This window comes from Physcomitrium patens, chromosome 21 (assembly GCF_059467195.1).
Source record: "Physcomitrium patens ecotype Gransden chromosome 21, ASM5946719v1, whole genome shotgun sequence".
In the NCBI taxonomy this organism is placed as follows: domain Eukaryota; kingdom Viridiplantae; phylum Streptophyta; class Bryopsida; order Funariales; family Funariaceae; genus Physcomitrium; species Physcomitrium patens.
This window is the reverse complement of record NC_143430.1, coordinates 12,510,189-12,579,978: the sequence shown is the minus strand read 5'-3', so window position 1 is coordinate 12,579,978 and position 69,790 is coordinate 12,510,189. Positions and strand designations below refer to the sequence as shown.

The 69,790-nt window shown below is 33.5% G+C and overlaps 3 protein-coding genes and 1 long non-coding RNA gene across 8 annotated transcripts; 3 read left to right on the top strand and 1 right to left on the bottom strand.

Moving 5' to 3' along the window:
* Positions 1 to 23,518: 23,518 nt before the first annotated feature.
* On the top strand, positions 23,519 to 26,950 carry LOC112274399 (protein SUPPRESSOR OF QUENCHING 1, chloroplastic). The gene is made up of 8 exons (XM_024503862.3): positions 23,519 to 23,529; positions 23,641 to 24,251; positions 24,657 to 24,757; positions 24,909 to 24,965; positions 25,614 to 25,708; positions 25,952 to 26,051; positions 26,168 to 26,226; positions 26,380 to 26,950. The coding sequence occupies exons 1-8, from the start codon at positions 23,519 to 23,521 to the stop codon at positions 26,510 to 26,512; spliced, it is 1,167 nt and encodes a 388-aa protein (XP_024359630.2). The 3' UTR covers positions 26,513 to 26,950.
* A 1,267-nt stretch (positions 26,951 to 28,217) lies between these two features.
* Positions 28,218 to 32,099, top strand: LOC112274178 (uncharacterized). Its single transcript, XM_024503416.2, has 8 exons — positions 28,218 to 28,354; positions 29,432 to 29,696; positions 29,902 to 30,083; positions 30,424 to 30,598; positions 30,801 to 31,003; positions 31,200 to 31,325; positions 31,441 to 31,580; positions 31,680 to 32,099. The coding sequence occupies exons 1-8, from the start codon at positions 28,345 to 28,347 to the stop codon at positions 31,803 to 31,805; spliced, it is 1,227 nt and encodes a 408-aa protein (XP_024359184.2). The 5' UTR covers positions 28,218 to 28,344; the 3' UTR covers positions 31,806 to 32,099.
* A 373-nt stretch (positions 32,100 to 32,472) lies between these two features.
* LOC112274236 (uncharacterized) lies at positions 32,473 to 36,341 on the top strand. Of its 5 annotated transcripts, none has more exons than XM_090245561.1 (5): positions 32,473 to 32,832; positions 33,095 to 33,246; positions 33,721 to 34,696; positions 35,082 to 35,172; positions 35,430 to 36,341. In XM_090245561.1, the coding sequence occupies exons 3-5, from the start codon at positions 33,822 to 33,824 to the stop codon at positions 36,291 to 36,293; spliced, it is 1,830 nt and encodes a 609-aa protein (XP_090101687.1). In that variant the 5' UTR covers positions 32,473 to 32,832; positions 33,095 to 33,246; positions 33,721 to 33,821; the 3' UTR covers positions 36,294 to 36,341. The 5 variants fall into 5 exon arrangements, with proteins under 5 accessions (XP_090101687.1, XP_090101688.1, XP_024359295.1 ...); XM_090245562.1 differs by having other exon boundaries at positions 32,585 to 32,749; XM_024503527.3 differs by having other exon boundaries at positions 32,763 to 32,973.
* A 21,515-nt stretch (positions 36,342 to 57,856) lies between these two features.
* Positions 57,857 to 59,747, bottom strand: LOC149986766 (uncharacterized). Its single transcript, XR_016499891.1, has 3 exons — positions 59,210 to 59,747; positions 58,673 to 58,854; positions 57,857 to 58,379 (listed from the first exon to the last, which is right to left on the bottom strand). It is a non-coding gene; the product is annotated as an uncharacterized LOC149986766 (long non-coding RNA).
* Between the last annotated feature and the right edge of the window lie 10,043 nt (positions 59,748 to 69,790).

Here is a 69,790-nt window from a genome sequence, read left to right as displayed (position 1 = left end):
CAATTTTATCAAATATGTAGAATTCACCTTTAAGTTTTACCACAAAAAAAAACCAATTGTAATTCACTTCTGATCTTTAAGCATCTAAGAAAATCCTAGCAAATACTCTAAATCCTAATTTACAAGTACCCAAGCACTATTTTCTTAATATCTCAAGAATCCAATACTCAAATATCATCAAACTTATGTACAAAGTTTATTAATATGAATATACACATTTTTTGAAATTTTGAGCCAAAAACTTGTCAAATTGCTCAAGATATAGCTCAAGTTACAACCGCTAGTAAATCGGATCACTTACTATCTTTAGATTACATATGCTGACTTTAAAATCCAATATCTCTTTTATCCAAACTTGGAATCCAGCAAATAATATGCAAAAAATGTAGCAGCAAAAGTGCTCTCTCTAGTTGTAGTTGCCAAACCTCAATTTTCTTTTGTATGCATACATTGTATCCAAAAAAGTGATAGTAGCTCCCAAATCAACACTTTAACTTTGAGTGCCTATATCTCTTTCATATAAACTCTAAACCATATAAAATTTGCACCAAAACCATAGTCAAAAATCTAAACATGCTGACCCTAGCCTTCAAAGCTCGAATGGCTCCAAAAAACTAACCCTAATCCCTAATTTGGCCTCGAGCAGCCTCTTCAAAGCCCATTGGTCATGATTTTTGACGAATAGGAATAGAGATTTTCATCATCCATCTCCATTCATCTATATTGGTGCCCTAATTACTCCTTTTGCTATCAAAATCCTTCTTCAATTCTTTTTTATATAAGATTTATATAATTTATGCTCTAAACATCAAATAAAAGAACCAAAATAAGTTTTCAAATGTTACCAATTTCTAATAAAGGCAACTCTAAATATTTAGAAGTTACTATCAACTAAAACCAATCTTAAAAGCCACTATCAAAAGAAAATTAAAGTTATATAAATTCTATAATAATCTTTTTAAACAACCTCTTCTCAAGGTAATAATCAAATTATATTCTTCAACCAACTAAAATCTATAATCATAGCTCTCATCATATTACTTAATAAATTATATATTAAGTATATAATTATATTATTTTCATGTAGTAGCCGAACTACAACATGACACCGTGATGTGATTACAAGGTGGCTATGGTAAATACGTAATGAAATCTATAGTCACCTGCTCCTATCATACTATAAATAGTAAAATTGGCTACAATAGTCTAAGAAATGTTGTGTTGCGTGCTTTCTTATGTTGATATGACTTGTAAGAGCATATAAAGGCTTGAACATCATGATCCAAATCTGCTCAAAATCATATCCTTTACATCCATTCTAAGATCTTCTCTCATCTTAGATGTCCAAATATTGGAATGTCATATCTATCTTGAAGTTTGTATCTTTAAAATTTAGCATTATTAGATACATAAATTTTCTTCTTAAAATAGAACAAGTTATTATTAAGAATATAATCCTGATATTATATATCTCTCACTTTTAGCCAATAGTTAACCATCTTAAAATAAGCATCTTGTTGTATAGCTTCCTTCCATTCTGCGTCTTTGATTAGATTTGAAATGATACTACTAATTGTAGTAATTTTTGCTTTGTCTTTTAATTTGTTCTTCAAGTCTAGTCTTCGTGATAGATTGTTTGGCATAGTATATTGTCACCCTTGTTTATACTCAAGCTAGATATCAAAAAGCTGCAATTGTTCTTCTTAATGATAATGCTACAATTTTATATTATTCAAATACAAATCATGTTATAAGAGTCAATAATCAATCCGAATAACCATTGGCTTTTCCAATAGATAATATCACCACATCTTTGTGGCATATATAATCACTAATTATTCTCGATCATATGTAGAGTATTTGCACTTTTTTCTTTTGAGCTTACGTGATTCATTTGCCACAGGTTGAAGGCCCCTACCAAAGTCTTATTGAAGGACTACTCCAATAGCAAAGTCAAAAGTATCAATGTCAGGTATACAAAGAAGTTTAGGATCATACGATTGCAATATTAGAGCAGTAATGACTATCTTCCTCAACTTATCAAAGGTATTTTTCTACTCTATTTTCCATCCAAATGGGATACCTTTCTCCAATAAGTTTGTCTATGAGGCATTAATCTGAGCAAATTGTCAAATAAAATGGCAATAGTATCTAGTAAGGCCTAAAAACGAGCAAATTTCAGAAGCATCACTGGAGATTAGCCAATCTTCTACTGCTTTTATCTTTACTTCTTCCATACGCATGCCTTCAAAGGACATTACATATTCCAAAAAGATGACTTCCGACTTCCAAAGTTCACATTTTGATTGCTTCCAATAGAAACAACTATTTTGCAGATAATATAGCATCTCTCGTACATGTTGCTCATGATCTTTAGGGATTTTATTAAATATAAGGATATCATCAATAAAGACAACTACATATTTATTCAAAAGGTCTCAAAATAATCTATTCATGTCACTTTTGAAAGAGATTAGAGCATTGGTGAGGCCAAAAGGTAAAACCAGCCATTCAAAATGTCCATAGCCCATACAAAATGCCATCTATTCCACGTCCTCTCTTGCAATTGGTGTTTACTAATAGCCAATCCAAAGATCTAATTTACTAAAGATGGTCGTACCTCAAAGTTGGTCAAGAAGATCATCGACACGTTGTCGTACCATAAAAGTTTATAATATATAAAATTTAATTAAAATATATAATATGTTCATAAGACTTGGTGTACGTTAGAATGATTAAATAGATTTATTTAAAAAGAGTGGATTTAAGAAACTTTATTTTGAGTTTATCTTTTTTCTTATAGCATTTCAAACAAAATATTATAGAACCTAAATGTTTAGTATGGAGCCTTGAGAGGAGATTAGAGCCTAAACAAGAAATTCTTAACTAAAAGGAGGCTTATTGGGAGGGATAAAAGCCAAGGCATGGTTGGATGAAGGCAAGGAATGGAAAACTTCATTCCTATTGGTCAAAGGCCATGCCCAATAGGCTTTAAGGAGGCTGCCCGAGGCCTTATTAGGGATTGGGATTTTTCTTTCGAAGTAATTCGAACTTTGGAGGCTAGGGTCAAAAATTTCAGGATTTTGGGTATAATTTGAGTGAAGAGTTTGTGTGATTTTGAGTCTTTGTGAAGGAGATACAAGTGTTCAAAGTTAAGGTGTCAAATTTGTACCTATTGTCACTCTTTGTAGTATAACATATGCATACGGAGAGAAATGAAAGACCAGTGACTGGAATTAGAGAGAGCACTTTCTTGGCTACACTTTACATATACTTTTTGACGAATTTTAAGTCTAAATGAAGAAGTTATAGGGCATTGAAGACAGCACATGTAATTCAAAGGCAGTAAGTGAGTCATTTTGTTGATAGTAATGGTTGGAGCCATATCTTGAGTTATTGGACGAATTTTTGGCTCAAAGTTTCCATAAGTGTGAATTATTAAGTTAAGAAGCTATAGATCAAACTTTCATGGTATTTGAATACTTGTTTTTTGAGATATTAAGAAATTAGCATGCATGTATAGGTAAGGTAGGGTTTTAAGCTATTTTTAGGGTTTTGATGATATCTCAAGATCCATAAGAAATTTGCGGTTGATTATTTTTGTGGAAGTTTTTAAAAGTATATCAATACTTAATGTAAAATTTAGAGTTTTTTGGACAGTCCGATCGTGAGATATGAGCTGTTAAAGTTCAAGAAACATCTTCCATAAGGATATAGAAGGTTTTAAGATCTTTATCATATATTTGGATGTTTTCTTGGTACTTGGGCTTGTGTTTTGATATAATTGCCCAAAAAGAAAAAATATTATATGTAAAAACTTGATTTTTTATATCTTAGACTTAATTGAGTATTTAGTGGCAACCAGAAGTCCAACACTTTCTTAAGGCAAACTTTCTCTACCTTAACAACGTGAAAGTCGATATGCATTTTTAACAATTTGCTTATGGAAACCTCGATAGTTGATGCAAAGGCAAAGTCCATCATCTTTTTTAGGTGCAAAGAGTATAGGTACTCTCTACGGTGTTGTACTTTTTCAAATGAGACCTTTTTCCAAGGGTTCATCCAATGTCTTTTGTAGCTCTTTAAGTTCTTTTGGTGCTAGGCAATAAATTGATTGACTTGTTAGTTAGACTCTAGGCAACAATTTTATTTGAAAGAAGGCACCTTGATTAGGAGGTATACTACTACGTAGGTTGATTAAAAAGATGTCATGATATTTTTGTATGAGTTGCTCTGCCCATTCTATCCCTTCAACTGTCTTTTCTAGGATTGACGTGAGCTTTAGAACCACCATATATATTAATTGCTCATGTTGTAGTTGCTTCTTTATAAAGGTCATTTGTATAAGTAAGTCTTTGGTTGTAGGTTGTCTTTCTTCTTCACTTGATGTAGAGGTGTGAAGAGTTACCTTACATCCTCCATCTTTAAAAGAAATTGCCCTTTTTTTCCAATAAACTTTTTTATTTTCCATCTCTAGCCATAGCATACCAAGGATAACATCATACCTTAGCTTTGTCACCTTGAATTTTTCTCTTAAGACATATGTGTCTATCAATCATAAAGTTTCTTCTTTACACATTTCACTTAATATATTCTCTCAATAATTTTCAAGGTATATACTTCTTTCCATGATTTCCTTGGTTTTAATTCTTAGTCGATCGATAATTTCAATCGAGATGGAATTTTTTGTAGAGCCAAAATCTATAAGCACTAAAAATGGTTGTCTTCTTAGTAGTCCCATTAGATGTATCAACTGACTTTTTTTTATAATTATTCGAGGCTATACCATTTTTCTTTAAGAGACAATAGCTATTGCCAATCTTAGCTTCATGTGCCTTTATTAAGGAGTCTTATTTTCCTACTCTGACTCATTATTGGCTTTATGAGTTTTGAGGTTGTAAACCTGCCTTGTCTGATTAGTACTTGTACTTTGATATTTTGGACAACCTCCGATCTGATGGCTTAGTTCTTGATAATAGAAACATAATCCTTTTTGCACTAATATTTTGTTGTCTTTGTGGTGTTGATGATCCTTGTAAGGCATCAATCTGCATTGATATTGGTTATTACACCATAATATTAGATAGCAGCATAAGACTTCGTCTTGTAGATCGTGCTCTATGATTTTTGAAATTTATAGCATTAACCTTCTTTATAGTCTCAATTGCCTCTTCAAATGTTTATAGATCCCTTAGTTCCATTTCTTGCTAGACACTAGGTTTCAAACCTTCTAGGAATCAATCCATTATCTCTGCCTCTAAAACATTATCAATTTAGAGACATAAAAACTTGAATTGAGAGACGTAATCTTGCACAATCGACTTAGCTTGTATAAGATTTGTTAATTGATCATGTATTATCTTTTCCGCATTGATAGGCCGAAATTGATTCCTAAACTTGATCTCAGACTCGTCTCAGTCACAAAATCCACCTTAAGCTTCATAATTTTGAACTTAATGTCACTACTAAATGGCTGCTACATCTTTCAAATAGCTCGTTGCAAATATAATTTCCTCAGTGGTATTTGTCCTAGAAAGTAAGAGGTATTGTTGCATGTTGAAGAGCCATTGACATACATCTTCATGTCTTGAAGTTCCAGAGTACGTACTATGCTTACTCAATTTTAACATATCAAATGTCAACTCTCTTGTCCTCAAGGCTTCTAATTGTCCTTGCAAAGTAGCTATCGGGCCTAAGAGGTGTTGTATTTGAACTTCTATTTTTGGGATTACTTCGCCATATCTCTCATATTGTAATTTTTTCAGTGGACTCTACTATTATAATATCTTTTTACCTCTTGATTTATTTTTTAAGAGTAACTTGTCATAGTCTTAATACAATACTTAGTATAACTACAACAATTGACCTTAGACTAAATGATGACTATTGATATGCTACCAAAAATAAATAGTCTAACACTTGCTCTGATATCAAGGAAATAAAACTAGACTACTTCAAAAATTCAAGATCTTTCTATTCCATAGCCACATAAAACCTCATTATAAAATAGACAAAGTAGACTAAAATAGAATTATATGGATTTAAACAAAAGAAGATATGAAAGACAAATGGAGCTAATGGAAACAAAACAGAATTAAACAAAATAAATGGATGCAAAAACAAACTTTACTAAGAGAAAGAGTTTGATGCTATACTTGACCAAATGTCTCAAAATGCCCTCACGAGTCTTAATTATAACTTATCTTACTACCCTGGACTTTCTACAATGTTCTTAGATAATAGGCCATACTTAAATAACCACTTTAAACTCCTTTATAGAATGTTCCATAATAAGCCCCACCTAAGTAACTGCCCTAAGTCTTTTTTAGAAGGTTCCGTATTGGGCTCTATTTAAATAATTGCTATAAATTCTTTCTAGAATGTTCTACAGTAGATCCTATATGACTCATTAATCTAATCTCAATTCTAAAAACTTCCATGGTTCTATCTATCTATACAAAAATCTTATCTATATCTTGTTATAGATACAATATTAATAAATGGACATGAGAGGTAGCAAAAAAACTTATGAATGCAGTAAAGAAAGTTAAAGCTTTTAATCAACAATATCTATCAAAATCAAAATAAATGATATCAAATCTTTAGTTTAAAAGAAGCACAATTTAAAAAAGATTGCATTCTACTTTCTATACTTATTTGTAATTTCTATATAATTGTGGCATTAAAGAGATGAAAAACCAATAACTTGTGGATTCAACTCAAGAGCCATCATTTGCTTACTTATCAGATAAGACATTGTAATTATTACAACCTTCAAGATGATATAATAAAAATGAAGATCTTTAAGAACAACAAATTTTTTCTTGAATAGATGGCAAGATACATCACATTTGATATCACAAGTTGAAAAGACACTCTTAATGTTTGGTGATTTTATTGGAGGTAAGAATGACTCTTGATAGTGTTATAAATGTTTTGTTTGAAAAAAGTTACAAAGGTTTCAACAATGATCAAATAATAGGGTGGTCTTTCTATGATAGAATGGAACATTATCAATGGTTGAATGGACCTATCAACTACCTTCGAAAGGAACAAAGCTTAGAGTACGTAACTAATACAACTTGCCACATGTTAGACTTCCTCAACATAAGATTATTGCTCCTTATAAAACTTATTCTTAGAAGGTGGAATAATGTCATGGATATATATATCTACTATAACTATTAATTAGATAATATGAATAGGTAGGAGTAAATCAATGTAAGTAAAATTAAATTAATTTTGTAATACCTTTTAGAAAAGCTTCCTAGAAGCTTTTTAGATATTATTTTGACTTTATATGTATTTTTAGTTGATTGATAGGTTAGAAACTTTGTCAACAAGTTAACATCATGCCACATATGTTGGTAGCTTGTGGAATAAGCTAACTATATTACATCCATATAGAAAACTTATCTTGTAAATTAAATTATATGTCATATAAAGTTAACATGTTTTTGGAGGTCTTTTAGAACATTATTCCATAAATTATAGGTAGATAGTATATATAAAGATAAAAATGAAGCCTTTTTCATTATTCTCAACTTTTTTTTTACTTCTAGTTTAGTTTCAAGAGTTTCTAATTTCTTTGTCTTTTGAAAATATCAATTTTAATTTCTTTTTTAATATATAATTTTTTTTTATTTTATTTTATCATATTTCTTTGAAAGAATCTTATTTATTTATTTACTTTCATTGAGTTCTTGTCCTTTACATAAATTTTATAAGGAAAAGTATGATTATGTATTCTTCAAGCTTGTCACAACTTTTTAGTAACTAAACTATTTGGATACAATAAGACTTTGGAGCTAATATTTAAAGATTTTTAGTAACTTCAAATTTAGAAGACTATAAAAAACTTTATAAATTCATGTAACATTTTTTCAAGATCAAAATTTTCTTATCATTGATCTTATGAACTTCTCTTACTATTGCCTACATCAAAAGAACCATGGTCTTATGTTTCTATGGATTTTATTATGAATCTTTTAAATTCAAGTTCAAATGACTTTATATTTGTAATCATAGATTTTTGCACCAAAATTTCATATTTTATACCATATACAAAAGTTATTTGAAATAAAGAAACAACTAATTTTTTTTTTTATTAAAAACACCTATTGCTATCATGGATTATAAAAGAATATAATATTTGATAGAAAAATATAATTTATATCAAGATTTTGGAGAATCCTTTTTAAGATATTAAAGATGGATGTTTTTATTCTTAAAGTGATAGATAAATTGAATAAGTGAATCAAATTTTGAAGTAATATTTAAAGCATACTATCAACTTTAATCAAGATGATAAAATAATTCTTTTATCATTGATATACTTTGCACTTAATAATTTAATATTTTTTTATTCAACAAACACCATTATTTGTCAATTTTGATATTTTTGATGTTTTAAAAATTGATAATTTTATAATAAATGATTTACCAAATTATTTGTTAGAACTACGTGCAACAAGAATGACAAAATTTAAATGTAGTGTCAAGGACAAGAACTTAAAGAAGATGCTTAAATAAAAGTCAAATAAATGAAGGAGAAATAATAAACTAAAAATAATAAAGTAAAAATATTTAATAAAAAATTGAAACAACTATTGTCAATAGCTAAAAAAAAATGAAAGACTCTTGAAATTAGATAAGAAATAAAAAAAAGAATTGATAAAAGTAAATGAGGCTTCATTCTTACTTCTATATATACTATCTACCTAAGAACCATATTACAATATTCTATGGTATCTTCAATATGTGTGTAATATGTGAGATATATGTTTTAACTTGTAAAACAAGTTTTTTATAAGTATACTATATTATTAACTTGTACCATAAGCTATCAATACATATAATACATGATTAATTTTTTTGCCAAGTTTCTTCCCTACTAATTGCTTATAGATATGTATGAAGGTCAAATCACATCTATGAATTATTTAAGAAGCTTTTCTATAAGATATTTCTAGATCAACTTATTTTTATCTATTTCTATCTATTCATATTAACTAAATAACTATAGATATATCCATGATATTATCTTTCTTTTTAAAGACAAGTTCCACAAAGAATAGTGGTTACATATTCAGGAAGTCCAAGATGCTCTAAATTATATTTGTTTCATATTTTGATAGTTGTTTTCTTTGAAGATAGTTGATAGGTTCCTTCAGCCATTGATAATGTCTCTATAACACTGTATAGATAAGATATTTTTATAGGAATAAAAAATTAGAACCATGGAAGTTTTTAGAATTGAGATTAGGTTAGTAGACTAGGTAAGTTCCACCATGGAACATTTTAAAAAGAGTTTAGAGTAGTTATTTAGATAGGATCTACTATAGAATCTTTCAAAAAAGACTTAAGGTGGTTATCTTGATAGGACCTACCATAGAACCTTCTAAAAAGAGTTTAAGGTGATTAACTAAGTGAGATCTATTATCTAAGAATATTTTAGAAAGTCTAAGGTGGTAGAATAAAGTCTAAATAGGACTGATCAGGGCCTTTTGGAGCATATGGTCAAGTATGGCTTCAAACCATTTTTCTTAATATAATTAGATTTTATACCTTCTTATTTTTTTTTTATTTTGTCTAAATTACAGTTGCTCAGTTTTGTCTTTTGTGTCCCATTTTGTGTAGTTTTTTTCAATTTTGTTCTAGTCCAGTTTGTCCTGCCTTGTGATGAAGTTTTATATTGTAATGGATTAGAAGGATCTTGGATACTTAAGATAGACTAGTCATGTTTTAATCTTATTCTAGTTGAAAAAGACCACTCTAATTTTTTATTATTATTGAGGCCTTTATAACTTCTTTCAAACAAAACATTTCTAATATCATAAAATTTTATTCTTACATCCAATAAAATCGCCAAACATCAAGAGTCTCTTTCAAGGTTTTCATATCAAATGCATTCTATCTCACCATCTATTTGAAGAATATATTGTTTTTAAAGATATTTATTTTAATTACGTCATCTTGAAGGCTTTGATAATCATAATGTCTTGTCTAATTAGTCAATAAACAATGGCTTTTGAGTTGAATCTACTGGTTGTTGATTTTCCACCTCTTTATTATTATAAGTATATAAAAATTATAAATAAAGTTAAAATATTGGATGTAATCTTTCTTAAATTATAAATCTTTTATATCAAAGATTTACTTTCTTTAATCTTGATTTTGATGGATGTTATTGATAGAAAGTATCAATTTTATTTATTACATTTACAAGATTTTTTGATATCTCTTATATGCATTCATTAATATCATATTTATACCAATAAACAAGATATTCTAACCTATTTTGACATCATATTGAGTCTAAGACTTCTTCCATCTTGAACTCTTTATTATTATCCACTTCTATAAGAGAGGCAATGGCATTTTTCTTCTTTCCAAAATATTTACAATCATATATGGTTCAAAAAGAGACATGTAAAATACAAGATGGATCTTTATAGACTCCAATAGATATAATCAATAAACAATAAGACTGATTTGTCTACAAATAGAAAAAAGTCTAAGCTTATAATAATCCAACTTGTTATAAATGTAATTAATCTTGATATTATAACAAAGTAACCATACTTTATTGCCAATGTAAAATTGAGGCACTTCTTGCAATAGACATCCATGATGGTATTTTTTTCATCCTTGATTTTTTTTTATTATACCTTTACTATTATATAGAGCTTAAATAAATAATTTTTCAAAACTTTTATTGCAAGATTATTAACTTTTAAGAAGTTAAAAGCATCAAGCTATAGATAATAATTATATATAATAAAAATATATATTTATTGCATAAAAAAATATATCATATTGTTATAAAAAAAACTTTATCAATGATAAAAGTTTTGTCAAATCATCTTGATAGTAGTTGATGGTACATCTTAAATATTGCTCTAAAACTTGGTTTATATGCTTTTTGATGTTGTCAAAAAAAATTGGTCTATATTTGTACTTATGAAAAATTTTATATATAATAAAAAATATGACATTTTGATAAAATAATATATTATCATGAATATAAAAACAAAAGACTATAGTTCTTTCAAAATAGATACTGGCTAAAGAAGTCCATAAGGTTGAGAATAAGGTATTTTTTATCTTGAAAAAATTTCATACAATTATACAAAGTTTTTAACTACCTTCTACATTTGAAGACACAAAAAATCTTTAGGTATTAGCTCCAAAGTCTTATTGTATCTAAAATGTCTGGATGCTAGAAAGTTGTGATGAGCTTGAAGAATACATAATAATACTTTACATTCTGAAATATATAATTATTCTTCAAAATAGAATATATTAGTCTTGAACTTGAACTTAGAAGTATCATAATACTTAAAAGAATTTTTTTTAATATGAAGAATTAAAAGATCAAAGAACATACTTGATTGACTTTACTTGACGAATGTTGAGTCAACAATCAATGTTGATTTTATTGTTTGAAGATGAAAATGCTTCGACTTTAAAAGAAATATTCTTTATTAATCAAAAAGTGAATCTTTTTCTTTTAGTATAAAACAAAAATATCTATAAAGTACATTTGATAAATCTTAATATTTTTTAGGTCGATAAGTAATTTTAAAATTGATTTTTGATAAGAACATACTCTAATAAGCCTAATAATGATTCAATACTTATATTGATATGAATTATTCAAGGTTCTTATGTTCCATATATGTGGTCATTGGATTCAAAGTACCTTTTATATATTGTTGCCAATTCATAAAATAAATCCATAATTGTAAGGAATTCTTTATCATGGATTTTATAATAAATCTTCATTGCTGAAAATTTCTTAGAATGAAAAGCTATGAGGTGGAGCTTGTCATTTGCTTCTATTTGTGACAAAATTGCACCTAAGGAAAATTTTGATGGATTTACTCCCATAAAAAAATGCCTTAAAAAATTTAATACAATATAAATTGGTATAAAAATAAATTCTTTCTTTAAAGTATCAAATAATACTTTGAATTTTTTATTCCACTTAAGTTTTTCTTTACAAATCAAACATGTAAGTAGAACTATAAGTTGAAAAAAATTATTGATGAATATTTGGTAATATTTGGTAATAATATATGTAATCTTATATGGGCTAAGCATACTACTTGTCTTTTTACTATCAAAAATAGATGTGGTGCATATAGCAAAAGATGTTCTTTCTTTTACTACATGCATGAAAGCTCTCATATTTATGTATATAGATTTGGTTATAGTAGATTTGTATATTTTTACTTGGCTAAAAGAATTTTGGATTAAACTATAAAAAAAGTCAAAATTACAAGAAATCCAATCTATCTAAGGATTATATTTTTCTAACCACAATAATCCTAAAATAATTAGGTTGGAAGAATATCTTATTATTGTTATGTGATATGGCATTGAGTACCAAATCCTATTAGATGTATGTAATTTAGTTTAGTTGGTGATTTTTCATCCATTGGTAGTTTTTTTGTCAATTGACTTATTCATGTCAATAAGGATTTGAGTACTTAAGTGAAGAAAAATCCTTGTCTTGATATTCTTCTCGAATCAAGTCTTCTGAGTAATTTTGAAAGTGGAAGAATTTGTTGTAAAAGTTTGCTTGGCTATGGTGTTTTAGCCATATAATAAAGTTTTAGGCTTTTTCTTATTTTTACATTTGTACTCTTAGATTTCTACTTTGTGGTGTTGAAGATAGCTTGACTTAATTTGGTATAGATTTTTAATCTTTCCTTGAGTGTGTTGGATGTGCATTTGTATTTTATTTTAAATTACATACTTTATGATTTGTTGGTGGCACTCAATATATTGTGTGTAACGATCTTTGTTTATACAACATCATAATAAATATTACTATGCTATTATGATCTTTAATTACTATATCTAAGAAAATAATCTCATAGATAATATCTTCACAAGATAATAAATGATCATCTATGACTTCTATGTGTATGGATTTAGTTTTCTTGATTAAAAATATTTCTTATTTTTTTACAAAGTTTTCATCTATGAAACAAGTTGAAGCTCCTAAATCTAATAATGTCAAGACTTTGTGATTTTTAGGTCTTAAATATACTTATATTATAAAATAAGGTGAAGGCTTTAAAGAGAGAATAGGACCTTTAGTAGATGTTGTATATGATTCTAGCCATACAATTCCTATTATAGTTGGAAAAACTCATTTTTCAATACATTGTCATTTTTAGCAATCATGCTCCTCATTTTGTAATTGTGTTGCTTCTTTCGATAATTTTGAGCAGTCTATTTAGTTTCTCTATAATATAAGCATAAATCTTCTTTACATTGTTCAATTTTTTTTACTTTGTGAGAATTTGAAATATATCATATCAATTTGCATTAGTTCTAGCCTCGATGAATATGATTTTAAAAACTTAGGAGTTGCCATCATTACTTGTTTTGTTCTTTTTTATCCAAATTTTTGTTCTTGATATCTTTCAAATAGCCAATTGTTGCATGCAATGGCTTAAATAATAAATTGTTCCAAAGAATTTACTTTCAATATTGTTAATATAAATCTTTAATGTTATTCTTCAATCTATATTGAAATAGATTAATAAGGCCTTTGTCATTCTAATCAACATTACAAGTAAGGCTTTGGAATTCAATTGTTATCATATTACGTGAAGCCTTGTTTGAGAATGCACTAAGTACTTAACTATAGAAGTTAGAAGAAAAATTGCAACAACAAGATTATAACTCTTATAGAATTCTGAATAATTCCAATTAAACCTTAAAAATGCCAATTAAGCTTTAATCAAATCCAAAAAAACCTTAAAATTTTTACAAAGAAGCATAAAAAAATCCTAAAGAATTTCAAATGAAGTGTTAAAATAAAATCATAAATATATCTTAAATAAATTTCAACTAAATCTTATTTTAATCCTAATTAAAATCTTAATAGTTTTTAATTAAATCCTAAGTCAAATCTTAAAAAAATCCCAAACAATCCTAAATCCTAAATAAATCCTAAATCCTAACCAATTCCTAAATTCCAAATCAAATCTTAATCAAAATAATCTAATTATAGGATAATTTAGAACCTCAATATTTATCAATTATACCATTGATTTTGCTTAAGATTTTATATACCTCTCAACAAGTAAGTTGACAATAAGTACACAAAATTTGTAGAAGTTCAAACTTACTAAACAAAAGATCTATCTTAAATTCTACTTAGGTATTGGCCGATGTCCTACTCCAATTTAAATGTTGAACTTCTAGTACCAATATCTCCTTCTTAATCCATTGAATTGCTCCGAGAATTCATCTAAATAGTTGAAAATTGAGTCTATTCTTAATAGAAAAAAAATCACTTTAATCCAATTGACAAATTGCTAAAGATCTTAAAAATACTCACTAACCTTCAAAATCCAATTTTTGAGACTTCAATCCTTAGAAAACCTTCACATACTTTGATCTAATTGTTCGATTGATCTCAAAATTTGCACACACATTAAAAATTAGTATATCAATACTTTGTTCAAATTTTATCTATATACATATCTCAAAATACAAGAAACCTTCAATTTTGTAAATATAATTTTATTTTTTAAAATCTAATTCAAGTAAAAATATCATTAATATTAAAAATCTTCCAAAAATTGAATATTAATTTGATTAATATAAAATCAATGCTTAAAAATCTCTTAGCAAGTTTGCTCTCAAATTCCACTCTCTGATGTACCAAAGAACTCTAAAGTCACTGTAGGTGCTCAATTTTGTGCCTCAGAGTCTAATTTTGATCCAAGTTGACAATCGGTCTTTTCTAAGTATCAATATTTAGTAATTTGAGGTTATTTTTGCTTAAGCCTATTGTTAATTCTCTTTTAAATGTGTCTATATTAAATAATTATGTTATTTATTTTTATTTGAGGCATTTATGCTCCTATAAAGTAATATAGAGCTTCTTTTCTAAAAGGCAATATTAATACTATACCTTTTATTACCTTCCTATCATTTATCTTTAATTTTCTACTACATCTTTTTACTAGGCTCTTCTATAAAAAAATCCATGTTTTCATTTTTTACCTTATAGTCATATTACTACATGACACCACATATATGGTGGTTGACCATAATCCTTGTCATAAAAATAATAGCTTGGTCTTTTCTACTCTTTTTTGATCACTTTTTCTAAATAAGGCTCTAAATACTTCTAGAAATGAATTCAAATCATAAAATAGTTGTGAATTTTTTTCTATCAAAGGTACAAACCAAAAGAGAGTACTTCCAAATAGAAGTGCATCCATGAACCCAACTTGAGTAAATCCATTAGGATATTGGAAAAGAAACAACCTTACATAAAGCTTGACTTGTGGCAGAAGTCCTCAAAGTTTTGATCTTGTTCTATTAAACTTCTCGCTTATATTAATCTTTACCTCTCTCATACTTTAAGAAGTAAGACTTCTTAGATTTGGTTGTGAAGATCATCTATTTACTGCTTTCAACTACACAACTTCTTGGCGTAGATTCTAGACTTATTGCATAAACATAGGAATAATGCTTTCATGGTTGGCATTGGTGATGCATGAAATTTCTATCCTAAGAGTGTTGACAAACTTGTGAAGATTAGTAATAGTTGTAAATCTATTCTCACTTTTGCCAAGTATAGCATCCAAGATTTTTCCTTTCATTTCAAACAACTTTATCAATCTACAAATTGAATAGAAGAGGATAATCCGCAACTTCTAAAATCAAATAAAAATTTCTACTTTCTTTAAGGAAAAAATCAATGTTAAAAAAGTAATTATTAGTTCAAGGTGGGTAGTTTGAAACCTTTGAAATACATTAATAGAAGTGGAGTAATTCAATTACTTCTCAAAACAAGACAAGAATAATAAATTAGTATTTTTTTTTGATATGTAAAGGACAAGAATTCAAAGAAGATGTGTAAATAACTGAAAATTGAATAAAAGAGAGATGACAAATTAGAAATGAGAAAATAAATATATTTAATAAGAAATAGGAATGGCTATTGTCAATGACTAAATAACTAGAAACTCCTAAAATTAAACTAAAAATAAGAAAAGAATTGACAGGAATAAAAAAGACTTTTATCTTACCTCTATATACACTATGTACCTAAGAACTACGTGGCGATGTTCTATATGACCTTCAACACTTGTCTAAATTATAAGATAATTTTTCTATATGTATGCCATATAGTTAACTTGTTTTACAAGCTAGTAATATGTATGATACATGACTACTTTGTTAGCCAAGTTTTTAACCTATCAACACCCATAGACATGTATAAAGGTGAAAAAATGTCTATAAAGCTTCTAGAAAGCTATTCTACAAGATATTATCAAGTTAATCTACTTTTATCTACTTCTACACATTCATATTGCTTAAATAACTATTAGAATAAGTATGTCCATGATATGATGTTGCCATTGGCATTATTGAACTTTAAGCTATCATAGGAGATATAATCCAACATATTGTTACGGACACAAAATACAGACTTGAAATCTAACAAGAAGTTCAAGAAGAAGTGACAGAACTAGATTAAACAGATGAGTACAAGAACAACACCAGAAAGATGAGCTAGAACTCCAAGAGATGTGTTGTCGAGACTGAAGAACTCTTCAGCCTCGATCCCTATATATACTCCTACTTAAGAAGCTTCTCGAGCTACTTCTATTAACTAGGAAGCTTTTAGAAGGTTCCAGAGGCTTCATTTCTAGAAGGTTCTAGAAACTTCTCGAGCTACTTCTATTAACTAAGAAGCTTCTAGAAAGTTCCAGGGGATTCATTTCTAGAAGCTTCTAGAAACTTCTCTTCTAGAAGGTTCCAGAGACTTCCTTTCTAGAAGCTTCTAGAAACTTCTCTCTAAAAGGTTCCAGAGGCTTCTCTTCTAGAAGGTTCTAGAGGCTTGTTTTCTAGAAGGTTCTAGAAACTTCTCTCTAGAAAGTTCTAAGGAATATGTCCCTAACATCACCCCCTCCTTTAGCTTCGAGGTCTTTGAGAAGCAATGTTGTTGATCAGTACCAACGCAAGAAAATGAAGATCTGTCGCATAACTTCTGCTATGAATTCCAACTGTTGTTCATGAGGCAAGTGGTTCATCGACCCTTGAAGCCAACGGTAGTGGCCCACGCCTTCGACTTCTGACCAAGCATGAACTTCCGTGTCCTCATTGTGAAATTGTCCTGCAAACACGCCTTCTGGTTGACCATCGTAAGCAGGCTCGATCTCAAATACGATCACCAGTAATCGGTTACTCGGTATCCTCCGTCGTCGTCATAGTACATGTAGTTCTTCATCTCGGGGTCGCCTTCGTGAGCTACTCGGTTGCGATACTCTGACTGGCATAGTATCTATCTCTTGGCTATCCATATCAAAAGACCAAACTACGATCTATCTTGGAGAAAATAACTACATCAACTATGAATTTTGCTGGTGCTCTCCCCTTTTCTTATATTGTTGGGAGAACAAGCTTCAGAAAGAAGCTATCATCGAATTGATTTAGATTTATCGGGATGTCGTTGATGAAACTCTTGTACCTTTTGTGGCGCATTCGCAAGATTTTCAACTGGCTCCCACGTTCGCTCATTAATGTCATAGCCGCACCAATGAACAAGATATTCAAACTTTCCCCACCTTCGCCATGAATCCAATATCTTTTCAACCTCGTATTCTTCGTGGTTCTCGATTTCAATACTAGGTGGCGAACATTGCATTCTTCCAGGAAAAGATGACTCTCGATAAGGTTCCAATAGAGAAACATGAAAGACTGGATGTACCTTCATAGAAGCCGATAACTCCAGCCGGTATGCCACTAGATTAATTTGCTTCTGGATGATAAATGGTTCCAATCTTCGATAGTCCAACTTATCACATGGTCGCTTGGTCTTGATATTTCGTCAAAGAAGCCAGGCTTTGTCTCCAACTTTGAAAGTAGGTGCTGGATTCCGAAATCTATCTGCAGACGTCTTATAGGATTCTTGAGTGGATTGTAATTGAAGCTTTAACATAGTTTGAAGCTCTGATAATTGCTTCGCAAATCCTTCACCTGCTGGATTGTTATTTGTTGACGGACTCAATAAATCAAGCTTCGGATGATACCCATAGTTGGAAAAGAATGGTGTTTGTTGAGTCGATGCATGGAAGGTGTTGTTATATGCAAACTCGGCTAGCGGTAGATATGCAGTCCAATCGTCTTGCTGATAGTTGATGCTGCATCGTAAGTACTGCTCCAAGTCTTGGTTCACCCGTTCCGTTTGGCCATCAGTTTGAGGATGAAAAGCTGAAGAAAGCTTGATATCCACCTTCAATATCCCAAAGAGAGATCTCCAAAAATTTGACACAAACTGGGTACCTCGATCTGATATGATATCATCTGGTAGTCCATGATATCGATACACATTATCGAGAAAGAGTCTTGCTGTGACTTCACTGGACGATGTCTTCTTACAAGGAATAAAGTGTGCCATCTTCGTAAGCCGATCTACCACGACAAAGATGCTGTCAAATGAGTTTGATGATGGCAAGTCCGTGATGAAGTCCATAGAAATTGAAGACCATGGTCGACGTGGAATTGGCAATGGCTGTAGAAGTCCATTAGGGCGATGCCGAGGATTCTTAGATCTTGAACAGATGTCACAAGAGAGGACAAAATCTTTCACATCCTTCCACATTTGGGGCCACCAAAAATCTCGGGAAATAAGCTCCAAGGTCTTGTTGAATCCAAAATGTCCCGCAGCTGGAAAATCATGGCGAGATTGAAGAACTCGGAGTCGTGCTAGTCCTTTTGGAATGTACAATCGCTCTTCAAAGTATAAAAGATCTCCCTCCACCTTGAACTTGTCGTCATTGGTACGTTGTTTAATATCAATGGCTACTGAATCTTTAATGGTCATAGCACATACCTGGTTTAGGAAGTCAGCATCAAATGATACAATAGTAGCACAAAGTTGAAATCTCTCTGGCTTCAATAACGTTGTACATTATTGATCAAATGCTGCTTCTCCAGCCTTTGGTGCAAGATACAATCTCCTTGATAAAGCATCGGATAGTCCTTGCTGCCTTCCAGGTCGATAAGTGATAACAAAATCGAATCAAGATAGCGACATATTCCACCGAGCTTGACGCCGATTTAAAACTTGAGCCGTCATGAAATACTCCAAATTCTTGTGATCCATATATACGGTTACTGGATGTGCAGCTCCTTCAAGAAAGTGATGCCATTCTTCGAAAGAATCGACTATAGCAAGAAGTTCCTTATCGTGGATCTCATAATTGATTTCAACAGCAGAGAACTTTCGAGAATAGAATGCAACTGGATGGAGCTTCTTATCTTCACTCATTTGTAAAAGCACAGCTCCCAAAGCAAAATCTGAAGCATCAATTTCTAAATAGAAGGCCTTTGTAAAGTCTGGATGTACCAAAATTAGAGCTGTAGTAAATGCTGTCTTCAAATCTTGAAACGCCTTCTCCGCCAAAGGTCCCCATTCCAACTTATCCTTACATGTTAATCGAGTGAGAGGAGCAGCAACTTGAGAATAATTCTTGATGAAGATCCGATAGAAGTTAGCAAAACCAAGAAAGCATTGTACGTCTCTAACCGTCTTTGGAACCTCCCAAGACATGATTGCTTCTACTTTCTTGGGGTCCATCTTCAAACCTTCTGTAGTCGCAATGAACCCCAAAAATTCCATCTCCGTCTGGTGAAATAAACACTTTTCTAATTTGGCATATAGTCCTCGCTTGCATAGTTTCTCCAAGACCAAACGAACATGCTTCTCATGCTCTTCCTCGTTTTAAGAGAATATTAGAATATCGTCCAAGTAGATGACAACAAAATCGTCGAGGTGTTCTCGAGAGATGTCATTCATCATATGTTGAAAAACTGCTGGACCATTAGTAAGACCAAAAGGCATGACATTATATTTGAAATGACCATACCTTGTACAGAATGCTGTCTTCCACTCATCTCCTTCCTTGATTCGTACGAGATTATAAGCTCCCCTTAGATCAATTTTTGTAAAGATCTTCGCACGTCCAAGTTGTTCTAAGAGACTAGAAATCAAGGATAATGGATAACGATTTTTCTTTGTTACCTTGTTGAGGCCTCGATAGTCCACACACATCCGTAATGATCCATCTTTCTTCTTCACAAATAAGATGGGTGCTCCAGCTGATGATTTTGAATGACGAATGAAGTTCTTGGCTAGATTCTCGTCGATGTACTTTCGTAACTCTGCCAACTCCGTTTGCGATAGATTGTAGATTGGGCCAAAAGGTGGTTGTGCTCCTTCTTGCAAGTCTATGGCACAATCATATGGTCGGTGTTCCGGTAGTATGTCGGCGTTCTTCTTTTGAAACACGTCTTCAAAATCTTTATATTGCTCCGGTATACTTGCTGTTGAGATCTTCTCCTCGGTAGTTGGAGCCGCATAAATGACAAATGGAGTGCCTTCCTTAGATGATCTTATAAACGCTCTTGCTCCAATGAATAAGGATTTCTTTTTTCGAGGTTTTTTACTAGGTTTTTTTTTGGGTGGTTTTGTGGGAAAAGTCATCTTCCGCAACCTCCAATCTATCAATGGATTATGTTTTTCCAACCAAGAAAGACCAAGAATAATAGGATTTGATGGGGTTCTAATAGTATTAAAAATAATATGACTACTATGGTCTTTAAACGTTACTTCTATAGGTTTTGATTCATGGGTGATGCTACCAGACAATAAAGGTCGCCCATCTATGATCTCAACATGAACATGTTTTGATTTTTGTACTAAAGGGATCTTATGACGCTTTGCAAATTCTTCGTGTAAAAAACAAGCAGATGCTCTCGAGTCTAGTAGTGCTAAGGTTCTCAGTTTTTGAGGGCCGATAAACAGAGGGATTATAAAACAAAGTGCAGGTTGGGCAGAAAGAAAGGAACCTGATTGTTGTTGGGATATTTCATTGTCCAGCCGCACGGTTCCTACTGTGGCTGGGCATCCTCGTTTTCCTGAACAAATACTCCCCTAGTCTTGACTATGCCTCGATTTTGCTTTTTGGAGCAGTTTCCGACTTTGTGGCCTTCTCCACCGCAATACAAGCATAAATTTTCTTCCATACGTCGCTTTTTTTCTTCTATAGTAAGAGATTTGATACGTACCACATCAATTTACATGTCTTCCACCTCTGAATGCGAATTCACACCGCTTGCTGACATAGTTGGAGCATGGCGAATTGTATGTTGTCTTGAGCGTTGGTCTTGGCGACGTTGGAATAGGCGATTATCGCACTTCACAGCTTGGTTAATGGCTTCATTGAGCGTTCGTGGATCCGGAAGAGTTAACAGCAAATCCTTCACATCATCTCTTAAACCCCAATAGAATTGACTCATCAACACTTCTTCATCCCAATTAATGTCGCATACTAATTGCCTGAAATCCAAAGCATAGACTGATGTAGAACGCATCCCTTGTCGTAGCGACCGGATCTTTGTTGTAGCCCATCGAACCTTATCGTGTTCACCAAATGCTTCCGCAAATGCTTCCAAAAAGGTTTCGAAGTTGTTTAATATGGATGATCGTTTCTCAAACAAAGGAGCAAACCATGATAGAGCTTGTCCCGTAAGTAAGGTTCCAACAAGCCCAACACGTGACTCCTCCGTTGGATATCGTTCGGGCTGTAAAACTGTTATCAACCTGATTTGATTGACAAATCCTCGAAACTTGGAACGTGTTCCATCAAACTTATCTAGAAGGCTAACTCGAGGCTCCTTATGTTGTAGAACTAGTGGTTCTTGTCGAACCTGAGGTAAAGTTGTTTCTCCAAGTGCCGAAATTTGAGGCTGGTGTAGTTTAGATTGTGCTATTTTAGATACTCCATCATTATGAAGCCTTGCCACCACTCCTTCAATCTTTGCAGTTCTTTGTGATAACGTAGCGAGGGCATTCATAATAGCATCTAACTTAGACTCCGAACTTTCTGTCATACTAATGTCTTGACCTCCGGCCATTCTGAAAGAAGGACAAAAATGACCCTATAAGAGGCAATATTGGTTTATAGGAGGGTAATCCACAACCTATAAAACGCCTTAAGAATTTCAAGAAGAGGGGTAATCCACTCTCTCCAAGAAGAATAAGACTCCAATATTGTAACAGAAGAAGTATCAGTTTAGAGGAAGGTAATCCGCAACCTCTAAAAAATGCTAGTATACCTTCAAGTAGAGGGGTAATCCACACTCTACTAAGAAAGAACTAGCTCTGATATCTCAAGTTAGTGTAGTCTCGACAAACTGTCACGGACACAAAATACAGACTTGAAATCTAACAAGAAGTTCAAGAAGAAGTGGCAGAACTAGATTAAACAGATGAGTACAAGAACAACACCAGAAAGGTGAGCTAGAACTCCAAGAGATGTGTTATCGAGATTGAAGAACTCTTCAGCCTCGATTCCTATATATACTCCTACTTAAGAAGCTTCTCGAGCTACTTCTATTAACTAGGAAGCTTCTAGAAGGTTCTAGAGGCTTCCTTTCTAGAAGGTTCTAGAAACTTCTCGAGCTTCTTCTATTAACTAGGAAGCTTCTAGAAAGTTCCAGGGGATTCCTTTCTAGAAGCTTCTAGAAACTTCTCTTCTAGAAGGTTCCAGAGACTTTCTTTCTAGAAGCTTCTAGAAACTTCTCTCTAAAAGGTTCCAGAGGCTTCTCTTCTAGAAGGTTCCAGAGGCTTGTTTTCTAGAAGGTTCTAGAAACTTCTCTCTAGAAAGTTCTAAGGAATATGTCCCTAACACATATAGATGCATGTATTGTTGTTGATGTTCTCATAGTCTCTTAATATCTATCGTGAGATCTACAACTTCTCCAAAGCCATGTCAAGTTGATTCTATACAAAATTCAAAATTATAAGACCATCTAGAAAACAAAGATCAATGAACATAGAATAATGATTAAGAATGCCCCGATATATCATTCAATCTTATTTTTACTAAAAAAAAATATTCATTGGTTTCATCAAGATAATTCATGAAAACAATGATGGTTGAGTCAAAAGCTAATGTGATATCATTTTTTGAAATAATAGTAAATCATATGTGTTGTTAAGGCTCTATGAATTGCTTCACTTTTGCTTCATTTTTAATGAGAACAATAAGAGATGCAACTGATTAGAGATCAAATTTGTCTCTTCTATTTTATCCTATTAGTTTATGTCCCTTAATGCATTTTACATTAAAAATATCTATAAACATTGGCATCAACAAAACAAGAGTCTATTACAAAACAAATCTCTTTTAGGAAGCACAAGGTGCCCATCCATTTATTCATCCATCCATATCATTTCATCCATTCACCAATCCATAAATTTTCATCCATAAAATGAAGCCATCCATCTATCCACACATCCTTCATTCGTTAAAGCATAAAATTCATCCACTCGTTCATCCGTGCGTCCGTCCACAGTTTGAGCCGGTAGGAGGCGAGGCGGAGGCGACTGTGAGGCGAGGGCGATGGGGGGGAGCGAGCACCAGTTGCACGCAACAAGGAAGATAAAATTGATAGATAGATATTTGCGATGGCGTCGAGGCAGGTCCATTGAACAAACGAACGAACTAAACATCACCACACCCACATGTGGTGATCATCGTCCCCCGCAAAAAGAAATGGCCATAACCACACCGCCCCTTCTGGACACAGAAAGAATGAAAGAAACAGTCCAGCCAACACTCACCCCTGGATCGCAATCTCTCCCTCCCTCCTCCTCGATCCTCCATACCCCCTGCCAAGCCTCATAATTCACTGCATACCGCGACTTCCGATCCACTTCGACATCGGTGCTTCTAGCCCCACCAACGCAAATCATCAGGCAATTGCGGTTCGTTTCAGGAGATTGGACAAGTTTGCTCGTGAATTTGCAGGAGTAATTCGCGTGGTTTCCATGGAGGTAGTGGAGCTGGGCAAGGGAATTGGGAGCTTGCTGGCGCGGGAGCCTGCGGCGACGCCAGTCTCGGCACCCAGGCTCGTGCCCATGATGAGGAGGAGCCGCGTTGGCGGTGTACGAGTCGGAAGTGAGGTGAAGGATGTTCGGAGAGTGGTGGTGAAAGCGTCGGCGGGTGAGGTGCGCAAGGTGTCTGTGTCGGAGGTGGGTGGAGCTCCGGCAGCAACGAGTGTGGTGCGAGGAGTGTTGTTTGACATGGACGGCGTGCTTTGTGACAGTGAGCATTGCTCGCGCAAGGCTGCCGTTGAGCTGTTCGCGGAGATGGGGTATATTGTAGATGACAAAGATTTCATTCCATTCATGGGCACTGGTATGTGCATCTCAGAGCTTGGGTTTCGCTGCTTTCTTCTGCGACTTACGTTTCTGGATACAATTTGATTTGAGTTGCAGCTTGCAAAGTTTGATGTGACGTCGACCATACCTGGGTCGAGATTTGGGCTGTATGGAACTAGATGAAGGGATGGTTTCGATGACCGAAGATTATTAATCGATTCGTGAAAGCTTCTGTAAACTACTATGAGAGGCTACATAATTAGATCCAACTATACGTATGTTTAAAAAAACGTTTCCCTCAAGCAATCCACAGGTAAAACAAAACGAGAATGATAAGAATTACCATGATTGAGGCTTGGAAAATGGCTGATTCGGTCAATGCGATGATAACGAAAGGAAGCAGAATTTCGGTGTAGTTTACGTTTGTGTGATCTGATCACAGGTGATGCGAACTTTCTCGGTGGAGTGGCAAGGAAATACGGAATCAAGGATTTCGATACTGCGTCCGCAAAGAAGCGCTATTATCAAATTTACATCGGAAAGGTGTTTGCGTGAAAAGGCCCATCATTGGTTTCCTCGTTTTCTACGACCGTGCCTTGGATTTTTCAAACTGTTGGGAGACACTCAGCTGTGAGTTAATTAACGACGTAAAATGTTGTAATCTGAGCTCAATTGTCGTCGCATTGTGTTGCAGTTCGCCACGCCTAACTCCGGACTAGGATATCCTGGAGCGTTGGACTTGATTCTCCAGGTTTGTATCCAATAATTTCGAGAATCACGCCAGAAGCTAAGTACATACAAATAGGAAAAACTTGAAATATGTCAGCGAGGAGTTCGGCCTCATAACCATATTCACTGAATTTTTTTAAAAGGAATTTAAGAATAAGTGAACAAATTTGGAAGTATTTACAAATAGGGGAACAAAATTAAAATAATTACAAACAGGGGAACGATTTTTTTTGCTTGCTTTATCTGTTGACAGTATGTACAGTAACGTAGCAAAAAGATTTGCTGATGAACTATGCGACACACCTCTTTTTTGACTTCAACAACTGATTGCTCCACAACTACCTTTGAAAAATCAGGCTTGCAAAATAAACACTTTGAAGAGCTACCAATTTTTAACTTGAAATAGTTAACCATTGTACAGAACCTTCCAAAAATTATGTGCAATTTTATTTTTTGCAAATGAATTGTTATGAGAAAAGGATTTTTTTTTTGTAATGACCATAACTCTGCCAAACGGGGTCGATTGAGATTTACCATAGAAAATATGTAGAAAAATTGTTCCCCTTTTTGTAAAATTCCCCTTATTAAAAATGTTTTTATCTCTCTATTTATTTATTTATTTATTTCTTTATTCTTTATTTTTTTGATGGGTTGGTGCGTCTGATGGCAGTGTAAAGAGGCTGGCTTGAAGCTCGCAGTGGCTTCAAGTGCCGACCGAGTCAAGGTGGATGCAAACCTTGCTGCCGCGGGCATCCCACAAAATACGTATCTATCGAATCATCTCTACTCCCCTTTGTTTGCTAAATGTCTAATCTTCCGACTCGTTTGTTTTAAGTTAACGCTTTCCAAACAGTTATTGCAGTACCCAACCTGGTGCGACGATTGCTCCAAGATATTTAGTGGAATGCCATGCCATTGACCTAGTACTTTTAAATGAAACACCCACAATCTCGTCGTGATTTTGCTGTTACGTTTCGTGTCGTCTGAGACCGCTTCCATCACTCGCAGTTTCGACGCAATCATCGCGGCAGACTTGTTCGAGAGATTGAAGCCTGCCCCCGACGCCTTTCTTGCAGCTGCCGAGAGCCTCGGATTGCCACCGCATGAGGTATAGAAAACGAGTATTCTTGGCATGATTGAACGTGGGTGTTCGGTGTTCCGATTCCTCACTAGCACACCGAATCCAGCGTATTGAAATCTCACATTTGTTGCGGTTGACTGCAGTGCGTGGTGATCGAAGATGCAATCGCCGGCGTGCAGGCCGCAAGAGCTGCCGGCATGAGGTACGAACTTTCCTTCACTGCCTTCGCATAAATTCCCATCGCACATTTTCACGGCTAAACCAGCGTGGGTGAATCACGCGGCTAGCACACTACGCACGTAACCAAAACAGAGCCCGGTCACATTTTTTGACTGGTGTCGTATGCTCGGATCAGGTGCATTTCGGTGACGACAACTCTCAGCAAGGAGCAACTGACAGCGGAAGGGCCCCAGCTGGTCCGAGAAGACATCTCCAGGATTTCTCTCTTGGATATCCAGGAATTAACGTCATCTCTCGCATCGCCGTGAATCCATGACCCCCCTTCAAGCCTGATTCTTGAGATTCACTGCTGTGAGCTTGTACACTAGTAGGAAGTGTATGGAATGAAGTGGAAGAGATGGAACAAACGACGCTGTGTTGCGTCGTTGACAACGATGCAGATGCTCCATCCATCGCGAGTCACACAATTCAGATACAATCCAGTTCAGCCTGAAGCACCGCGGCGGATGTCGTCGTCGTCGCCGCCGCAGTGTGAGCGGCATTGCATTTCAAGGAGGCATGAAGTAATTAGGGTTTTGTTGATTTTTTGTTAGTTTACATAAATGTATCATATGTATTAGTAGTTGTTGTTAGGATTTAGTTGGCATGAATTGAAAGGGTTTAAAGCGAGTTAAGTAATGTTTTTACGCCTTTTGATGAACGGACATTTTTATGATTTAATTATTTGTGTGTTTTTCTTCTTCTTATTCCTCTGTGTTTGTTGAGTGTAACAACCTTACATACTTTATTTAACTTATTACATACCTTATATGTGGAATTTTGTGTTGTTGAGTGTAACAATGATGTGCAAATTAGATCTATCTCAATCCCTATAAAATTTTGCTAATTGCATCTAATTTATAGAGTGCTACCAAATTTCTTTGCAATATTTGGAAAAATAAAAATAAAACAAAACCATCAAAGCAAATACTTTCATATGTACTGCTCAAAGATATAAATATATATATATATATATATATTTAAATATTTTTGATTGCATGAACGTGTAACAATGTAACCAGAGGTCAGGGTGATTGATTTACTTCTTCAACCCATGTCTATAAATGCACTAATTTAATAGAATTTTAATATTTATCAAGCATTTTAATGAAACTTTAAAAAGTACATAAAAAGTAGGAATACATACAATTGAGCATAAGCAATTATTGAGGTTTAAAATCTATTCCCACATTCAACTATACTTGGCGTTCAATTTTATTGGTAGTCATTGCAAATGCAACATTGATTGCAAAATTCTGTGGGTCAAAGTTGAATACAATTTTTTTTTTTTTTTTTTTTTTTTCAATATTGATTTTTGATTATTCTTGAAAGAGAAGATCATTGTCCATTGTGGCATCCTGTTTTGATATGTTATGATATGTCTTGTAATTATATGTGTGTATGTATAGAAAATTGTTAAATTGACCCAAGCATTTACTAAATCCACACACCCATCCTAACCATCATCAAAAAATTCTCCCTTTTTGAATCTGTATTGACCAAAACCAATGAAAAAGTGATTGGATCAATTAACTAATGATGATGGGTGGGTAAATTTAGTAAATACCTGGATCAATTTAACAATTCCATATAAATAAATAAATAAATGCACAATAATATTTAAACAATAAGCATGATTGAATGCAAAAAGTAGATGAAAAATAAATTTTATTTTTTTGATTATGCAACGAAAATATAATTGTCAAATATTATTTAGCAAATCAATCAACTATCAATATCTCCGTCTAAAAAAAGTAAAATAAGAAAAAGATGTTTAAACGATGTAAAAGATGACGTTAGGTCCAATCAGAGGAGCGAATTTGCAACGTCACCGACGTTAAGTATCAGCGGCCTGTACATATACCGACCAAAAGTCGCGGGGCCAGCGGACGCTCCACCGTCCAATGGTCGGAAGAGAACCTGGGGGCGTAGACAACAAGCAGAGAGAGACTACAGAACCCCAATTAGGGAGAGACAAGGATTTTGGCCTAATTCGATCGTTTTGCTTGCGTTTTTTTGTGCAATCGGCGACGATCGCAGAGTCGCCTGGAATCGTTTGCTCAACCCAGTTGCATTGCGGCGGAGTTCGGTCGAAGAAGACATGGGAGGAGGTTGGTATCGTTTCTGACTTCAACCTCTGGTTTAGACCTTTTGCTGGCTCCTCGATGAGTTCATCGAACGCTGAATTCTGCATGGCGTCGAATGACCCGTGCGATTTGTGTACGCTCGGAGAAATTCGTTTCGCTGGGTGCGATTCTTTGTGAATCGGGGGTTCAGAGTCTGGTTTCGAAGGTTTTTGAAAGCGTTGCTTGGACATTACGTCTGATGGCCTTTCTGACGAAGTCCGGTGTCGGCGAGCCTTGCATGCTAGTTTCTCAATTGGACAGCCAATGTTGTTGAGAATGCTTTTTTGGATGGTTTCTTCTGTTCTAGTTGTATGTTTTTGCAGAGTTGGATTGTTCTTGTTTCCACAATGTTAATAAGCACGGCTGTTTTGCAATAATTGACTAATACGTTGGGATGCTTTTTACTCGGATTGTGGTGTCGAGCCATGTTGTCCATCTGTGATGTTTGATGATTAATCTTTATCAGGCGTTAATTGTGTGATTTTGGTTGGACTTACATTTAGTTGCTAATGATGACCTCCTTCTGTAACCTCTGTTGTGAGATAGCGAGCTTGAATTGCATTCTGGTTCTGCTATGTCTGAGGTAAAATAACAATCTGTATGGACGAGTTATACCTCATGAAAGTCTTTGATTTGGTCCGATTGCAGTTTCGTGAATTCCGAGTTGCATGTGCAGGGTTAGGCTATTTTTTGTTGGGTTTTTTAGGACTACATGATGGGCTTAGAATTTGTATGCGTCTTTAGACTTGAACTCTAAGTGGTCTGAAGTTCAGTATGCTAAACATAAATGGTGATATTTCTTGAAGCTACAACTTGCATTTCAACAAGTTCAAATATTCTAAATGTGTCCATCTTTGTTTTGCATATTCTTGATATATAAACAAATAAATAAGTAAAATTTTTATTAAAGAAGAGGAGGGTTTAGAAGCGAGTTCAATGTTAAGAGGATGGTGTATGAGAATGCGCTCTACTTTTGCATCGAGACGAAGATTCGGTAGGAGAATTGTCTTTGTTTGCCTACAGAAATGCTTTGAGATTGATTCCTGAATGTATGTGTTGCAGTTGATGCTAGTGACTCGGAATGGGTGACCACTGAGCTCCAGGACAAGTGGATGGGCATGTCCGAGGACGAAGCAGATTCCTTGAAATCTGATGATGATGCGGCCGTCGAGGACCAGAATGTAGTTGATGACCAAGCCGAGTCCAATGCAAGTCTTGTGGAGATGGACCCCGTGCAGGCTGCTTTGAGCGCACGAATCATGTATCAGGAGGCGTCTCTGAAAAAGAGAGCCAGGCGTATTGAAGAAATGCGGCTCAAGTTGCAAAGGTATGTCTAAGCCCTTCTGTGCCTCACATTGAAGCTCCCTAAATTCTGGCGCTTGCACGCACACATGATCTAGCAAAGACTTTGATACGTTCAAATAAGTTCAATCTGCTGTGCTTGTTGGATGTTCTGCAAAAGAACTGCCAAGTTATGAGCAGAAACGAGAATGAAAGAAACTCACGGGTGATATGCTTTTGCAACTATTTAGGTATGAGCCAGGACAGTGGTTGGTAGAATCAGGAGGGATGCGAAAGAGCGACTTTGCAATCCCTGAGGTGACCACGCTATTGGTAGTTGGATCAATGGGCGCTGGGAAAAGCACCCTTATCAACAACCTTATACGCGTTCTCAACAATAAGTCCCAAGACTTTGATAGAGCTCAAGTGTGCGGTTAGTACTCCTCATCTTAAGTTCCCGAATTATGCTGGCTACATATTCTGGAGTTAACTCGTTCATGTTGAAGATCATTTGATTTTAAAAGATTTGATTTGGAAAAAGGTCAAAGCTTTTTGTGAATTCTGAAGCGTTAATTTAGAAAAACTTTGGTGACGCGACAGTAAGTAGCGCCTTTTTTGGATGCAGCAAGTACTACTGTGTGGAACTATGATAATAAAATATGGCTTGGGATTGACTTGTTTGGTGGTAGTTATTGTCTTGTTGAATGCCCTGTCTGAGAAAGTATAGGTGGAGCTCACTGAAAGTAAGAGTTATGCGGTTTTTGTTTAAGCAGGGGACCCAGGGGAGAATGGCACGTACTTCTTGAACGAGTACATGCTTAATGAAAGCAAGAACAACATCTGCGTGTTTGACAGCCGGGGCATGCCCGAATTAAAGGTAGCCGATGGTTTAGAAGTGCTTGAAGACTGGATGGTGAAAGGTGTTCGTCACGGTCAGATGGTCATCAGGTAGCTTCATTAACTTCTTCTTCTTCTTCTTCTTCTTCTTCTTCTTCTCACTATTCTTATAATTATAGCAATTGCGAGGGAATGGAGGTGTCAGATTCACCCTGTCCGTCTTCATTCTCAGTTGAACTGTTACAAGGCAACTTTTAGATTCGTAATAGATGTACCAGCAGAGTTGGTTGAATATTAGTGGACTCTTTTGTAGGACTTCTGATAGCAGCCGTGTTAAGGAGGCTGTAGAAAGAAAAGCGAGGCAGGGTCATCACAAGCTCAGCAAGAAAAGACACATAAATTTCGTCATTTTTGTGATCAATGCTACGACTGTGCACAAGATACGCCATAGCGGTGACACCTTGAGCCGTCCAAATTTTTTGCGCATCTTCAAGTTTCCTTTAATCACCTTCAAAGGTCAATATCATACCTGCTCAACAACGCTGTCTTGCTCCATCTGACACCTCAGTTGCACACATATGTCTCTTAGGGTCCACCACGACATAAACTGTACTCTAAGTTTATGTTGTCTATGATTCAGCCGCATTCAGATTGTTGATTCATCTTGGTTGACTTTTAGGGAAGGCTCACGTGTTAAGACCATGGACTGCAGATGACAGGCCAGTGGTTGTGATGACACACGGAGATGAGTTAAGTGAAGATGATCGGCTAGCTGCACGTATCTACTTGGGCAATTTGCTTGGAGTATCTCCCGTGGATCACGTCTTCGACATTGCAGGTTTGTATATTCACTTAACGAATACAGGAATGCATCACTTAGTAACCGTTTGCGTAGTTTTGATTCTTAGCTATTCTTCGTGTGATCCAGAGACGTAGACTTTGTGTTGTACCAGGATTCACAGGCCGTGTCATGGAAGACGGAGATCAATGCGCAGAAAACGATTTGTTGTTATTAGATATGTTGGAGTACGCTCTACAGCGAGCTGATCGCAATTTACCTTACAAACCAACGCTCTTGGGTACTGTCAAGCTGGTGGGTCTCTTCTACACTTTCAATCACATTTAGTTTAAATTCCAGAGATTTAAGGCTTTACATGGGTTGCTAAGAGTTCTTTTACTTTTTCGTAAGCAGGCGGGGGAGATGATGGCAAGTGGGTTCAAGGAACTCGACTCCAGACGGCAAATGGCTCTTGTTGGCCTTGCAGTATGTTGGTTAATACTGCTGGCGCTACTTCTTGTAACCTATGCTATGTTCTGAGGGTCCTGATTCACACGAGGAGACGCCACCGAATATTGTACATAAGAACCCCGATCTAAGCGCTGATGCTTGCAGAGGAGCTTTGGTTCATCATTAGGCTGGTTGTGATCTTTGGAAAGCCTACCCAAGCTTTCATTTTTCTCTTCTTACTCAAGAACATTTTGTGAAGGTTGAATGTCTCCTGTAGTGTGAAAAGAACATGGTTAGGTACTCTGTTCATTCAAAAAAAACAAAGAAGCTGGTCGTGTGGCAATGGTTGCATTAAATAAAAATATTTTATTATCGGTTGGTTCACATTAGTCTTGGTGTAAGGAGTGTTTGCGAATCATCCAGACTGGTTGTATGTGTTTTAAACTCACTCTCTTTGAGCAGCTTTCGTTCAAATGCTTAATAAGTTAGATTGAACTATCAGCTGCTATATTGGCCGGTGGGTGGCGCAACTTGTCTCGCCGTTACAGTTTTGATAACTTTGCTGTGTGAAGTCGGTGCGCGTGAGAGCGTCTAAATAGCAGGTTAGAACCCAGATCTGTAAAGCCTGGTGATAATGACTCATTCCTGCACTGTTATGAAGTGATAAGTTGCAATGAAATTTTACTATTCCTCAGGTAATAAACACATATCTATCACTGGCACATCCACACGTCATTAGATACCGAAAATATTGAGCGTTTCTAGAATCAACACTTGGCGAGCGGAGAACAGTCGAAATTCAAGCACAAGGTAGACTTAGTGCAAACTCGGGTTTTATTAATTGCTGAGGTATGGATATCTGCGGAGGAAGTAAATCTGCGGCGACAATTGACGTGGGCAGCCTGATTCGCAATTCCGAAACACCTACAAACCGGACGATTGAGAAGTGTAAAATAGCCAAAGCCTAAAATTTCGAAACCCTCTTGCTCCGGGTTCATGGTGGCATGTCATCTGGCTAGACACATGGCCAGAAGGTGCCTGCATTCGCCGCATGGCGCTCTTCTTTCTAATTTAAGATATTCTTATCATCGATGCAATGATCACACTGCTACTGCTGGTAAATTTATCACGTTTGCGCAAAATTTGTAGCATTGTTGCTCGGAATAAAATTCTCCGAGGACCTTACAGTTGTAACTCGTGCTAGGCGCAATACGTTAAGTTAGGTTAGTGGACGATTATCAATCGTTGAATTCTTCTGGTAAGTACTTGCATTCTGTTTATTGAAGCATAAATGTGGGATTTCGTATCGCTCCGATTGCAATTTGTTGAAGAATTGGAGTATAATAGTTTGATTGGGAGCCATTGTGTGTATCTTGCAGTAGTCAGCGGATGAGGTGGGTTAAGGGAGAGGAGGAGGACGATGATGGAACCGAAGAAGATTGTGATGAATCATTTGTTACGCAGCCCATGATGGGTGTGGCTGATGAGCTTCCAGAAGAGGAACAGTTTCAAGTTTTGATTCAAATTAGAGGTTAGTCTTTGGAGTTTTTGGATGTGATGGGTACGTGTTCATGGGATTGCGCCGTGGAATTGGTGTCTTTTGTCTGTGGCAGTTCAACAATGTTTAGTTACGATGGCCTAATTGGGTCTCACGTAGTGTGCTCGGTTGCAAGGGTTTCGTAATCTTTGTGTTTAAAAACCTGGTTGGTTTGCCTGAGAATTATTTCTTGGGTTTTCTTTGCTTCTGTTATTGAAGTGTTCGGTATGGCAAGTAGCATTAAGTCAAATCAGTCGAAATTTTGTCTTAGTTGTCTCTTGTGCCGTCTTGGGAGAGGTGTATGGGAAAAGAGTTGACGAGTTCATTTCGAATAAGGTTTGAATTGGAATTGTAGGTCATTGACAGAGTTTAGTGGAGAAGTTTGTGTACTACAGGACGCTACGGATTTCAAATCCAGAGGTTTGTGTATGCTAGTATCATCGCTTAACTTTTTTTTGGTTTTTTTAGAACTCATGTCTGCGGGAATTGCTGCTGAAAGCGATTGAGGGAAGGGTCCCAACCTTAACTTGTGATTGAGGGGGAAATTTTTCTAAAATTGTTGAAACAAAATGGAAAACAAGGAGCCTGCCGGAGAAGTGGTAGTTCGGAGCAGGAGGAAACTCACCAAGTCACAGAGGAATCTAATCATCGGGATAGCTACGGTAGTTGGTCTAGGTTTAGCGGGAAAGCTTCTCTCGATTTTGAGAAGACCGAAAGAGAAACGGAAGGAAAAGAAAGACGACGACGAAGAAACCTTGGAATCAGTACTACATGTGGACGATTCAGACAAAAGCAATCAACCACTTCAGGCACAAGTGCAGAGGAGGAAACTTGCTAACCTAGAGAACGATGAGCCTGATCATGAGGTGGAGAACCGTAAAAATTACCGGCGTTCTAAGTATGTAGATTCATTCTCTGAGATAATTCCCGAGGACGACATCGCCAACGATGGCGAGATCTATGTTAACCAGGATCCAGTTGGGCTTAGGGACCGCAGAGATAGCATTGACAGAAGTGGTAACAAAGAGAGGGATTCGCGTGGAGCAAGGCAATCGATGGATGCTCGTAACGAGGAAAATACTCTCACCACTCGGAGGAGTAGGGATATAAATTTTACCAGCCGTAGTAAGCAGTCGCAATTGAGTCAAGGGGGGTTCAGTATCAAGGGAGTGTCACGCATCAATGTCGAGGATAGTAAAAATCATCACTATGATGATAGAGGTAAACTTGGCCATGCAGTTGGAGAAAGGGGTCACAAAGGAGATGGAGGAAGGCGTTACAATGAAAAGAAAGACGATGAGAGGCACCGCAATGAGGATGAAGAAGGAAATCATAGCGACGATGGAGAAGGGTATCTCAGCGAGGACAGTGAGTATGGAAAAGATCATTACATCAAAGATGGAAAGAAATATGACAATAAAGGTGGCGAAGAGAATCGCTTAAGGTGCGTACGATTCATTGAGTTATGTCCTAGAAAGCTTCTTCCTGCAGTTGTTAAGCTTCTACCTTGACAGATTAGAAGTGTAGTTATCTCAAAGCCTTCTGCCGCTCTCAGGGTCCTTGAACTGGAGTACACTTCACCTGCTGGTATTGTGCCTAACATTGGGACATTGCTAGCGCTTATTTGATGTTTTGGAAAGCTAGATAGTATCTGTTTTCTGTCCCACTCGTCTGTGTCTGGTGGTACGATGTGCTTGCAGAGCGGTATAATCTATAGAGAATCATTCTTGTATGTATGCTTTAGTTGTGTGATTATTTAGTATATTTACACGGGAAAGTTCCACCTCAAGATATAAATGTTGATAGGATTATCTTTGCCTTTTGTACAGTAAAGAGGCGACAAAAGGAGAGCCTAAAAAAAATCAGTTACCTGTAAAGGAATTGAACATTACAAGCAGCGGTTTGCAGAAATTGCCTCAGGTTAAGGCTGGTGCTCTTCTCTTTCTTCGAATTGTGTAGGCTTACTTATTCTCCATTTTTTTCATCTCCTTGCAGTTCTGTAGAAATATCTTTTAGTGTTTTATAGATTTCAATTGCCGTGAAGTTTTAAAAACTTAGTGTGCTGATGCTTGCACAATTAAATTATCCTGTGCAATTGAAGTGAAGTTTTGGTTTCACAAAACTCTCGGAATTTCGTAGAAGATGGCGCTCACTATTTTAGGATATGGCAATTGCAGAAGAAGCCTTTACGTACATCTTCTGGAGAGTCGACACGACGACGTAAGAGCAAAGAAGGTGGAAAAGAGAAGATTGAGAAGACCCGAAAGTCGGGAACCACGCCTGAAATGGGTGCTGACAAAGAGGTCATCTTTGATGAAGCTGGTATGTGGGAATCTATTAATGGTTATAAGGTGCTGAAAGCTACGACCTCGAAGATTCCAAACATTGCTGAAGCGATGCTCAAGCTGGATGCAGACGAAGCGATTACAAACTTGAAAGGCAATGCACAGTTAGTTAGGGAGTTTGAGAAGGAAAGAGAAGAAACCGAGAGGGCCAAAAGTATATGGGATGGGAAGATACACAAACGAAAGAAGCATACAGAAGGCTCAGAGGCGTACCTGCGTATAAAATCATCCGTGGTCTCTTCTGTAGCTGGTGCTGAACATACTCCAGAAGGCGTCAAAGTGAGGGAGGTTGTCAAAAGGTCAACACTTTTACCCATACCCTCAGGTAACGAGTCTGAAGTCCATTCCTCTGTGTACAACGTTCAGGAAACTGGGAAGGGGCTCAAAGTCGAGGAAATAGTGACAAGAACAAAATTTATTCCTGCTGAAGGCGATTTCACGTTCTCTGATCAGCAGCTGTTGGGGAAGCAGACTAGGAATTTTAAAGACTTCAGTTTTAATGATTTAAAAAAGCTGACACGTCAGGATTTGCAGCGCTTTCTTCCTCAGTTGCTTCTACTTGCGGCAGTTATTATAACAGTACTTAGTTTTATCACGTTGCTTTTCTCACGGAGAACGATAGTAGTTCCGTCAGCGCCATCAGTGCCAGCAGAACCACCGTCAGTGCCGGTTAAACTTAGTGATTTGTCAATGTAATTTTCTCTCTTGTAAAATTAAAGTACTAAAGCTTCTTCCTTTTTCTCATCTTTTCAGTTTCTACGGTACTGTGTTTGGCATGTATATATAGAGATTCATACAGCGAGCCATGACGTTCCATGGTACCAACGAAGTCTCAGGTTGGTTCAATGGACTTCAAATATTCTCTCCATGGACCGTCTTCTGCATGAATTCAGAGTACATTCATACAGAAACTCTCAGAATCTGCTGACGTGCCGTTGATATTCGTAGCCTGAGTTGATAGCTTTGTGATTTGTTTTTAATTTTAATTTTAGTTTTCTAAAGTCAATGCCTTCCAGGTTTCAGCACTAATTGTCGGGCACAATCCGACTACAAAACATGTGTTCAAATCGCAGGATTCGAAAACTGGATCTGCTAAGTGGGAAGGAAAATGTGAGTTGCATGCTAGGGTACAGTGGTAGAACAATAAGTAGTTAGGAGATTAATGATAGCCTGTCAGCGAAGTAAAGTGTTAGCTCAGATTAGGGCTTAATTTTTTTATCAGGGTTCTCAAGCTGACAACTTCATATGCAGACAGTGTGCATGCTACCTGAGGCATGAGGGCATGTTTTCCAATACCAAAGGAAGGTGTTACAAGGGTGTGCTGCTTTGCCTCACATGCACACAAACAAGGAGATGTAAATTTTGTAGAAACAATGGGATCACTGATGAAGTCAAGAGGGCTCCATCCAATTAAAGTCTTAGTTTTATTTTGGAATTTTTTCACGTGGTTATATGGTTTTTTTTTTTTTTTTTTTTTTTTTTTTTAAATTGTTCCACAAGAAATAGTTGTGGGTAATATTGTAAGAAAAAAAAAAAGAAAAAAAGATCTCATTAATAATATCCTCTCTAATCAAGGGATACAAATGTGATGGATTGTAGCTTGGTTGAATGCAAATTAGATGCTCTTGAGAATTTAAAAGATAAAGAATTTAAATCTTTTTTTAGAAAATCTTTTTGTTCCAAAATATGTTTATAAATGATCAAAAATAGATAATATATCAATTAAATTTCTTGCTTTGGAATTAAATGAATTAAAATCTAAAATTAAATAAGTAATAAAATTAAATATTTATAAATATTCTTTGAATTTTACCAATATGTTGATATGAATTGTTTCAAATTTAGTGTATAATAAGATTATTATTAGAAGCACCATTTAATTTTAAAAACATTAAAAATCCTTAAAGACTTTATTTAATAGTAAAAATTTGTGCCAAATGAAGAAAAAAATAATTTTATTTATAAAAAATATACAAAAAATATAAAAATAAAAATCATATTATCCAAGATATCATATTATAGTAGTCTTTGGTAGAAGTCCATTTATTCATATTATTAAATATACTATTAATAATATTTATGATATGCATTATTATAAACTTATAATTTTATTGTTAAAAAAGTTTTACTTAATTATAAATGTATTATTCTGCTCAAGGCAATATGTAAAATAATTAGTATAGATTTATAACTAAAGAAGAAATGAAACTTTTCAAAAGTTATAGGTCAAGACTAATGAGTTTTTTTTTTTTTTTTTTTTTTTTTTAATTTTTTTTTATATAATTTTAATAATATTATATTGATTCTTGACATCTCTTATTATATATTTTGATAAAATCTAGCTTAAATGTTAAGAATTTTGTAAAGAATGTTGTCATAATTTATTATAAAATCAATGTAAGTTCTTTTTTTAAATTTTTAATGATTAATAAATTAAATAAATAAATATTTAATTATACAAAGAATATATCTAATATGAATAAGGTTCTACTTTTCAAATTATCATTCTAAAAGAAGAAGTGGCAAAGATATATATATATATATATATATATATATATATATATATATATATATATATATATACATATTAATTATTATAAAAAGAAATCTATATTTTAATTACATATATTTATTAAACTAAAAAAACTATGGACTAAAATTATAAAAACTTAAAATTATAAATCTTAAATCATTATGCATATAAATCATTAATTTTATTAATTTTGAAATATCTAAAGTTATATCATAGATATAAATATATTTATTCCAATCATTTTTTATATGATTAGATAGAAGTAAGTAAATATAGATTAATTTAACAATATCTTCTAAAGAAGCTTCCTCAAAGTTTCATAGATGTAGTTTTGACTTTATATGTGTTTGTAGTTGATTGATAGATTAGAAACTTAATCAACAAGTTAACCATGTGCCATACACGTTAATAGTTTGTGGAACAAGCTAACTATGTGGCGCTCATATAGAAAACTTGCTTTATAAGTTAAGACATATGTTTAGCAAAGTCAACACATGTTGGAAGTCCTATAAATATTGTCACATAGCTCTTAGTTAGATAATATATATGGAGGCAAAAGTGAAGCATACTTCACTCTTATCAATGCCTTTCTTGTTTTTAGTATAATTTCAAGAGTTTTTAGTTTCTTTGTCTTTTGGCAATAGCCATTCTAGTTTTATTTTTAATATACATACTTCTCTATTTCTATTTTGTCATATTTATTTTTGTGGAGTTTAGACAAGGAAAATAGAGACTCTTGAAACTACACTAGAAACAAGAAAGGAATTGACAAGAGTGAAGAAGACTTTACTCTAGCCTCTATATATACTATCTAACTAGGATCTATGTGGCGACGTTCTATAGGACCTCCAAAAATGTATTAACTTTGTATGACACATATCTTAACTTACAAGATAAGTTTTATATATGAGCACCACATAGTTAGCTTATTCAACAAACTATCAACACATGTGGCACATAGTTAGCTTGTTCCACAAACTATTAATACATGTGGCACGTGGTTAACTTGTTGACCAAGTTTCTAACCTACAAATCAATTATAGACACATGTAAAGTCAAAATAGAAGATATTATAAAATTAATCTACTTTTACTTAATTCTATCTATTTATATTACTTAGGTAACAATTATAGTAGATATATATTTATAATAATATATTACCATCTTTAAGTAATTTCTTAGTCTTATCAAGTGATACAAGAATTTATTAAGGATTCCTTTCTTCAAAATTCATATCTTTAACAATTTGATCAGAATGCTAACTTATTGTTCTTGTCTTATTTTAAAATTGAGTAGATTATTTCACTTCTATTGTTGTATTTTAAAGATTGCAAATTATCCATCTTTAAATAAATAGTTTAGTTTTCTAACACTAATTTTTTTCTTAAAGAAAGTACAATATTCTTCTTTGTAAAAGTTTTAATTTGCTATTAGAAGTTGTAGATTATCCTCTTCTAATTTAATTTTTTGAATTTGCTTGAGTTGTCTATAGAAAGAAAGATTATAGATACTACTCTCAATAGAAGTGAGAATAGATTTGGAACTATTGCCAATCTTTACAAGCTTGTCAACACTCTAAGTGTAGAAATTTGACATATTTTTAATGTAAATCATGGAGGTACTATTCCTACACATATGAAAGAAGTCCAAAATCTATGCCAAGAAGTTCTACAGTTGAAAGAAGCAAGTATATCACCCTCATAAAAAAAATTGTGAAGTCTCATTCCTATAAGCATAATAGAATAAAGGATTACTATATCCTATAAAGTTTGATGGAATAAGATCAAAATTTTGAAGATTTATATAATAAGTTAAGTTCTATTTAAAGTTGCATCCTTTCCAATGCTTCAATGGATTTATACAAGTTAGATTTGTAGGCACACTTCTATTAGAAAAAGCTTTCTTTCAATTTTCATCTTTGATAGAAAATGATTCATAATTATTCTATAATTTGAATTCATTCTTGGAAGTATATATGGCTACATTTGGAAAAAATGATGGAAAAAAGATAGCAAAGATGAAGCTTGTATTACTACAACAAGAATCACATTCAGCCACTATATATATTGCCGAATTTCAAAATCTTACTTATAATATGAATTAGAATAATAAAGCCCTTATCGATAAATTTTGATATGGATTAAAAGATAATATCAAAGATTTATTGTTGACAATATTGAGAACAAATTCATTGGAGCAATTTATTGCTTAAGCCATCATAGGCAACAGTTAATTCTTTTAAAGATGCCATGAACAAAGATTTGATTATAGAAGTGCAAGTCAAGCCATAGGAACATCTTCTAAGTTTTTAGAAGCTTATTTGTGTGAGCCAGAGCCTATGCAAATTGACATAGTATATTTTAAACCTCCTACTAAGTAAGAAAAGTTTCATTGTTATAAAAAAAATTTGTACCTATATTATAGAAAATCCAAGCATATTACTCAACATTATCCAAAGAAGCAATATAATTACAAAATAAGGAGCATAATTACTAAAAATGACAATGTGTTAAAAAATAAATTACTTCAATTATAATAGGAATTGTGTACTTGAAATTTTGTATAACTCTTAGTAAAGGTTTTATTCTCTCTTTAGATCCCTCACCTTATTTTATAATAGAAGTTTATTTAAGACCAAAAAATCAAGAAGCCTTGTTAGAGTCAAGAGCCTTAGATTGTTTTATTGACAAAGATTTTGTCAAAAAATAAGATATGTTTTTAATTAAGAAAATCAAACCCATACATGTAGAAGTAATAGATAGTCTTTTGTTGTCTTTTAGAGATGTTACTTATGAAACTATTTCTTTAGAAGTAGCGACTAGTTATCATAATAGTTTAATAATATTTAATGTGATTAGATGTCCTTCTAACTTAATTATTTTGAGATTATCATGGTTAAGAAGGTATAATCTTTAAATAGGCTAGATCTCTTGCAACCTTGATTTTTTCCATAGTTTAGCTTAAGATTCTACTAGGTAAATAGAAATCCATAAGACTAATATATATAAATTATTACAGATAGGTGCAAAAAATTTTATACATGTTATAAAAGATGGGTCAACTTTTGATATATATGCCACACCTATTATTGATGGAGAAAAGATTTCAAGTAGCATTCTAAGTCAATAATAAGATTATCAAGATATTTTTTTTTAAAAAAATGCAAGTATTCTTCCAAAGTATCATTCTTATGATTGTTCCATTGATCTTCAAGAAAGAGCTCAAAGACCATTTGGATCAATATATAGCCTATTACAGAACATGTTGGCTACACTCAAGAAATACATTAATGAAAATTTGGCTAAGAATTTTATATACCATTCAAAATCTCCAATTGAGGCTCTTATCTTATTTGTAAAGAAAAAAAAATGGATCTTTGCAGATGTATATGGACTATCAAGGACTGTATAAGATCACTATTAAGAATAAGTACCTTCTATTGTTGATTTAAATTTTTTTTGATCAATTGAATCAAGCAAAGATCTATATAAAAATAAATCTAAAATGAGCATACAATCTGGTACCCACAAAAGGAGGAGATTAATAGAAAATTATATTTTAAACTAAGTATGGATATTTTGAATATAGTATCATGTCTTTTGGATTTAGAAATGCACCAACTATTTTTTAACATCTAATGAATGGTGTATTTTATAAGTTTTTTGATGATTTTATTATCTTTTATTTAGATGATATCTTAATCTACTTTAAGAATACAAAAGAGCATAAAGTTTATATTCATCATATGTTACAAAAACTAAGAGATGCAAGATTATATGCCAAGATGGAAAATTTTATATTTTATACTATTTAAGTTGATTTCCTAAGATATATTATTTCAAACAATGGTCTTATGATAGATCTTAAGAAGGTCAAAACTAATATAGATTGAAAAATTTCAAAAATAATTAGAGATATATGATGTTATTTAGGATTTTTTAATTATTATCAAATCTTTATGAATAACTTTTTTCAATTTAGAGCTCTTCTTACATGCTTGACATATAAAGAAAAACTTGAGTGGAACAAAAAATCTCAAGTAACTTTTAAAGCCTTGAAGATAATGTTTATTTCTACACCAATCTTGTATCAAGTTAACTTTTCAAATACATTTTTCATCGAAACAGATACATCAAACTTTGTTATGGATGTTATTTTGTCATAAATGGGAGAAAATGGCAAGCTCCACTTAGTAGTATTCTATTCTAAAAAATTTGAGTAGTTGAAATTAACTATGAGATCTATAAAAAAGGACTTCTTGCAATTATAGATTTATTTCAAGAATGGGATCATTATTTAGAAGGTACTTCCAGACTAATTATTACGTATACAAATTACAAGAAATTCAAGTACTTCATATTAGGATGTATTTTGAATTGTTGCTAAGCCAGTTGGAGCATGTCTTTCTTAAGATTTGATTTTTAGATTACTTATCAATCCAAAAAATAATAAGGTTTATCAAATATCCTATCTAGACATTCTTATCTTATCTCATAAAGAAAATATGCATCTTTTGATCAAAAAAGAATGATTTTCTTAAAGCTGGAGTATTTTCATCTTTGAGCAATAAAATCAACATTGACTATTAATTTAACATGTGAAAAATAAATCCAATTAAGTATATCATCTAATCTTTTTGTTCATGATATCCATAATACTTCTTCTAAGTGTCATGATACTTTCAAATTTGAGTTCAAAAATAACCTACTTTATTTTGAAGGTTGCTTATATATTCCAGAAGAAAAAGCACATTTATATGTTCTTTAAGTGTATCATAACTTTTCAACAACATAAAATTTTGGATAGAAGAAGACTTTTAAATTAATATCTAAAAATTCTTAATGGCCTCAAATGTAGAATGCAATCAAAGCCTTTGTACAATCTTGTGATATTTATTCAAGATCCAAAACTCTTTATTATCAATCTTATGAACTTTTTCAACTATTACCTATTTTGAAACAACTATTACCTATTTTGAAACAACTATGCTCTTTTGTTTCTATGGATTTTATCATAGATATTCAAATCTCAATTTTGTATAATTTTATATTTATGATAATAGATCGTTTTATCAAGATGTCATATTTTATACTATGTAAAAAATTTATCATATGTAAAGAAATGACTAAGCTTTTTCTTGACAACATCTATTGCTATTATGGACTATCCTAGTATCTAGATAGAGGATTCAATTTGTATCAAGATTTTGAAAATCTTTTTCAAGATTCTAAAAGTAGATATAAAACTCTCTTTGGCTTTTCATCTTCAAATTGATGGGAAAATAGAATGAGCAAATCAAGTTCTAGAGTAGTATTAAGGTGTACCATCAACTATCATCAAGATACCTAGACAACTTATTTGTCATTGATAGAGTTTGCATATAATAATTCAATATATTCTTTTATTTAATAAATACCTTTCTTTGTTAATTGTGGTTATCATCCACAACTTGATACTTTTGACTTTTAAAAAATTGATAATCTTGCAATAGAAGGTTTAAAAAATTATTTATTAAAGCTACATGCAATAATAAAGGTACAATTAAAAGATGCTCAAGAACAATAAAGAATTAATGCGGATGCCTATTGCAAAGAATAACCATAATTTAATGAGGGTGACAAAGTATGATTACTTTATCTTAATATCAAGACTACTTATTCTTGTGACAAGTTGAACTATTGTAGATTTGGACCTATTTCTATATGTAAATGAATCAATCATGTTGCTTATTGATTATATCTACCAAAGTCTATGAAGATCCATTTCGTATTCCATTTGTCTCTTTTTAAATCATATAAGATAGTAAATATCTCAAGAAGAAGAAAAATGCCACCTCCTCCTATAGAAGAAAATAAAAAACAAGAATTTCAGGTAGAAAAAGTATTAGATTCAAGACAACACCAAAATAGATTGAAATATCTTGTTTATTGGTGTAGATATGATATTAGTAAATATACATGGGAGCAAATAAAGAATCTTGCGAATGCAGCAAAGAGGATTGAGGCTTTGTATCAACAACATCCATCAAAACTAAAATAAAGAATAGCAAGATCCATAAAAGACGATGATTTCTCTTCGTAGAATTCATTTCTAAAAGAAGAAAAAATATCATATATATATATATATATATATATTCAAATAGTTACCTATATGATTAGGTATAAGTACATAAATGTAGATTAATTTCATAATATCTTCTAAATAAGCTTTCTAAAAGCTTCATAGATGTGATTTTGACTTTATATGTGTTTGTAGTTGATTGATAGGTTAGAAAATTGATCAAGAAATTAACTACATACCATAGATGTTGGTAGCTTGTAAAAAAAGCTAATTATATAGTATTTACATAGAAAACTTGCCTTACAAGTTAAGACATATTTTTAACAAAGTCAACATATATTGGAGGTCCAATAGAACATCGCCATATATCTCTTAATTAGATAGTATACATGGAAGCAAGAGTAAAGCCTAATTCACTCTTATTAATATCTTTTTAGTCCTTAGTCTTATTTCAAGATTTTTTAGTCTTCTTGTCTTTGACAATAGCCATTCTAATTTAATATTATATCATGTTTGAATGATTTTCTAGTCCTTTTAAGTAATACAAGAGTATATTGAAGATTTTTTTTTTTTTGAGATTTATGTTCTTGATAAATTATAATAATTATTAGAAAATTATCATATTTCTATGTCATATCTAGATATGATATAAATTAGCATAAACTTCTTACAATGTAAAATTTTGAAACATATTATTTTTTAAATTAAAAATATATAATTAAAAATAATTCAATAATAAAAATAACCGTCAAGTTTTAAAAATCATACTTTCAATTAAAATTGGAGCTAATTTTTTAAAAATAAATAAAAAAAAATAAAAACTATTAATTCATATAAAATATAAAAGAAGATTAGATTTCTAGGATATAATGAAATTTTAGCTATTATATCATTAAATATAAGATTTATATATTATAAGAATTAAAAATAATCTATATTAATTAATACCAAAATATCAAGGACAAAGACTCGATGAGGAAAAATATACACCAAAAGGCTATCTCGATATAATAAGTCAAAATATAAACAACTAGGTATATTAAAAGGAAACTGGAATGGCTATTGCCACAAGACAAGAAACTAAAGACTCTTGAACCTGGACTAGAAGCAAGAAAGGAGTTGACAAGAGTGAAGAAGCCTTCACTCTTGTCTCTATATATACTATCTAACTAGGGGCTACGTGGCGACGTTCTATAGGACCTCCAATATGTGTTGACTTTGTAGAACACATGCCTTGACTTACAAGGCAAGTTTTTCTACGTGTGGGCCACATAGTTAGCTTGATCTTCAAGCTAACAACATGTGTGGCACATGGCCAACTTGTTGACCACGTTTCTAATCCAAAAAGTCAATTAAAGACACCTATGAAGTCAAAGTAGCATCTAGGAAGTTTCTAGGAAGCTTCTATATTAAATATTATATAATTAACTTACTTTTATCTACTTTTACTTACTTCTACCTATTTCTATATGTAATTATTAGCTTACATGATTATGGTCGTGACATTACCCCCCCTTCTAGAGACGAGTTCCACGAGGAGCGGTCATCATATGTTGAGGAAATCTATGATGCGACGAATTGTATTCGCCACATACTCTGATCTTTGTTCTCTTCGAAGATGATTGATAGGGCCTCTCAACCATCGGTAGTGTCCCATACCAGGGCGGGAAGACCACCCAGTTATTTGATCATTATTGAGGCCTTCATAACTTCCTTCGAATAGAATATTCGGAACACCATCAGGAGTTGTTCCTACCTCTAGCAAAATCACCAAACATCGGGAGTCCCTTCTCAAATCATGATACCAAACGCGTTATATCTCACCATCTGTTCGAGGAAGAACATGTCGTTCTTGAAGATCTTCATCTCGATTGCGTCGTCTTGAAGGTTGTGACAATCGTAATGTCTCGTCCGGCAGGTCAGCAAACGAAGGTTCTTGAGTTGAATCCACTGGTTGTTGGCTCTCCATCTAATTAGCATCACAAATGTAAAGAAGTTACAAACAAGGATAGGAAATTGAATGTTATCTTGCCTCAATCTTGTCTCTTTTATAAGAGAGATTTTCATCTTGGTTTTGATGGATGTCGTTGATGAAAAACTTTGACTTTAGCTGATGCATTTGTTAGATTCCTGGATGGCTCCCATGTGTGTTCACTAATATCATATCCGCGCCAATGAACAAGATATTCCAGCTTATTTCGGCGCCGCCTTGAGTCTAATATCTCTTCCACCTCAAATTCTTCATTATTATCTACTTCTATAGGAGGCGGTGGCATTTGTCTTCTTCCTTGTATATCCACTGTCTTATATGGTTCAAGAAGAGATACGTGGAATACAGGATGGATCTTCATTGACTCCGGTAGATGTAACCGATATGCAACTGGGTTGATCTGTTCAGAAACAGAAAAGGGGCCAAGCCTACGATAGTCCAACTTATCACAAGGTCGAGTAGTCTTGATATTGCGACGAAGTAGCCATACCTTATCACCCATGTTGATTTGTGGTTGCTCCTTACGATATAGATCTGCGTTTATCTTTTGTCGTTCTTGAGCTTCCTTCAATTGTGTCTTCATTATTGCATGTAACTCTGACAACCGATTTGTCATATCTTCTGCTGCAGGATTATCAACTTTTGAAAAATCAAAAGTATCAAGTCGTGGATGATAGCCATAATTGGCAAAGAAAGGTGTTTGTTGCGTGGAAGAATGTACCGTATTATTATAAGCAAACTCTGCCAATGGCAGAAGGGTTGTCCAATCATCTTGTTGGTAGTTGATAGTACACCTTAAATATTGCTCCAAGACTTGGTTTACGCGCTCTGTTTGTCCATCAGTTTGAAGATGGAAAGCCGAAGATAGCTTTATGTCCACTTTTAAAATCTTGAAAAGGGTCCTCCAAAATCTTGACACAAATTGAGTTCCCCTATCCGATATGATATCTTTAGGTAATCCATGATAGCGATAGATATTATCAATGAAAAGCTTAGCTGTTTCTTCACCTGTGATAGATTTTGTACATGGCACAAAATGTGCCATCTTGGTGAAACGATCTACTATCACAAATATAGAATCATAAGATCTTGAGCTTGGAAGATCTGTGATGAAATCCATAGAAACAGAAGACCATGGTTGTTTTGGTATAGGTAATGGCTGAAGAAGTCCGTAAGGTCGATGACGAGGAATTTTTGATCTTGAACAAATATCACATGATTGTACAAAGTCTTTGACTGACTTCCACATTTGTGGCCACCAAAAATCTCTTGATATGAGTTCCAAAGTCTTATTATATCCAAAGTGCCCTGCTGCTGGAAAGTCATGACGTGCTTGAAGAACACGTAAACGTGCTTCTCCTTCTGGAACATATAGGCGTCCTTCAAAATATAATAGATTATTCTTGAACTCAAACTTAGAAGGATCATGAGACTTGGAAGAATTATTCTCGATATCATAAACAAGAGGGTCTGAGGACATACTGGACTGGATTTGCTTGAGAAAAGTTGAATCAACAGTCAATGTTGATTTCATTGCTCGGAGATGAAATTGCCCCGGTTTCAAGAGGACCGTTCTTTGTTGCTCAAAAGCTGCATCTCCTTCTTTTGGTGCAAAATAAGAACGTCTAGATAGGGCATCGGATAAACCTTGTTGTTTTCTTGGCCGATAAGTGATAATGAACTCGAATCTTGACAAAGACATACTCCAACGAGCTTGACGACGATTCAACACGCGTGTTGACATGAAATACTCGAGGTTCTTGTGATCTGTATACACAGTGACTGGACTAGAAGCGCCTTCTAGATAATGACGCCATTCTTGAAAGGAATCCACGATCGCAAGAAGTTCTTTATCGTGGATCTCATAATTGATCTCGGCTGCTGAGAATTTTCTTGAATGAAAAGCTATCGGATGGAGTTTGTCATCTGTTCCCATTTGTGATAAAACTGCACCCAAGGCAAAATCTGATGCATCTGTTTCCATAAAAAATGCCTTGGAAAAGTCAACACGATATAAGACTGGTGCACAGACAAACAATGTCTTCAAGGCTTCAAATGCTGCTTCTGCTTCTTGATTCCATTGAAATTTATCTTTACTAGTCAAGCGTGTAAGTGGAGCTGCAACTCGTGAGAAATCTTTGATGAAGATCCGATAGTAATTGGCAAATCCCAAGAAACATTGGACATCTCTTACTGTCCTTGGAATCTTCCAATCCACGATTGTTTGGACTTTCTTAGAATCCATCATGAGACCATCATTTGAAATGATGTATCCTAAAAAGTCAACTTGAGTAGTGTGAAATACACACTTTTCCATCTTGGCATACAATCCTGCATCTCTAAGTTTTTGTAATACTTGACGAACATGTATTTCATGTTCTTCGACGTTCTTAGAATAGATCAGGATTTCGTCTAGATAGCAGACGACAAAATTGTCTAAGAATTCACGAAATATATCATTCATGAGATGTTGAAAAGCAGCTGGTGCATTCGTGAGTCCAAAAGGCATGACATTATATTCGAAATGTCCATACCTGGTTCGAAACGCAGTCTTCCATTCATCTCCTTCTTTGATCCGTACTAGATTATATGCTCCTCTTAGATCTATTTTTATATAGATCTTAGCTTGATTCAACTGGTCAAGGAGTCCTGATATCAAAGGTAATGGATACCTGTTCTTGATTGTGATCTTGTTGAGTCCTCGATAATCAACACACATTCGTAAAGATCCATCTTTTTTCTTTACGAATAGAATTGGAGCTCCTGCTGGAGATTTTGAATGGCGTATGAAATTCTTCGCTAAATTCTCGTCAATATATGTCTTGAGTTCAGCCATCTCATCTTGCGATAAACTGTAAATTGGTCCAAATGGTGGCTGAGTTCCTTCCTTGAGGTCGATTGAACAATCATATGGGCGATGCTCAGGAAGAATATCTGCATTCTTTTTCTCAAAAACGTCTTGATACTCCTGATATTGACTTGGAATGCTACTTGAAGTCTTTACATTTTCAGAAATAGGTGCAGCATAAATAGCAAAAGTTGATCCTTCTTTTGCTGCGTGTATAAATACTTTTGCACCTATCAGTACTGGTTTTACTGTACTAGACTTATAATTTTTTATTTGGTTGGTAGAGCTATTAATAATACTTTGGGAAAAGTCAAGTTTACGCGAATTCCAATCTATTCGAGGGTTATATTTTTCTAGCCAAGATAAACCTAAAATAACTGGATTGGACGGGGATTTAATTATGTTAAAAGCTATGTAGCTATCATGACCGTCTATTGTTACTTTTATAGGATGAGTTTCATGAGTGACATCTCCAGAAGACAAGGGACGACCATCTATGACTTCTACATGTACTGGTTTAGGTTTCTGTACAAAGGGTATTTTACGACTTTTAACAAATTGTTCATCTAAAAAACATGCTGAGGCTCCCGAATCTAATAAAGCAGAGGCTTTGTAATTCTTAGGTCCTAAATATAAGTCTATTATAAAACAAGGAGAGGGTTCTGAGGAGAGGATAGGACCTTCATTAGGAATTGTACAAGGTTCCAGCTGCACGGTCCCTATTGTAGCTGGACGAATCCGTTTTCCGACATGTTGTCTTCTTTGACCGTCGTACCCCTCATTTTATAGTTGCGTCGTTTCTTTGGACAATGTTGAGCAGTGTGCTTAGGTTCTCCGCAATATAAACATAATCCTTCTTGACGACGACGAATCTTTTCTTGCTCAGTTAGAGGTTTAAAACGTACCGCGTCAATTTGCATGTCTTCTACTTCCGAATGTACGTTTGGCAAAGATGTTGATGTTGCCATTGAGTAATAACGTTGAGGTTCCCGTGAATGATTCTTGGATCGAAATTCAAAAAGTCGATTATCACATTTTACCGCAAAATCGATTGCTTGACTCAAAGTTTGAGGATCAGGTAAGTTGAGCATCAATTTCTTTACTTCGTATTGCAATCCATAAAGAAATTGACTGATGAGTGCAGCATCATCCCACTTGATGTCAATTGCAAGTTGTCGAAATTGTGAAGCATACACTGTTACTGAGCGATTTCCTTGTCGCAGAATTCGGATCTTATTTGTTGCAACACGAGTTGCATCGTGTTCACCATACATAGATCGAAACTCCGCCAAAAAAGCTTCCAAATTGTCCAATATTGGATTTCGTTGTTCAAGAAAAGACGAAAACCATGATAATGCAGAACCAGAAAGTAGAGTGCCAATAAACCTGACTTGTGATCCTGGAGTTGGATAGCTTTGCGGTTGAAGTTCAATTGCCAATTGTACTTGATTGATGAACCCTTGAAACTTTGATCTCGTACCATCAAATTTCTCAGGTAAGGCAATTCTTGGTTCTCTAGTGCTTATAGGGTGTTGTACAATTGGAGAAGGAACGTGATTTGTTGTAGATGTTGAAGCAGCTCCGATCATCTCTATATCTCCACTTTCTGCTATTCTTGTTCTTTCATGTATTGGTGAATTGAGTTGATGCATCGCAAGCATTAACTCCCTCATTTGCTCTTGCATTTGTGCCATTGCACTCTTCATTTCAACAAGTTCTGCCATAATGACACTAAGAAGAAAAATTTGTTTGATATTTCTCAAGACAAAAGAAAAGAAAGACTTGATAACAAAGAAGATACTAAGAACAATATCAGTTTAGAAGTGGGTAATCCGCAAACTTCTAATACGCTTATGTCTTGTCAAGAGAAAGGGGTAATCCACTCTTACTCAAGAAAAAACAAAGCTCTGATATCGTAAGTGTACTCTTGTCAATCTGTCAAGGACAAAGACTCGATGAGGAAAAATATACACCAAAAGGCTATCTCGATATAATAAGTCAAAATATAAACAAGTAGGTATATTAAAAGGAAACTAGAATGGCTATTGCCACAAGACAAGAAACTAAAGACTCTTGAACCTGGACTAGAAGCAAGAAAGGAGTTGACAAGAGTGAAGAAGCCTTCACTCTTGTCTCTATATATACTATCTAACTAGGGGCTACGTGGCGACGTTCTATAGGACCTCCAATATGTGTTGACTTTGTAGAACACATGCCTTGACTTACAAGGCAAGTTTTTCTACATGTGGGCCACATAGTTAGCTTGATCTTCAAGCTAACAACATGTGTGGCACATGGCCAACTTGTTGACCATGTTTCTAATCCAAAAAGTCAATTAAAGATACCTATGAAGTCAAAGCAGTGTCTAGGAAGTTTCTAGGAAGCTTCTATATTAAATATTATATAATTAACTTACTTTTATCTACTTTTACTTACTTCTACCTATTACTATATGTAATTATTAGCTTACATGATTATGGCCGTGACACAAAATCACCTAAGTTGAGATCCTTCACAATACCTTTATTATTGGATCTTTGATGTTTGATTGACATATAAAAGGAGGTTTGATTGCTAGAACATGCATAGGACAATGTTTATGCATTCAAAGAGACAATAATGTAGATTTTAAGTAATTATAGTAAAAAAATTATATTTCTAATTTTGATATAATTTTTTTGAATTAATATTTATTTATTATTTTTACTTTTCAATATAGCTCAATGAATAGTATTTGATAGTAGAATAGTAGAAGACTAAGCACTAGAAGTATTCTTTTTATAAAAAATACTACTATATTTGACTATCTATTGCTTTAAATAAAATCATCTAAAATAGTTATGGCTATGTAATTTCTTTCTAAATCTAAGCTTTGACCTAAATTCTTATGAAAAATCCTTGTCTTTAATGACAAAAATATATAAGTATTATCTCAATTAGCCTTTGTTGGTTTTTTTCTAATCAAACATCTCTTGTGATTGAAAATCTAAGATTAGATCAATGTCAACCTCATTGAATTTATAATAATAGTATCAAGATTCAAAATGCTATAATGAGATTATCTTGTGCTAACATTTGTATCAAAAACCTAGATGCAAGCAACTCTTACACAAAGTCATGTTTACTTTGGTATTCACCTTTTATATTTGCAACCATGGCAGCCACAGTTTGACCTTCATATATCAATTTAAATTTGCATATCTGTCTAGATTTTCTTTTTAAAAGTAGATGACGTTTTTTATAGAATATTGCCCTCAGTATGCTCATATATTGAGAAAGTATTTTGAGCAAGAACTCAAGAGGATTACTTGAAAAAATCTTTTATATCTAGACTATATGTTTTGGTATCAAAAATAACATAAATTTCCTTGTATATAATACTATCAATTTCTTTTTTATTAAAAAAAATAGAAATCCAAATTAAATACAAAGGTATTGCTTTATATTACTTCTTATGTTTAGAACTAATACAAAATACCTTTGAAAAACTTGAATTTGTGTACATTAGAAAAAAATCAATTAAATAACATAGAACTTCATATTATTAAATCATATATCCAAAAAAAACTATCATTTAACTATCTTAAGATGGAAGAATTACAAAGAATAGAAAAAGAGACTTTGGATGTCATCAACATCCTTTGCTTTATATGCTAGATACCAAAACTCAAGCAAGGATCACCTTACCTTGCCTTCTCTCTTTCAAGACCTTGAATATAGAATAATTGAAAAAAAAAAAAGATAAAATAACTAAATTATTATATACATGAGGCCTAGACTAGTTGGCACCATCTTATTAAAAAAAAAAAAAAAAAAAAAAAAAAAAAAAAAAAACTGATCTTGTCTAGCTTATTTAAAATTCAAATGGAAGAGTTATTAAAGTTTTCTTCTACCTCAAAAGACATTGACAAGTATTTATAAATTTGATCAATTATCTACATGCTCAACTCAAATCCACAAAAATATTAATTGAGTGTAATGTCAAGAGAGGTTATAGAGACTTCAATTTCTCTTCCTACCAATATCATCTAAATAATTGATGGAATCTATAAGAGTTATTAGAAGCAATTACAAAAAAAATTGTTCTACACATATAGATTCATATATAAGACTGTCTCTATATATGGATGGAATTTGACAAAGTAGATCCACAAGTGACAAAACCTTGTCAATAGTAATATTGTATGTCACATTATAATTCAACTATAAATTTTGGCAAATGATGACTTCTTTTACTTTAATAAATCATAGCTCTAGTAAACTAATATGAATAATTTTAAAGTTTGTATACATTTCAACTAAGAGATGGCCTTAAAAGATTGGTATCTCTCACTATACTAATTACATATTTGAAGTAGACATAGAGCTATCTGGTACATGGAAGGATCATGATGTAATACTCATTAAAATTGTGCTATAACCAATATCTTTTATTAGCATAGACAAAGACTTATTATTATATTTGCTAACAAAAAAAATTAGGTATCAAAGAAGAAGAGACTTTACAAATAGAATTTTGGAGGTACAAGCCATTGGAACTTTAATTATAATGGATACTACCACCAATATTCCTTTAACCACTTCATACATTACAAAAAATAATACCATTCTAAATTTGCAAAGGCTTCTTCCTTATCAATTGTCACCTATTACACCATAGAAGCTCTTATTAGATTTTTAAATGAATTATGAAAGAGTGGTATGGTTGTTTTTAGAAAGCATCATGGAAGCCATGGATTTTGACAAGATTTGAATCAACTAGATTTGTATACTCTACAATAACTTCTAGTATTTGGTGGACATTAATAGAAAAATTAGTGTAATTTTTAAGCTATCATACTTAATTAGTTAAAATTGCTAGATTGCTCCTTTTGTATATTTCTTTATCACAGATTGCTTAGATTACTTTTTAAAATGTGTAGAAAGAATATAAGATATCTGACATCTAGACTTTTGATTTTTGCATTATGAATCAAGAATTTCTAGACAATACTAATATGTACCTTAAAAGCAATAAGAAGAATTTACATAAAAAAAAAAATAGTACTATCTTTGTTTGTATTAATTGAAGGTTCTTAGATAAACTAGGATAATCCTATCTTATTTAGATATTACAAGAACTTAGACCATTTATGTGAAATATAGTAGAATATTTTTGGTAGCTAGGACTTATAGAGATGAGTTGTTGATTTGGATTCATGATTAGCTTTTAGGTCTTTCAATGACTACAATGACTAGTTTTAAATGGAAACTAATATATTAGGCCACCACTAAATTAATGTTGGCCAAAAAAGTCCTAATTATGAACCAAAGGTTATTTACATCAATTTGGTTCATTGCATCATGCTAGAGCCTTAATTGCTATTCCATCTACAAAGTGGGGGTATTAATTAGAAATTATATCTAAAGCAATAAGAATAGAGAAAAACACTATTGAAAAAAGATTGCATAAAAATCTTTGATTATACTTTACAAATTTTGCAGTTTAAAAATTTTAGATCCAAATGCTCAGATAAAGGCATTACCAGCTAAACTAATAATTTGTAGCCTTTTCTTTGGCCACTCATCTTAGAAGGTCATCTTCCAATATAGACCTTGTTTATTACAACTTAAATGGGGAGGATGTTGGCCACTCTATATATAATTTATGTTCTTTACTAAGTATATCCATGGTTTGGGATTTGATGTATATTATGCAATATGAAACGCCTAGAAGAGTATCAAGCATTGTCTTATTTTCTAACATCCATTCAATGCCAAAACCATTGGTGGACTTTGTCTTTTTTAGAATGCAAAAATCTTCACCACCTCGAATTGCATATTAAGCAATTCAGCATATTTTTTTTTATTGCACCTAGATACAAAAGAATTTCTTTCAAATAAAGGATCTTTAAAATGCTCAATCCAAAATATGAAAAAGTGAAGATGTAATTAGGTATCATCATATAATCCAATGATGTCTTGATATACTGGCCGCTATACCAAACACATAGAACCTATCACAATTAACAATGTTTCAAGAATTTAAATGGGTCACTATTCTCAATGATAGTAACCAGACTACACAATTTATTCAATTGCATGGCTTCTATAAGGGCGTCTTGTTTTATTTTTCATCCCTTAGTATCTACATCTTGCTATTTGACTCCATTGTTACAATAATGAGATGGAATTTACATCAAGTATGGATACTGATCTAGAATCAAGACTTTTAGTAAATAATTTTCAACTGTGACTTGACTTACAAGAGCTCCATTTTATTACTAAGCTTAGTCTATAATTTACCTTTTGAACTTGGAAAGTAGAAATGGTGCATACTCCCTTTTTTTTTTTTTTGAAAATGGAGTTTTTTCAATATTCTATAAATAAAAAATAAAAAATAAAAAATCAAGTGGCAATGTTGAAAAAATCCCAATTGTCACACTTCCATATATTAAAAATGAGACTTAATATAACTGATTTAAAATCCAAAAAAGCCATCAAATTGATTTGGGATCCCAATAAGCCATCAAAACTCCAAACCTTCTTTTGAAAAATCAATTTAGGTGATTTATCAACATGTAGCTAGTGTATGATTATGTATTTCGTAAGGAATTGCCAAGGTTGAACAAGGACTACTACTAAAACCCTCAAATACTATTTGAAATAGTGTCATGAGATCAACCAAATTTGGAATTTCTTTGGTACTATATTGCTTGTAATTGGCCATTATAAGCAATTCCCATGGCAGGAAATCCTCACTAGAATTCTCCTAAACACAAGTCTGCTTGACATATACCAATCTGCCACATGTTGCCTCAGGCTGGCGGATGACATTCTTCAAGCCTCAATCATGTGGCAGGTCTTGTGCGCACTGTGTAGGATGGTTTTTGCAAATGAAACAATGGAAAAAGCTTTAGTAATTTACCAGGCCCGGCAAAAAAATCTTTCCAGGCATGGCCCAACGAAACCACATCCTGAGTTAGAATATCAAAGTAAAAAAGTTTATGTACAGCGGCCTAAATCAACATGGCACAGCTTACTTACTGAAAATACTCGACGTGTGTAGGAAAAAAATATAAACAAACACCAAACTAACTAACAAATAATAAAAACTTTAAAAAGCTTTGTTCTCATTTTTAATTACGTCATAAGGAGAAGGAATTCTGCAGAATGAAATTTCATCCTCATTACTAAGGTGTGCATTTCCTATCCCAATTCTTGAATAATAGCTTCATCATCTTATGTAATCCACAAAAGGATATAAAAATTTACCTTCAGCAGCAAAAGACTACCCTTATGTTTCCAAAAACAGAAACAAGAACAAATTGGAACCATGCTTCGTTCTTAGACCAGTAGTTGCCGCTTCAATCGCAGCTCAACGCATTTTGCAGTCTCGGAGGGACAGGTGCAGTCTTTTCTTTTCGTCCTGCAGCTGAGTGAAGGATCTAAGCTGCCGATACCAACTTCGAAGAGCAATCAAACTCGCGACACTGACATGAGCGATCAGCTTGTTGGAGATCATGGACTCATTCAGTAATGCAGGAATTCCAGATTTTTTTGCATTCTAGACAACGTCGTCGAATTCAATCCTTGCTTGAAATTACAGGTTAGTTGTAGAACCAACTAGATATGAAAGGATCTAGATTAATCGGTTGCTGTCGAGGTCTTCAATAGCATGCACTCAGTCCCAGCCTGAGTTGTTGCAGTTTTCAGCTCTAACTTAGCCATGGCAGCGCCCCAGGGTTGCGGTTCTACTTTTGCTTTTTGCAACACCGACAAGTTAGCCGTTCAATCTTGTCGAGATCGCCCCGCTCGAGCAATCTACAACCCATTGCTTCTCCTCTGTGTTACGATGAGTATGAGGCACCCAAGCCAACTTCATTTAGGCTAGCCAGCAACTTGTTCAAGACTTCTGCAATACACCTCGGACCGTCTCTCATACTTTCTTTCAGAACCCAAGTGGATGGCTACTTAACCTCCTAACACCAATTACTAGTCAAAGAAGCACTTAAAATTGTGTTCGAGCTGTAAAGTACACGTTTTGATTATTCCAATTATTTCAATGTGTTTGTTCTAAAATAGTGTATGATAACAGCAACAGGTTTTCGGAACGACTGACAACACAAAGTGAAGTTTGTTCTGAACGGCTTGCCGGCTTTTGCTCTGCATTAGTTTATCCAAAATTTTGGTTGTGTCATAGATGCATAATAAAAAGAGCAGCTCATCAAATAGCCTACTATTAATTTGCATCACACGTTTGAGATAAAAACTTAACATCTAAATGTATTTAAGGTGATGAGAGGGTGAGGCTTACGAATCAGATTGATATCCTGCACTGTGCATACTGAGCGACTAAAAGCATTTTCCACGGCTCACCGAAACCTTTTGTTGTATGGAAATTTCAGATGGTCAAGTCGAACATTAGAACAAGCTACTGTTCATCTGAAGGAGCAAGTTCTCTTCATGATCTTCCCCCTAGGTTCGTTCAAACTTATCATCTTACGCTATCAAATTGATTGGGTGGAATTAATCAGCGAGGAATATTTATATTTCGACTAGCTATGCTCTCTTGTTCAAACTTGGAATTCACCAAAATAATAATGATTTTGCGCCACCGTCCGCTAAGGTCGCTTTCGTTGTGTGCTTTCTCATCATCTTCGTCTTCGAAAATCCAGATCTTTGCTTACAGTCTAGAAAAACTAAAACCTAGCAGTAATTAATCCATGTGTCACACAGAATTGAACAACCGACTCAACGCACCGCTTTGAAACTCGACACCGAACCTTATGAACTGGTGTCAGTTTTTCAGACCCCCCACAAGATGCACTGATTTGTAACAAAACTGGTCTTTTGAGCCGCAATTCCAGAACTTATTGCCAAATAGATTAATTTCGAGACATGCTAGATGCAGCAATCACGTCTGTCCTTGATGATTCATGAGAGACCAAAGTTCCAAGACAATGTTTGGCCGTTTTTGTTTTTTTCCCCCATTCACTACCCCCAGCGCCATCCGAACCTTCATTGTGCTCCTAACCACAGAAAGCCTTGATCATGCGCTAAAAGTCAATAGCATGACCTCGTAAAACACCAAACCACTTCCTCGGTTAGCTGTAAAGTAGTGTGTTCAGAATAGTACCCACCGGCTCCCGAGGATCTTATCTTCCAGAGAATATTAATCTATTTCGTTCTCTCGGGTCCGCACTCATGACGACTGAGCTCCTGAGCCCATGATTTGGATGGAATTCCAATTTTTCCACCGTCTGACGAATTCCTTCCACCGTACTAGATTAATTAGCATGTTGGATGTTTTGGATCGTAGCTCCACTGTCGGACAAAATTATTCTCGTGGCCAGCCAACACCCTCGTTCCCTGCAGTCATCCATTCCCACAGTAAGGGCCAGCTCGAAGTTTCCTTTTAATTCTTCCATCACACCGGCTGGTCTGGTGTGTGTAAGAAATACACTGTTGGTACTTCCACACATGTGTTAGAATTCTGTCGCAAAATGATGAGCGAGTAGTCAGAGCTGCCCACTCAAACGCGGCAGACCAAGTTCCAGAGTCTGGCAAGTTACACCCCTTGTCGTTAGCCTTTGTTCCTCACGGCCTACTGCAGCACTGAGCTTCCTAGTGTTAAATTAGAGCGGTTAGCTGTGGTGCCCAACCTCTTCTGCGTAGCACCATTTAAGTGAGATCGAAGGCAATCTCTGCAGACTCATGCGCTGGATGATTAGAATGCGGTGAACGACTCCGGACAACATCATAGAACCCACTGCGCTAAAGTGCTCCACAAGTTCTCCCTTGTGTGGGGAGCATAAATTAGAAGCCGTCCAGCGCTCGTCCGACCCTTCAAACCATCCGTGCAGCAGTGTGTAAGAATACATGTTTATTTCTCCAGACCTAAAAGTGTCACTGTGGAGGAAAAGGCAAACCTGGAACAACACAGTGGTCGCAATTATTTGACCACCAGGGAGCCTCTAGTATAACTATCTGGAGAGAGAGAAAAAAAGAGAAAGAGAAAGATAGGAAGAAAGAACATATATAAATACACAAACATAAAATAGATGTATCTTAATCTGGACAACACGAGGACAACTGAAAAGGAAAGCAAGTGGCGGTTCCAATAATTGAACCGTGTGGATTAGATGGCCCCCATCCAGATCACCATGGAAGAGACAGTTGAAGAAAGGACTTCCCCTCACCCATATAAAATTAAGTGAGCAGCCCCCCTTGCCGATCGCCCAACTGGGCTCCAACACTCTCTTACACTATTTTCCCGCATCACTCAGGATATAGAATAGCCACGATCCCATGGTCCCTGGAACTGCAACTCCAACAAGCATGGAAAGAAGCCTTGGTTGGCTCAGACCCCGCTAGGTTGTGGATTCACCGCCCGATGTCGCGAGATCATCCCCGGCACCAACCAGTCTTGCATCCGTGTCGTGCCTGATCTGCTGCAGCAGGTGCCGCCGCACCGAGGACCGATCAGTCGATGAACGTTAGACTCGTCCCGCCCGGGCCTGATCCGTCAATCCATCGATGCTCTCCCATTCCTTGCCCTCTGGACCTCCCCATCGGTAAAACAAAAAAACAAATCCCACAGTGCTCTCGAAGATGTGGGTTGCGATCCCCTGGTGCCGAAGCCGAAGCTGGGCTTGGTTGGGTCGTGGTCCGATCGCCCTCTGCGGCGCCGGTGCCGATGAGCGGCGACGAACGGGGCCATTCCTCCTCCGATCTAGATCCACCAACCAACTCCACTGTTTTTTTCTCCATTAAAACATATAAGCTGTAAGCACCCAAAATATACACGTTTCAACTTAAGTAAGCAGTCTTTATGGTGTTTAGGGTTGTGATCACTCATTTATTAAATGTAACAACTTTCCATTGTATTGGAATAGTTTTCTTTTATTATCATAGAATAGGTAAACCAAAAAAATAAAAATTGAATATATATATATATATATATATATATATATATATATTTAAATTCTATAAATTCCAAATAAATAATGATTAAATTCTAAAAAAAATATGAAACTTCTCTAATACAAATTTAAAAAAAGAATTTAAAACCTACCTCACAATCTACATTTGAATAACCTAATAAAAATATTAATAAAATAAATAAATAAATTGACCATCATAAGATCTTAAAAGCTGATAGATTTATACAAATGACAAAAACCTACAAACCAAGTAATTACTTTAAGGAATTCACGTTTTTTTTTTATCTAGACGTTTTAAATTGAGCACATTTATCAGACATTAAACTTACTAAAGTAGTCACATTAAAAATAAAAATAAAATGATTTAGGATTCCTCTTATTTATTTTTATTTTTATTTTTATTTTATTGCTACTTGCTAAAAGTCATCCATTAAAAGCTTTAAAAAGTAAGGAAGAAAATCTTAGAAGTCGATTAAAATTAACCTTTGTTACAATCAACTTCTCAAGATCAAAAAAAATGTTGATTATATAGTGAAATTGAGAATATTCTATACAATCAATGTTGACTATAATGAGTCTTTATATTGTTAATATGATTCATATTATTAATATCAAAGATTCTTATCACATTATTAATATGTAATTAATATTAACAATATTTTAATATTATAAATGATTTAATGATATTAACAATGATATTATTGTTGATGACATAATAATATATTTATTAATATATATATATATATATATATATATATATAAGAATATTGTTAACTTATTCTCATGAACATATATATTTACATCAATAGTTACTTATATGATTGGATAGAAGTAGGTAAATATAGATTAATTTCATAAAGTCTTCTAGATGAGCTTCATAGAAGCTTCATAGATGTAGTATTGACTTTAGATGTATTTATAGAATAGAAACTTGGCCAACAAGTTAACCACATATTGGTAGCTTGTGGAATAAGTTAACTATGTGGTGCATACATAGATAACATGCCTTGCAAGTTAAGACATGTGATTAGCAAAGTCAACATGTTTTGGAGGTCCCATAGGACATTGTAACATAGCTCCTAGTTAAGAATATATATAGAGGCAAGAATGAAGCCTTCCTCACTCTTGTCAACGTCTTTCTAGTCCTTAGTCTTGTTTCAAGACTTTCTAATCTTCTTTTTTTTGGCAATAGCCATTCTAGTTTAATATTACATCATCTTTTGAGTGACTTTTTAGTTCCCTTCTTTAATACATGAGTATATTGAGTATTCTCTTTCTTTGAGATTCATATCCTTAATACTTATTGTTGATTAGAATAATATATTTAATATTTAATTTCTTTTGAAATTTAGTAATATACTATACTTGCTTTTGGTGACATCATCTAGATTAAAAAATATATTTTATATCTTTATTTTTTGAATCAAAACTAATCTTTCTTCAAACCACATGTCAATTTTAAATTATGCCACTTAAATGTGTCCAACTAACAATCCAAAACAAGAAAAAGATGTATTAACAAAAGATTGATAATCTAAAAATAATATTAAAAGAATTAATTAAAAAAATTTGGTACTATAAGATAATAATATCTAAGATTATTTTTGATAGGAAGTCTTGACCAAAATTATCTTATAATGTGGAAAAATATCAAAACATATTAAAATTAACAAGTAGTATTATTTAGAAGAGGCCTTCATGATTTAGGTATGTAATCTCAAAAGTAAAAAATCCTCACTTTAGTAATATTGTTCTTAAATTTGAAAGTAAAATACTTTGCTAAAGTACTAAGAATTGACAAAGATACATATAAATTTTTTTGTTGGATGGTTTACAAATTTAATAAAGAGAAATAACTTAAAAAACATTGTCTTGTACGATGAAGCAAAAAGTGGTCTATACTAGCAACTTAAGAAGGAGCAGAAAAAATTGTATAAGTCCTACAAGCTTATGCACCATGCAATATCTTCAATTTTCATGAAATTTTATGCTTTTAAATTGAACTTTAGCAAATGTTGTAATAAGTTGCAAATAAAATAAAATAAAATAAAATAAAATAAACAACAAATTAATTTATTATTTGATGTAAATAGTGATAGATGAGACAAAATCCTTCAAATTCTTATAAGAAAGTAAAAAAATCCATGTAATTTCAAGTATTGAGACAATTTTTAATAAAATACCATCATAATACAATTATATAAATGAATTCAATAATTTTTCTTAAATAAATTGCATTATTCAATTAAAAGATGTAGAATCAAAGAAGAAATATTCTTATATTTTGTGATAATGCTTTTATTTAGTTTATAAATAACAAAGTTTTATTAGAATTTTTACATGTCTAAGTGAATTTATTGCCATCTCAGTCCATAGCTAACTTGCAACCATGCAATGCTAGAATCATTATCAATTCTAAGTTGTAATATAAGAAACTAAAACTTCAACACATTATGGCCAAATTGATAACATTTCAAATAATTAAGTCTCAACAAATATACATAAGATTAACTTATATGAAGTAATTACATTTATTGAAAACATATAAAGAGAAATGAATTAGAAAATGATTGCAAATTACTAAAAATATATAGAGATCTTTCTTCCTTCACACATAGCTACAATTGACAATAATATACATCTCCGTGATAGTAAGATTTTCCAAAATGCGCATGTAGATATTATATTTCTATTCAATGAGCTCCTACATTGAGGAGTAAATAATTTGATGATTTTATTGGAATCAATGAAAATGCAATGGGTGTTGATGAATTTTTCAATCAAGAGAACTTGGCTTTAGTTGCTAAACTAAACAAAGATGGAGCAGAAGATGCCATTCACAATAAAGATAGTGATGTTGACGTGCAAGTAGTTAAGACAAGAGATGGAATAGTTGGCAATCAAACATTTTCAAGTTGCATAGAGTACAATAATGATTCTAAAAGTCATAAAGATAATCTAACAGTTGCCCAAAGGCTATTGCACACTATAAAACATCTAACAATTAATAATAAAATATTTATAATATGTATATATATATATATATATATATATATTAAAGTTAGACATGTGATTAGATGGTTTACTAGATAGTTAGTTAATTAACTACGTTCAAGGTTATTTTTGGTGGTATAAATTGAGACCAAAAAATAGATTAATTATAATCTAAACTTGACTTTAATAAAATTAATTATAATGAGAGTTAAATATATCATTTTTTAAAATTTTATATTTTAAATATTTACTATTTAAAATAAAATGAATAATAATGATTAAAAATATTTATTTTAAGTTTTTTATGTTTACTAGTATTTTTATTGGCACTTTAGCATTTTATAGAAGTAAAGGGAATTGAATGCATGAAGAAAAAATAAATTATATTCAACTATTAGATTTTATATAATTTAGCAATAAAATAGATATGATAACTAATATGTGTATGTAATTTTTTTTATACATATGATATTACAATAAAAATTTTAAATCTTGTTTTTATTTTTAAATCAAAATACTTAATATAAAAATTTATATGTGATTTTTTCTTACTACATTAAACATGTTAATTAATAGCCTAAATGTTTTTCAAAATATAATTTTTGGTTGCATTGTTTATCTATAGTGACACAAACATTTGCTTTTATTTAAATATTTTGAACTAAAAACAAATGCATGACAATTAAAATATTGGTTGTCTAAGATTTCTTTAATATTATTATGTTTTAAGAATGGTAATAAATATTGTTGGAAAAAATCTTTGTACTAATTTATTTTTAATTTTTGCATACTTTAATCAAATTTCATAATATTCTCATTCACTTATTTTTATTTTAAACACATATTACCTAAAAATAAATCTAAGATATGATTTACTATAGAAAGTAATGTTTTACATGACGTATGTGTTCTAAGATAGATAATTATTAAAGATAAATAATTTTTAATTTAAACCACGAAATATTCTAGTTCTATAATACAAAGTTGGCGACTAATTAGATTTATACTTTTTACATCTTTTTTGAATGAGAAAATTTGTGTCTTCAAATCAAAACAAAAGAAGAAATAATCATTGAAATTCATAAGTTATTTTCCAGAATTATTTTTATTTTAAAACAAAACCTATATACTATTGCAATGTGAAAGATCTCAATTCCAATGACTACCTTAGATTTTTCTTTTCTTTACCTTATTTTTCTTTACCTGCTTTTATTTGGGACCATGTAACACAGTCAAAGAACAAACTCAATCTTGTAGCTTCTTTTTATTTATTTATTTTTCTTAAAATAAAAAGTAATATATTCTTAATTTAAATATTTACTTACCAAATTTAATTTTTAAAACTACATTTCTATACTGACAGTGAGTGGTATTGAAAATTAAATGGTTACTGAAAATTAAATGGTTATTGAAAATTAAATGGCTTACTCTTAGATGGTTTTCACACACACATATATATATATATATATATATATATATATAACTCGTAAATATAAAAAAATAGCATATTTAGTTGTAGATATAATACGCATGTTTTTATGTACATATGCATACATGCACACGTACATTCCACATAAAAGTATCTGAGAAAGGTATCCAATGAAAAAAAGAAAAAAAAAAAAGGCGAACTTAAGTTATTCACCCTGTTCCACGGAAACAATGGAAATTCAGGAAGCAGCAACTGCCTGGACAGGCCGGGCAGTTGGAGCCGGGCAGAAAAGGGCAGGTTGGGAGCTGCCCCCCTCCCTCCACGTCATCCCCCCCAAAGAGGAACCTCCCTTACAGTTGGGACCGGCAAAGTGGAATCTTCTAGAAATCCCCCCCCCCCCCCCCCCCCGAGACTTCGTTGGCCTCGGACCACGGGCCGCCGGGTGATGAGAGGGCGGGGTTGGCCAGATGATGGGATGGGTCCCATCATGGATTCCGGGTCTCGTTTCAACTCTCTCTCTCTCTCTCTCTCCCTCTCTCCATTCTCTTCTGTTCAGTTCTATTCCATTCCTTTGAGAAAAAGTGAAAGGAGGCAAGGATCTAGAAGAAAGTAGAAGAAGAAAGCACTGCCCCCCCCCACCCACATCATTAACGAACAAAAAAGTAACGAACATAAAGTTTTAAAAAGTAAAAGGCTGTACTCTCCCCTAGGACATGCGGCAGGTATCCTGCTGTCAAAATTAGGCTTTCTTGTGCAGGGACTCATGGAGAGTCATTTAGGATTACATACACATACGTATACACATAGAATTTATGAAGCGTTTTTTTAGTATTCAGTTAGAGTACTATTACTTTATTTACTTTAGTTAGGAATATTCTCGTTATTCTTTTTATAAAAACTTTAAGATCGTTTGTGAAAGTTTACTTTTCTTCTCATCCATGTTTGTACAATCCGATGACTTGTTACCAATCCCACAGATTGAAATGAAATAATTGTGATATACAAGAATGTTTGTCATAGAATGTTGGGGAAGTGAAATTCTTTGATTGGTTCCTAGCTGTGCTTGTACGAATGGAAAAGGAACAATATAAAGCCATATTTATTGAGCCTATTCACAATATTGCTTTGCCCATTGATACGAAAAACAATAGATTTTTGGTGGAAGGCTACTAATTAATCATTTTATTGTCTATCTTTATTTGGGTACTCTTATTATTATTAAGAATTCGTAATAACTTTGTACACTTCCTATTCAATGTAGGTATTGTTTTCAAAGACTAAGAAGTTAGTGTGATACTGGTTGAATCAAAATGTGTATTTTTTTTTTTTTTTTTTTTTTCTTGAAGAAAGCATAGTCCAAACATACAACACCATGCTTCAAATAGTAATAGTAATTGTTTCTACAAACATATATATATATATATATATATATGTGCAATTGTGTGGGACATCCATCTTATTTTTAGGCAATTAAAAAGATTGATGTATTCAAATAAATTATAGATTTTGTTGTATAAATAAGATCGATTTTATATTATATGAAGCCAATTTGCATAGAATATATTAGGGAAAATTACAAAAAAATCTTTCATATTAAAATCTATCAATTCTTGTATAGATACATGTATGTGAATGTTTGAACATATAGACACACAAAGTGTCTTGGTTCTGTTTATTACCATCAATTTTATTATAAATGTTGGTCATGTCAACAAAAAGAGGTTTTCATTTATATCCTTTGATTTGCCACTTCAGTGTGTATCTTTTATTTGACAATTTATCATTCTTTGTAATATACATTTATATATATATAAAGAAGGTACTGCTAATATCACCAACATTTTTGTTAATATTACTTATGTTGTTGCATCATGACCCACCACCTATTTGATATATATATATATATATATATATATATATAATCATTCATTATATATGGTATGTAAGAAAAGAACAAATATTTAAATAATAATAATTTTCTTGATTGAAATAAAATAACTCATGTTGGGTGAGTGGTGGGTCGTAGGGACAAGAGGAAAAATTGTGGTGACATTAACAACACTTCTTACATTAATTAATTAATTTATACTTTTGGCTAGTGTTGGGAAATCAAGGAGACAAATTACACTTCACGAAGATGTTATAAGAATGCTACAAATGGCGTGAGCATAACAAATGTAAACAAGAAAACCAACTTCTATTTTGGAAAAGAGCTGAGTCTTTGAAGAATCGTTAAAGAAGTTAATTATTACGAGAATTATGTATTGATCCATGTTGGATCCTTAACTTGGTAAAACCCCAAAACATCACCAAAATGCATCGATGCAAAAGCAATCCACTTTTAGGAGGTATGATGATTACATAAACTTGCGAAGAAATGTTCTGTACCCACTTTCCCTCCTCATCTAGCCTTTAAATGCGACATTGAACAATTATTACGTATAAGCTACACAAAATATTCTATCTACCACACAATAATACCATTCGATTCCTTTATGCGTTTTCTAGCTTCGGAAATAGGCAACGAGGGAGGGGGGACAGGAGAGCACGCCGAGACGGGATCCTATTCCCGCGAAGAGTTAGCTGTGGGCGGATATTCGATCGACGCAGCGAGATCTGGTCGCGGGCGCTCGCTCGCAGTGTACGTGAAATTTCCGATGGTGGGACGAGGAGGACGAAGAAGAAGCAGAAGCCCTTCGAAATTCGTTTTTGGAAGAAGATCCTGGAAAAAGGTGGTGTTTTGTTGCCGAAGAGGCACAAACATATGCGTAAGGAGGAAACTGGGCAGAGCAGTTCCTTCTTCGACTAAGTTACCTCATCGGAGATATTGGCGCGCGTGCTTAGCGGATGGATCACCTGGGCCATCCATCTCCCCCCACTTGATTGGAGCAATCTCTCTCGATTTCTCTCTCTTACTCTCTCGAGCTGTCTGTCTCTCACTCGCTCTCTCTCGCTGTCCTGTCTGATCGTGAAGGCTCCGGAATCGGGAATAAAGTAATTGCAACTCCACAAACGCCATTTACTTGACGTAATGCTGGAGCTCCGATTGGCTGTTGGGAAAGGGAGAATGTACCAAGTGATGGTTCAAATTCGCTGAAAAGTGCGTTTGTCTTAATGGAGTTTTTATTTTTTTGGCTTGAAGAAAGAATCCCTGAAGTGGCGGAGGAAAAGGCATAATCTGTCCACAATGAGATATGGGCTAAAACCGGCACGAAAGGAAAAGAAAAATCTCTGTCATGTCGTAATAATGCAGGAAAACGCCATGCCGCTCGAGATTCGAGAAGGTTGTATGCTTAAAATTCTCCTTCTTTACAGGGGGAAGGTTATTAAATAACCCGAAGTGATGGCCGAATCCGGACGATTCCCATTCAGCTTCCCCACAATACATGCAACTCTCTTCCCAGTTTGGCTTGAAGAAAGCCATTTTGTCCACCTAGCAGCGCCACATGCTTTCGCTCAGGAATCATATTTTGTGGGTTCTAGGCAAGCGCAGGCTTTCTCTGTCGCTCTCACCATTTCTCTTATCATTGCGTTGCGGGAAATGCGACGCAAGCGTCACCATAGTTCATGATTTGGAGCATGTGACGTATGCGTCGGCGTGAAATACCTCCACGGCTGACGGAGGCATTGAGAGCCGAGGTTTGTTTTCACTTCTGAATCACTAAACCAGCCAAAATTCACGGCTGAGCAATGCCCTTCACCAGCTAAACCCCATGTGGTTTTTTTCGTCATTTCTCAACTTCACTATTCGATTTTTGCTTCTTCTTCTGCTTCTTCTTTCCCTCTCCAGCTGCATGGAGAGACTTGTGTTTCCTTCCCTGATGAGAGACACGAGATTATTTGTTGAGTTTATCGCTTGTTGACATGGCCAACCGCCGTGTTTAGTTGCTCCTTCTTAGTTAGATTCAGGTTTTAGGGTTGAGATAATCCTCCTTTTCTCTTTTCCCTCGTGACAAGCGAAAGTGCGAGCAACGGAGACAGTGCTGTAGCATCGACGCATCGAAAAGCATCACTTTGGTGGACGAACGGAAAAAATCTTATTAAGCGGATGAACAGTTGAATTTCAGTTCATATATGTCTGCAAATATATATTTATATATATATATACAAATATTTACTTAATTTATAACCTTGGTGCATAGAAATTTTATGAAATATGCAAGGAATAGTAGTTGAGATTACAAGTTTGTGATCTACTAATGATCTTTGTTCCAACAAATATTATCAAGTGAACAAAGAATATTAATTAAGGGGTATCAAACAATCGAATTATATATGTATTACAAATTTGTATATTGCAATGAAAAGGATGAATTGAGTATTGGAATAACAATCAGAATTTGATGCATTTTACATTTTAAAATATCTATTGTAATATTGGAACATTGAATTAAACTTGAGACTGTAATGAAGATTGGATGGCATGTTTAAATTCAAGGCTTAGTGCAGATTTCACAAACTCACACAGATGGAATAAAGTGTTTTTGGTTAATCTAATTAGTTATTTGCAAAAAAATTTAGATACTCCTTGCAGATATGATAAAGAAACATCATGCCGCAATTATTAAAATAAATAAATAAATAAATAATCTTTGTGTTAATTGTTTCTTAAAATTTGAAAACAAATACATTATGTGTCATTTATTATTATTTTTTTTCTTGATGATAAATTGGAAATTAATATTGAAGGGTTATATTTTGTTTCAATACAACCTTTTTCATGATTTTCTCTGGACAGACATTAAATTTCTGCATTGAGCAAGACATTTGTAATGCTAATTTTTCCCGTAACTATTTTTGACGAAAGAATACATCTATGAAAAGCTCGGATATGAAAAAAATTAAAATTAAAAAAATCAAGAAACAAGTCACATTTATCATAGAAAACATGGTTTAAATTGAGGGTGATTTTTCAGCTAATGTACATTGAAAAACCCTAATTTCCACTCACTCACTATACAAATGCAAATAGTATTTTTCCACAACAAGAAAAAGTTCTGATCACTTTACATAGCATCCAACAAACTATTCTAAATGCAAATGCTTTTTGTTGTATCTATCTATCCATCCATCCCTCTGCACATCTGCCTATATTATTATACACATTAATACACATTAATGTTGGTATTGATGTGTGCTTTTACTATTTACATGGAAAACAAACCACTACAACTGCCCTCAATTGGGTCAATGTAATGAGCCATAGTACAAACCCACAAAGACCATAAGAATTTCAGAATAATAGTGATCAGGAGCTACACAAATATAAAAATAAGCTGTTCAAGTTACTTTCTCATCTCCATGCAGTTATCAATTTTCATTTATTTATTCATTTATTTGTTTTCCCTCTTTTCCTGCCTGCCATGAAAATGTCAAATGTAGTTATTAGATGAGAGCAGAAGGATGAGATCGAG

Coding starts and splice junctions, on each gene's coding strand:
- LOC112274399 (XM_024503862.3), top strand. Junction 24,758..24,908: donor ATCAAATTTACATCGGAAAG/GTGTTTGCGTGA, acceptor ATTGTGTTGCAG/TTCGCCACGCCTAACTCCGG. Junction 24,966..25,613: donor CGTTGGACTTGATTCTCCAG/GTTTGTATCCAA, acceptor GTCTGATGGCAG/TGTAAAGAGGCTGGCTTGAA.
- LOC112274178 (XM_024503416.2), top strand. Junction 30,599..30,800: donor CACGGTCAGATGGTCATCAG/GTAGCTTCATTA, acceptor ACTCTTTTGTAG/GACTTCTGATAGCAGCCGTG. Junction 31,581..31,679: donor TCTTGGGTACTGTCAAGCTG/GTGGGTCTCTTC, acceptor TTTCGTAAGCAG/GCGGGGGAGATGATGGCAAG.
- LOC112274236 (XM_090245561.1), top strand. CDS start 33,822: ATGGAAAACAAGGAGCCTGCCGGAGAAGTGGTAGTTCGGAGCAGGAGG. Junction 34,697..35,081: donor GGCGAAGAGAATCGCTTAAG/GTGCGTACGATT, acceptor CCTTTTGTACAG/TAAAGAGGCGACAAAAGGAG. Junction 35,173..35,429: donor GTTTGCAGAAATTGCCTCAG/GTTAAGGCTGGT, acceptor TGGCAATTGCAG/AAGAAGCCTTTACGTACATC.